The sequence below is a fragment of the Haliotis rufescens genome, unplaced genomic scaffold (assembly GCF_023055435.1).
Source record: "Haliotis rufescens isolate VD_foot unplaced genomic scaffold, xgHalRufe1.0.p SCAF_13, whole genome shotgun sequence".
NCBI lineage: Eukaryota > Metazoa > Mollusca > Gastropoda > Lepetellida > Haliotidae > Haliotis > Haliotis rufescens.
In genome coordinates this window covers 25247992-25320080 of record NW_025963813.1, presented here as the reverse complement: position 1 = coordinate 25320080, position 72089 = coordinate 25247992, and the positions used below count along the sequence as shown (strand labels likewise).

The window sequence follows — 72089 nt, the reverse complement described above, 5'->3', positions numbered from 1 at the left end:
CGCACTCATCCACTGCACACACTACCTAACACATCAAACCGCATTACAAACCACCCTCAATCTAAACAAGGCTCTCACTCTAGAAGCAATACTTAACCCACAAAATAAACTAGAAAACTTCAAGGCTTTAGGCGTATTCTTAATCAAAACGGAACTAATAGAACGCATCTAAAAACACAATAACCTACCAAATCAAAATCACATAAACAAACAAACATCCACCATACCCAGCTCCCTTAGTTCTCCTCCCCAACCCTATCGGCATCTGTTCCAAATCTCAAAATTCCCAAATTCTATATAAGCAACCCCTAAACCCCCCTCTTGGGTTGCACAGACAACTTCGCCCCTTTCGGAAACACATTAAATGGCCTGGCCGGGCCCGTGTGCGAAATACGCATCAGTCGGAAAGCGCACGTTAAATCTTCAAAGTAAGTAAGTAAGTGGTTACGACAGTCGTGCTGAGAGGGTTTTGTCACGATGTTACACACGTCTTAGGGCAACAGGCAAATCTATCGGGCCTACTTTTCCAACTTTGTTTGGATAAGGTAGAGATATTGTTTTTATTATATACTTAGTGTGAATGACTGTGTTTTCCGAAGTTGAGAAAAGTGATATTTGCATTGCAGTGAACATAAAAATTGATATTTCACTGCAGTGAACATAACAATTGATATTTCACTGCAGTTAAAATAACACTTTGACGGAACTATTGTCATACAAGAGTGTCCTCCCCTTAAATTGTCTCCCTTTATCGTAAGTGTCTGGCCCGTTCACAAACTGTTGACTTCCTTTTTACGTTAGTTCCACATTGACAAGGCAAAATAATGACAGATGGTCATTTATGGAGTTAATATCGCGTTTGTTATTCTCTTGAAAATGTTCCTTTATAAACTCGTCAATCGAGACCGTTAGTTTCGCAAAGCGCCAATTTTGTTACTTGATCAGCGTGGATCCTTTCGCTTCCAACAGCGGTCCCCAAGTTTTAAAGAATATATTTTGTTAAAGTAAATTTGTATATAATCATATGTAAATGTATGATCAAGAATTTTCGTGACCCTAAATATTTTTTTATACTTACGGTGGCCCATAAGGGACATGGAGTCTGTTTTTCAATATTTTGATATTTCACTTAGTATTATCGTAACCTTTTGCAAAGTAACACGATTTGTCATACAAACATGTGAAAATTTACGTATAAAGAAGATATTGAATCGCTGAAAAGTGAAGCGCAAAAATGACCTTTTCGCTTCACATTTCAGCAATTCAGTAGCTACGTGAAAGTACATTTTCCATGTTTTCGGTTGTTTTTATACATGATTTATCACATATTTGTATGACAAATTGTGTTTACTTGCAAAAGGTTGCGATAAAAGTAAGTGAAATATCAAAATATTGAAAAACAGACTCCATGTCCCTTATAAGCCACCGTAGATACTTTTGTTTATAATTTAAACATTTTTCAAACACTAAACTTCTTTTTAAAGTCGCTAATATAAGGGGTGGTGAACCGTCCCTGTGTGTAAGGTAGGGAGAATTTACGTTTCAAGGTTTTACATTTGTAATGAAATAATTTAATTTTCCGGTAGAAAACTACACAAAAAGTATATAATAATACCTACACTGTTGTGGCTCATTGAGTTGTGGGTGCCTGTATACACCGCCACCGGTGAGAGAAATTACCTGTATGCAGACACATTTGTGATATGAGCAATAGTACAAAGTAAGACTTATGTAACCTGCAGCACTTCGGACTTTCCTCCCACATCAAGCTGACATGCCGTGATACAACTGGAATACTGCTCAAAGCGGCGTAAAACCCAACTCACTCACTCATCATGATTCAGTCAACTATCCCTTCATTATTAAGCACGGTAATTATGCACAAGGCATGTTCAGCCCACTCCTTTATTAATCACGATGCGATCACTGCATGTGCTCAAAATCGTTGACCCGAACACGCCAGATATGTTTCACATATTAGCATCACGACACAGGTGAGGCCCTCATTATGTCAAAACGTCAACCCCAGATAAGAAGTCTCAATTATCTGCATCAACACTTTCCATTGGGCATAATAGGCAAAATAGTGGTGATGGATGACTGAGAACCCTGAAACGGGTAAGCAAGTTCGCGAGGTCATTGCTTGGGAAATATGGTAATGCATAATACCCAACCGGTACTCCAATTTCATCCTATTTCCAGTCCCTTGCATAACACTTCAAACCGAGTGTTGCTTAAACACACAATACAGTGCATACGCATTTGTCGTTTATGAATAAAAGTAGAATATTATACCGTTCTTCAGAAGAAAACAAATATCAATCACAAGTGATGAAAGTTAAATGAGTAAACGTTTCCAAATATTGACACCGTGTTATACAAATTTGTTTAGGGTTGTTGAATTTGAAAAACGCAGTATATTCGCCATCCAAAATCTTTATTATCTTAATTCACATCACGCCTAAAACATCATCATATTTATTGTTTAAAGTTACTTTTGGAACAGAGCTGTACCTCAATTGTATATCTATCAAGATGTTTTTCACATCAACTGCATATTGAAACTGGTAAATATGTTAATATATCGCAAACTGGTCGATTATGGAAATGTTGCAATTATGGATATATTGTGGATGAATATCACGTCCTATTAGTTTGCTCTGCGTACAAACATCTACATCTACAAACATGTGTTTGGTATTATACGGATATTCTCACAATTCTCACGGCGATTATATGTACCTTTTCCCCTAAAACTGATTGCCATATCGACCCCACCTTCAGATGCGATCGTTCGACCATGGCGTTTTTCAGTGTTGCCCATCTACATCAATAGGGAACAGCTCACCAGGCACTTCCCTCTATAATAACGTCGTCCAATCTACGACGGTATCAAGTTGCGAGCGCATGATCGAATCTCCAGAAATAAAATCATGATAGAATAACGTTTTACCGTGAAATAAACCATGCTTCGTTCTTCATTGTTCTTTGTGATTTATTGCGCAGATATCTTATACAGGTAATTAATTACAATACATTTTCACAGTTTAACATATATACCCCAATCAGACACAACATACTGACCGAAAGCCGATCAGTCCTTATTTCACCCCCTTAATGCAAAGTTCCAGACAGGATAACAACAAGTAATCTGTCAACGTCTTTTGATGTGAGGCGCCCTCTGGATCAAACCATTGACCTTCTGCTCTCTGGGCAGACGCTCTATTCACAAGACCACACAAGCAGTCTGCAAAGATATAAAACGGTAATGACAACATATGTTTGTTCAACTCTAACAGAAACAGATTGACGCTATTTGAGAGATGACCTCCATTATATATTGTGGTCATTCCTGAGAGTACACAGTTTTAGTAAGGCCATAACAACAGACTGTGAAAACCAGTCCCATCAGCTGGATGTACCTTGCTGGGGTCTTTAAGTCGCCTAATAAAGAAATGAAATGGCGTTACATGAATACATGTTAATCGCTTTAAGCTTGTTCGATCATGTAGGAAAGTTGTACAATAACAAAACTGTCGAGTATGGTCAGCCTGTAAGTGAATGAATGTGGTTAATATATCCGCATGAAAGCTGTCCATGCTGAGTTTCCCTGTAACTACACTGTTGGGTCCAAGTGACACCAAGCGGAGTTTTCACGCTGACAACGCTGATGCCCATCGGTTTCATGTCGTCTATGTCAGTTCCCCTTCCTATATATGGAACTCAGGATGTGGGACCACGGTCACATAGGGTGGTCTGATAAGCACGAGCAGTGACGACCAGGTAAAGAGGGTACTAAACCTCACGTGCGTATCACTGGTTAATGTGTATAAATGACACTCACCGCCCTATCTGCTCATTCACATCCAGAGTGGAAAGACAATAACGAACCATGAAAATTTCTACTTTTTTGGTGGTATTTATTCTTTGTAAGTATGACGCCCTTTTATTGTAAATTCTATGTTCAGTGTATTAGAATAAGGATAGAAGTTAGCTTGATAGAGTCATCACTATAACAAAGATGTGTCTCTGTTGTGTAAGTGCGAGTTTTCTGAAAGTGACATGGCGTCACTATCTGGAATGATTTGCCCCCTCCACACTACACACGGTAAACTGACTGAAAGTGCCAGTTCTAATGCTCTCTGATACATGTTACAGGCTATGTGCTGCTGTTTGAACTATCTTCTGCTCATCGTCATCGACGTTGTCGCCGCCATAGACGTCATCGACATCATCATCATCATCATCATCATGGACACCATCACCATGGTCATCACCATCACGGACACCATCACCATGGTCACCACCATCACGGACACCGTCACCATGGTCACCACCATCACGGACACCATCACCATGGTCACCACCATCACGGACACCGTCACCATGGTCACCACCATCACGGGAAATAGGTTTGAACATTCCTTTGAAACATGTCGGACCTTACTTCATATGCAAATGTGAAACCTTGATTATCTAGGACGAATTATTTATTTACATCATGGTGTATACATACTGTCTTATTGAACCTTGTCTCAGAGGACTGCGTGTTGTGGATATTGATACAAACTGTATGTTAGTGCACCTCTTTGCTCTGATGTGTCACTTATTGTTATGTAGTAGAAAGGCATTCGAGTTCTAAATTTAGTATATCATTATATTTTTCAGAAAGAAGACTGCAAGAAGCCAAATCTTAATCCCTCTGAAGGTGCTACCCACACAATGTCTGAATGCGTCATGTTGAAATAAATTATCATAGTAAATATCATGATGTCTTGTTTGTTGCTCACATAGCGGTTGCTGTTTTGACGTAGTTATATTTATGCTAATCATGAGTGCAAACATGTTGATTGTGTTTCACTTCTTGTTTACATATAAGGATTGCCGAGATCTTTGTCACGTTTGTGATACATTCACCAACATCGAAATAATTATGGCAGTGTCACCTATTTATGAATAATCACTTTTTCATGAAACGGCAATCAAATTTGAATAGGAGTTCCTTTCACTTGAACACACGTGCATCAATTTGCGAGGGGCGAACCCTTACAAAAACTACGTTCTATAATATTTATAAGCTCTCTCCCTCTCATTCTCTCTCTATCTATCTATCTATCTATCTATCTCTCTCTCAGGGTCAGGATTGAACGTCTTTTGTTGTATGGGCTGTGTGATGGGTATTAAAGAAGACTGTCAACTAAATCTTAAGGCTGTCTATGAGAATTCTAACCTTGTTTGGAGGGTTTCGGTTTGGGTGTGTTTTTTTCCAATCTCGTGGCGTAAGTTGCATTCTATTTGAATATTATTTATACTTATAGTATTGTAGTATTGTAGATTGAACATAAGACAATAGTATACGGATGTAGGAACAAATGTGTTGTAGTGTATATGTAGTAGCACCTATAGTTGTCGGGGTGGTAAACACAACCAACGGCTACAGGGTTTGAGCTGATGGATGTTTATTCTCTCAGAAGAGAAAGGCGAATAAATACGACCTGAAACAATGTATAAATGATAAGACATACTGCACAAAAGACATAGAAATTCGACATTGTTATAATATACATAATGGCCTTAATTCTGATAGACATTGAATTACATGAACTTAAAATAGCTGCACAATCATACAGTAACATATATGCTTATGATGCTATAATCTATTTAAACTAAATATAAACCCTGCATACATTCTTATACACAATTAACACAATTACCTTAATGTGATATGAGGTATAGAATTAATATGAGTTTATTTAGGGTTTAGTTTTACTTCGTTAATGTTCAAGTTTAGATGATAATAGCCTAGGATAAATTAGCAATTTATCAATTAAAGAAACTGCTTTATAACACTTTATCATATAAAATAATCATAACAAGTATACACTGACCTGTGAATTCAAGACACAAACTGACTAGCAATAAACCTATCACAACCTATTTATAACTTTAAGAATTATGAAATACACAAATACATATAAAGAATCACACATACTACGACAAACTTTGGATCCATGATTAAAATTCTGAACACAAGATCTATTCAAAATATACACAAAATGACTATGATGTACATACGTCAAGTGTAATCTGGCAACTGCCCCAGATCACTAGAAAACAAAGGTATACCTGTGGTCAGCTGTGAGTGACCACAGAGAATAGAGTAGTCTAATCGTGGGGTGGGATACTAAGTGCTGTGGGTGAAAAGCATGCAGTGGTGTGGTTAATAAAGGCTTGATAAATAATAGACTGAATGAAACAGATAAGCTATGGTATTAATATTTAAGTTGATAAATGATAGACTGAATGAAACAGATAAGCTATGGTATTAATGTTTAAGTTGAAATACAATAATATGGCAAAAGTAAGACATAGTAAATAAACTTTGTACTTAATTCAAATCTGATATAGAATGAGTATAAAACTATGGCTAAAATAGAATTAGACATAACTTGTATCAACAAAATATCACTCTGCCACATATATTCATTGACATCATTGTGTATGAAGTAATTACAATCTTAAAGATCTCACACAAACAAAGTCTTGATTTGGCCGTGTTTTGGCAGTCGCCGTATTTAAAACCACCACCATCATATCATTATGTATATTTACTTTTGATATTGAAATTGGTTGTTCTGAGTAGTATTTGTTCAATGTATGTTGAATAACTCTGTGCTTATTTAGTTAGTCTGAGTATTATACATGCTTGATGAATGTCGAATAACCGTGTGTAGTTTCTGAGCATACTCCCATGCTCATCTGTAAGTTGAAATACTATGAGGTTACCATTCTGAGTATATACTACTCGATGTAAGATGAATGCTTACTTAAGAATTGACCTTCACTTGGTGTGAGTTCATTGGAGTATGAACCTTCATAGAGTGAGGGCCAAACTGTATGAACATCGGAGCTTGAACTCACACAAAGTGAAAGTCAATTCTTATAATTTTTTATCACAATTTCTTACCTCAAAGGATGCAGGCCAAGATCTAAACACAATTGTATTTAGTACGCGTGACTTCATGTTTACACTGACAGTCATACAACAACCAGCTATGTCGCGGAATAAAATAGTTCCTCAAAAAGAGAGGTGACATGAGCGTATGGATGCACAACTTGCTCTTTAGAAACATCTTACACAACACTGTGTTAATGTGTTCAAATAATATCACCATTAAATGAGAAAGGTCTGTAAATAACTACCTCAGTAAGTCAGTCACAATGACAGCGCGTCGTAATACATTTACATCAAGTACAAGATGTCAAAATGGCCGACACGATAAACGTGACGGGAGAGATTTCCGAAGTTGTTAATGAACCGGTGGCGGTTACATGTGTTAGTCATCATTCATCAACTGACCGATCATTGAAAGGTGATAAAAGATGTGTCAAACAGACAATAAGGTTAATTCGTAGATTGCTGGAGACGGCATTAGGATAGGCCGTAGCGAGGATATTCGTCAACAATCATGCAGTCAAGCTCTCTGACTTTTCTCAATGCATACTGAAACGCTGAGACCAAGATTAAAGGTTCTAAATGTTCAGAAAGAACGCTTCTGTACGCTTTCGTGCTAAGGAATTCCCAAGGGTTTCCCCAGGAATTTGGAAGTAGTCCGTCAGCGTTTAGGTCATTTCAAGAGCACGGTCTCGTGAAAAACGTATGAACGTCAAATTATGTCGTTCATACACTTATGAACGTCAATTTCGCGGTCATGTGACCGACCTCTCGTCCAATGGAAAAGCCGTATCTCCTGTAAACGCCAAATTAAAAAAATATTAGAATATAAACTGACGTGTACACGTTTGTTATATAGTGTCCGGGGACCCAGAGGGGCACCTGTATGAGGAGGCAGTGTCATTTATTTTATGAAGCCTGACCCCAGGGCGACAGATGGCCAAGTACATGAAGATGTTTACATCTGGATTGGATAAGACCTGTGTAAAGGTCATGTGACTATGAACGATGTAAAGTGTACAGTGTACAGTGCTGTGGTGGTGAAGAAGACATGGAGAAAGTGGCTTTGTATATATTGTGTAAGTGATAATATCTACATGTGAGCCAATAGATTTTTGACATGCATCATACTATGCATTTGACGTATCGATGTATCAATGTTTTGAAGTATTGATGTATAAAGTGTTGATGTTGTGATGTGTTAATGTTCTGATGTTGATGCAATGATGTAGTGATGTAATAGTAGGTATTTATGAGGTAGAGTATTAGTAGTGTATTAGTGTATTTGTCAGTAGTGTGGAGTAACCTTAAGTATTTTGAAAATGTATGTTAGAGTGACAGAGAGTGTGAAGTGTGTGAAGGGTAGAAGTTATTGTAAGCTGGTTGAATGGATGTGAGTACGTAAGCTGTTAAGTTGTTTATCAGAATAATTCTCAACTCTATTTCATAAAGTTATTCTTAATCCATATGTTGGTTGTGTGTGACAGATATACATTTTGCAAGAAATTGGTCATAAGGACCAGAAACGAAACGCGTATTTACTGCACCATACAATACAATACTCGGGGATAAGAGTACAACATCACTTTAAAAATATTAAAGATCCTCATTCTTTCAAATGAGAATAGTTTGAAATATGAATCAATAGTCATTTAGAATTTTTATCAGTGAGTACGCTCTCAGATTTATTTTAATTTTAATGCGTTGTTCATGTGTCATGTTGTCATATCAGGACATTACATTGTTATCATTCTGCAGACAGTCTACGTTTAATGAGATTGGGTAGTGCGTGAAAAGCTACATTTCAAAGCGCACATTATTTACTTTATCTGTTGCATAATCCTTGTGCATTCAAGTATTCATTCTCTAAACACAGAAGTAAACACAACTCACACCTATGAATGCTCTCTGCAATGTAAACACAGCACATATTCCGTATGATGATATCACTTCAACGTACTTCAAATAGAAATGTATTACTCACCTTTGCAATGATCACCCGTTTAATAAACTTAGTCTTTATTAACCAGTGTTTAATGAAATCATTAGCGGACGGGACTATTTATGGTCATCAGCTTGTCATTCGAACGGGACCGTCGGTAACACCGTGCAACTGTCCACTTTGCTACCAGACAGATTAACTACTCCCGACAAGCATTTCTAATTTTCAAGAAGCACCAGAGATAAATCGGCACAATTCGCATTCTCCAAAGTCGCTGAATAGTTTACTTTAATTGGTCAAGTCCGTGAGTTTGAACAAGATCATTTTGATCTATCGCAGCACACGTGAACCGATACAGTTTGTGCAGAAACAACAAAACATGATGTAGGTAAAAAATATGTTTATTTACAACATCTTTGGAGATTTGAGGGGGCTACTTCGGTTGCCGGAGGGTCGCCAACCCTGGGTATGTTAGAGGTGAAGGATAAACCTGTAGGTCGTGGACCCGCGGTTAGAAGGCAAGGGAAGTAACCTGTAGGTCGTGGACCCGTGGTTAGGACGGCGAGGACCTAATGGTGGGATTAGTTGCCCTGGGGTCGTGGACCCGGACATCCCTATGGACGGTTCCTGGTGTAAGATCAGGAAGCCCATGTAGATAGTGTCCTGCCGCCGTATGAATTGGGGGCTAGTCAGCTCACTCCGTGTTTCCGTACTGGCGCTTAAAAGCACTGAATGAGCTGAAGGCCTAGCCTATAGGAGCTGAAAGGGGCAACCGAAGAAGCCCCCCCTACAAGGCGGCAAGCAGGGGAGGATGGTGGGAGAGATTTTGAGAGAATTACGCCGTGACAATAGAATTAACAAGAAAGACAAAGCGAGATCTTTGGGGTTAAATAGCCTCGAGGCATGACGTCACCGGAAACTTTACTGAGCATGCGTGGCTGAGAAATTGATGCATTGTGGGATATGAAGCTGGTAACCTTATACATAACAGAAAAGCATGGCTAATGATGTGACTTGAAAATAAAATATAAGAAGTGACGGTAGGTAAATGTAAGACATAAGCATGTACTTGCTAGTGAAGAGTGTAATTATGGTGAGAAAATAACAGGGTATAGTAGACTGGATGCAGAAGTACGCATATGACTATGTAGGTAATGAAACCTGTCGATATGACTAGCGTAAACTTCTTTGTCCCTGCACAAACTAAAATAATAAATTACCATTTTGTGCAGAAACAACAAAACATGATGTAGGTAAAAAATATGTTTATTTACAACATCTTTGGAGAATTGAGGGGGCTACTTCGGTTGCCGGAGGGTCGCCAACCCTGGGTATGTTAGAGGTGAAGGATAAACCTGTAGGTCGTGGACCCGCGGTTAGAAGGCAAGGGAAGTAACCTGTAGGTCGTGGACCCGTGGTTAGGACGGCGAGGACCTAATGGTGGGATTAGTTGCCCTGGGGTCGTGGACCCGGACATCCCTATGGACGGTTCCTGGTGTAAGATCAGGAAGCCCATGTAGATAGTGTCCTGCCGCCGTATGAATTGGGGGCTAGTCAGCTCACTCCGTGCTTCCGTACTGGCGCTTAAAAGCACTGAATGAGCTGAAGGCCCAAAGGAGGTTGGCAACCGAGAGCCCCCAATGAATAGTAGGGATATATATGTAAGATGTAAGAAGAAAAACTTAGAAATGTGAAAATTACCAACATTTAGTGGCAGTGATGCAACCTAAGCATGCTTGAACTAAACGCCGTTGGCTACTAAATGACAATGGTATGGCATCCTTGACCTAAATAAGGCAGTACATGTGAACCAGTACGGGAGTCTTCACACTGAGTACATAGTAACCACAGTCACTGGCTCCATGCGAAGTTCCGTGATAGCATCAATCACAGTTAAAACCAAGTGTCAAAGTCGGAATGCACATTTGGACACGGCACAGTATGTGGCAGTAGTCACGTGCACGGCATGGCTACTATCTGAGTCTGTAGTTCCTCCAGCACCACTATTACACAAGAGTACAGTTTGTGTCACATTGTACGGGATACAATAGGATTGAGCTGCGCACCACGGAGTCACAGATTGCATCATAAATATCACAAGTCACACTGCACTGGAGTCACGGGCCTGAACGTCGCATAAGATGGGGTAAGTTACTATGCAGATTGCACTCTGTTGGTTAAACATTATACGTTACACAAGGAGATCTGTGCTTGTCTCAAGGTATCTTCCGGGGTTCGAATGTACCTGGTGAAGCAGGCTGAACTCCACCTTCCCAGGGTTTTGATGAGATGGTCCTCCATTCTCACTTGAGCAGCCGTGGTAGCTGCGCCGATCCTGAATGAATGTCCTGAATAAGATTTGGAGCTCAAGCCTATCCGACACATGATAATGTTGAGCCATCTTAGAAATGTAGTCCTCATAATAGCATGGGAACAGCTGTCCACGAAGAGGGGATCGTGGGCCTGAGCCCCGCACTTGCGTCTTATGAGGATCAGTTGTGAGAGGCTTCGAACCGGACAAGCTGGCTTGTTTGTGGCAAACAGGGAGATGGCCACTCCTAGTCGGAAAGGGTCAGTTTTTGAAGTTTTCAATGTGAGGATACATCTGTTTCTGTTATAATCGCAGATGACATCTGCATCAAAACTGTCTCAACAGTTGAACTCGCCACACCTGAGGAAGCCGAAGAAGGCAACGGTACACATAGTAATCATGATAAAGTCATTAAAAGGACCCAGAACGCCGTTCTTCAGCAGAGTGATAATTTGACACAGAATATTGTAAGTGATGGGTAGTCTCTTGCATTTTGGTGGGGCTTGTAGTTTCTTGTATCCACGCAGAAGAGTTTGAATACGTGAGTTGGCGCCCGAGTTGGCAGAGTCGAAGAGTGTTGGTATTCGTGCTTGTAGGTAAGTATATCTGATGCCCGCCAGGTAAGTTTTAACCGTAGTATAGGATAGCTTGAGCTTGCCGAAGCAGTGGGCGAGGAAAAACTGAACGTAGCGGTGGGAGTCCTGGACATGTCCTAGAGCGCAAATTCACACTAATCATGAAGTTGGTGTAGCACTGAACACCGGTAGCATATGTATCCTTTGTCCGCGGGGCGAGGGCTGCTGACCATAATGTGTCCAGGTGCCTTGTCAATTCCACATGATTTGAGAGGCTGGAGGGCACTGTATGGGTTCGATCTGGGCTGCCGGGGCTAGGGAGCGGAACAGGTCCAGCTGTGAACGAGAAAGAGCATCAGCTAAAGTATTGTGCGCCCCAGGGATGTGCTTAGCTAATACTATGAAATTGCCTTTAGCTGCCGTCCATGTTAGGGTACGCATAAGAGACATGACTTTTCAGCATTTAGATCTCCCTTTGCGAATGATGTGTACGGTGGCTTGGTTGTCGCAATGGAATAATACTCTAAAACGAGTCCAACTATGTCCCCAAAGTACAGATGCTATTACGATTGGATACAGTTCGAGGAAGGCGAGAGAATGTTCAACGCTTAATTCTGTGAGTAGGTTGTCTGGCCACTTCTCTGAGAACCACGCTCCTTGAAAGTATCCGCCGAATCCGAACGAAGTAGAGGCATCGGCAAACAAGTCCATGTCCTGATTGGAGGTAGCGTAAGCATCATGGAATAGGGACACGCCATTCCACTGTTGTAGAAAGATATGCCACATGTGGAGATCTTGTTGGCACTCTGTAGACAAATGTATCTGGTAATGCAGTTTCTTCACTGATTTGGCCATATCCAACAGGTGAGAAATGAAAGATCTGCCGGGAATGATGACCTTACAGGCATAGCTTAAGTGTCCCAATACAGATAAGAGTTCTCTCTTTGTACATTTTTTCTTCTGGGAGAACTCGTGAAGTAAGGCTGATATCCTGTCCAGCTTATCTTGTAGTAGGCTAGCTGTCATGGTGATGGTATCCAGATTAATGCCCAGGTATTCCAAGGTTGTGGCAGGTCCCATTGTCTTGTGCTCGGCTATTGGGATGCACATCTCTTGGAACAGTTTACGCAGGTTCGTCATGGTTTGTTGGGCATCGGCTTCAGGGGAGTCTATATAGAGGAAATCATCCAGGAGATGGAGGATGTGTTGAATGCCATAGTTATGATGTAGTATCCAGCATAAAGCTTCTGACAGAGTGTCAAACAATTTCGGGCTTGAACGACATCCAAAGGCCAGCCGTTTGTAAAAGTAGTACTGCTGTTGCCACTTGAAACCAAAGAAAGGTATAAATGCATTTGCTATCGGGACCTGTTTGAAAGCGTCCGAAATGTCAGGTTTACATAGTTTGGCGCCACGCCCTTGTTTTGGGATGATAGCGATAGCGTGGTCAATTGTCACATAAGAAAGAGAACACTGATCTTTGTCGATGAGTTCGTTGATGCTTAGTATTTCAGGTTTGTCGTGGGGGGCTGATAGGTCTAGAATCAGTCTCTTCTTCTGGCTGTATTTCCCAATGGCCAACCCGAGGGGGCTCACCCTGTATACGGCATATGGCACTGTCGAAAATGGACCTGCAACATAATCCTTTGTAACTTCCGATTTGACGAGAAGTCACACTGCAGCCTGGTCTTTTCTAGCACTGTAATTGTTGTTGCACTCTATGGAAGTTGTAGGTAGTGGATTAATTAAAGGGTTGAAACCGTATCTTAGACCATTGATCAAATAGTTGGTGAACTGGATATCCGGGTGAAGAGCCAGTTCGAGTTGTAGACGGGCGTGGTTAATAGGAGTGAGTGAAGATGATGTGGGCACTGTTTCCATGGGTATGGCGGATTCATTAGGGGTGGCATCAAGTCAAACCTTCTTTCTCTTGTCACTACAATTGTTTTTCCCGTGGCTTGGCTCCTTGCATGTTAGGCAGACACGCTCAAACAAACAGTTTCTTCTGGCGCAACCCTGGTCGTTGAAATTATTGCAAATTTCTTTTCCGTTGAACCTGACCTTGGGACGTCCCCTGATATCGGCCTTGTCTTGTCGATATCCTTGCGGTCTGTCGGAGACTGGTGTGTTGAACCTCCGTGGTTTGAACTCATGGCAATGGTCTATATCATGTGTCACGCTATGGCAGATATGACAAGACTTGGAGGTTCTTGTAGAGCACCTAGTGAGAATTCTTTGATCAGGCATATCCCACCTGATGGGTTGGCCTTTCTCAGCATAGGAGGCCACACGAGAAACAAACAGTTTATGGTAATCGTAGTGGTTGCTCTTTCCTGGGAATTGTTGTGCTAGATTTATGACTGTCCTTTCGTGAGCGTCCAACTGGCGCCTGAGTTCGTCGTTGTTTTCACAATAGATGTTCTTGAATGCGGTGAAAGCCACAATGAAATCTGGTAATGACAGGGTTCTTGATAAGTTGCCATTTGGGCTATCTTGACTTAATCCCTTTTCGCCGTAATCTATGTCTTGTAATAGGAGAGCTAAATTCACGTATTTACCGGCTTTGATCTTATCCTTGATCGCTTCTGGCACTGTGTCAATCGGGAGCAGGCTGTCTGAGGGCACCGCTTGCCGCATCTGGTGTGGGGCTCTGTTTACATTCTCTTGGCGCATGGCACAGATAAGTTCCTTCAACTCTCTGACCTCGTCCCTCAGGTTTTTATCCGCCATGTTGGATACCGGAACTTCCGTCTGGTTACTGCGCAGGTCAGAGATGGAATGCAGATTGTCGTAAACACTGCCCAGTGTAGTCATGGTAGTTGGCGGGTTGAATGTTTCTCCTGTCGTGAATTCTCTGGCTAAGTCGTCTGGAGTTTGGATTGCTGATTGTGTCTGCGGACTGTCGTTCCTAGTTGGCCTGTTGTTGTTGTCACTGGGGTCATCTATCAACCGGCCACTTGCTACGTTTTCCTTGTACAGTTGTAGCAAGAATTTCCGAGACCACGCAGCTGGAACTTTCATCCCCAGTTGTTCCAGTCTGTTTCTGAGGTCTGTGGCTGTCAGATACGGTGGGTTGGTGGCGTGAGACTGGCGAGATGTACGAGGGGGTGGTCCGCCATCTTGGTTGTTTACATCGGATGTTGTGGAAGGTAGATTAACTCTTTTGGTCCGCCCGGATTTCCTTGTGTGTGCGACACGTTTCCTCTTTGGATCCGACATTGTCAACACAATGGGAAGTTTCTCCGGTGAAGAATAATGCTGGATGGCGTATTCAGTTGTGGATTCGTTAGAGATTTTGAGAGAATTACGCCGTGACAATAGAATTAACAAGAAAGACAAAGCGAGATCTTTGGGGTTAAAAAGCCTCGAGGCATGACGTCACCGGAAACTTTACTGAGCATGCGTGGCTGAGAAATTGATGCATTGTGGGATATGAAGCTGGTAACCTTATACATAACAGAAAAGCATGGCTAATGATGTGACTTGAAAATAAAATATAAGAAGTGACGGTAGGTAAATGTAAGACATAAGCATGTACTTGCTAGTGAAGAGTGTAATTATGGTGAGAAAATAACAGGGTATAGTAGACTGGATGCAGAAGTACGCATATGACTACGTAGGTAATGAAACCTGTCGATATGACTAGCGTAAACTTCTTTGTCCCTGCACAAACTAAAATAATAAATTACCATTTAGTATACTGACTGTCACTTTTGTAATGTATTGTGCCAAAATAGAGGCATTATAAAGGTTTAGAGCATCACTAATACACAACACATTACATCGGAGCATCACCACAACATTTTTCGCTTCGTCTACTTACGACCTTGAACTTCGTGTTGCAAATGAGCGTCGCCCTCTTTGAACCAAGTGGCCAGTCGTTAGAAATGTCATCCTTATGTTATTCGATGCGATCCCGTGTCGTGAATATTTGGTACTCCTTAATTTGTGCTGCTCATTTAAGAAATTAAGAACGACCACGTGTCGTTTATATTATTTCTTATGAGATATCAACATTACGTACAACCTCTTTAAGGATGCTATTAAAAGGTACACGCTTTAAAACTATTTACCTGTATTTAATAATGATAACGTCCCGAAAACAAGCCGACCTCGGTATATGTCGGACAAGTCCATTTTGTGAACAGTGGGGTTAAGTTTGGAATTTTACTGATATTCTGACAATTCTCACGGCTACTATGTGTACATTTCCCCCTGATACTGATTGCCATATCGACCCCACTTTCGGATGCGATCGTTCGACCATGGCGTTTTTCAGTGTTGCCCATCTACATCAATGGGGAACAGCTCACCAGGCACTTCCCTCTATAATAACGTCGTCCAATCTACGACGGTATCTAGTTGCGAGCGCATGATCGAATCTCCAGAAATAAAATCATGGTAGAATGACGTTTTACCGTGAAATAAACCATGCTTCGTTCTTCATTGTTCTTTGTGATTTATTGCGTAGATATCTTATACAGGTAATTAATTACAATACATTTTCGCAGTTTAACATAGATATCCCAATCAGACACAACATACTGACCCCAAGCCGATCAGTCCTTATTTCACCCCCTTAATGCAAAGTGCCAGACAGGATAACAGATAGTAATCTGTCAACGTCTTTTGATGTGAGGCGCCCTCTGGATCAAACCATTGACCTTCTGCTCTCTGGGCAGACGCTCTATTCACAAGACCACACAAGCAGTTTGCAAAGATATAAAACAGTAATGACAACATATGTTTGTTCAACTCTAACAGAAACAGAAGGACGCTATTTGAGAGATGACCTCCATTATATATTGTGGTCATCCCTGAGAGTACACAGTTTTAGTAAGGCCATAACAACAGACTGTGAAAACCAGTCCCATCAGCTAGATTTACCTTGCTGGGGTCTTTAAGTCGCCTAATAAAGAAATGAAATGGCGTTACATGAATACATGTAAATCGCTTGAAGCTTGTTCGATCATGTAGGAAAGTTGTACAAAAACAAAACTGTCGAGTATGGTCAGCCTGTAAGTGAACGAATGTGGTTAATATATCCGCATGAAAGCTGTCCATGCTGAGTTTCCCTGTAACTACACTGTTGGGTCCAAGTGACACCAAGCGGAGTTTTCACGCTGACAACGCTGATGCCCATCGGTTTCATGTCGTCTATGTCAGTTCCCATTCCTATATATGGAACTCAGGATGTGGGACCACGGTCACATAGGGTGGTCTGATAAGCACGAGCAGTGACGACCAGGTAAAGAGGGTACTAAACCTCACGTACGTATCACTGGTTAATGTTTATAAATCTGCTCATTCACATCCAGAGTGGAAAGACAATAACGAACCATGAAAATTTCTACTTTTTTGGTGGTATTTATTCTTTGTAAGTATGACGATCTTTTATTGTAAATTCTATGTTCAGTGTATTAGAATAAGGATAGAAGTTAGCTTGATTCATTCACCAACGTCGAAATAATTATGGCAGTGTCACCTATTTATGAATAATCACTTTTTCATGAAACGGCAATCTAATTTGAATAGGAGTTCCTTTCACTTGAACACACGTGCATCAATTTGCGAGGGGCGAACCCTTACAAAAACTACGTTCTATAATATTTATAAGCTTTCTCCCTCTCATTCTCTCTCTATCTATCTATCTCTCTCTCTCTCTCAGGGTCAGGATTGAACGTCTTTTGTTGTATGGGCTGTGTGATGGGTATTAAAGAAGACTGTCAACTAAATCTTAAGGCTGTCTATGAGAATTCTAACCTTGTTTGGAGCGTTTGTTTGGACCTATTGATAGCTTTAAGAATTAGAAATACACAAATACATATAAAGCATCACACATACTGCGATAAACTTTGGATCCATGATTAAAATTCTGAACACAAGATCTATTCAAAATATACACAAAATGACTATGATGTACATACGTCAAGTGTAATCTGGCAACTGCCCCAGATCACTAGAAAACAAAGGTATACCTGTGGTCAGCTGTGAGTGACCACAGAGAATAGAGTAGTCTAATCGTGGGGTGGGATACTAAGTGCTGTGAAAAGCATGCAGTGGTATGGTTAATAAAGGCTTGATAAATAATAGACTGAATGAAACAGATAAGCTATGGTATTAATATTTAAGTTGATAAATGATAGACTGAATAAAACAGATAAGCTATGGTATTAATGTGTAAGTTGAAATACAATAATATGGCAAAAGTAAGACATAGTAAATAAACTATGTACTTATTTCAAATCTGATATAGAATGAGTATAAAACAATGGCTAAAATAGAATTAGACATAACTTGTATCAACAAAATATCACTCTGCCACATATATTCATTGACATCATTGTGTATGAAGTAATTACAATCTTAAAGATCTCACACAAACAAAGTCTTGATTTGGCCGTGTTTTGGCAGTCGCCGTATTTAAAACCACCACCATCATATCATTATGTATATTTACTTTTGATATTGAAATTGGTTGTTTTGAGTAGTATTTGTTCAATGTATGTTGAATAACTCTGTGCTTATTTAGTTAGTCTGAGTATTATACATGCTTGATGAATGTCGAATAACCGTGTGTAGTTTCTGAGCATACGCCCATGCTCATCTGTAAGTTGAAATACTATGAGGTTACCATTCTGAGTATATACTACTCGATGTAAGATGAATGCTTACTTAAGAATTGACCTTCACTTGGTGTGAGTTCATTGGAGTATGAACCTTCATAGAGTGAGGGCCAAACTGTATGAACATCGGAGCTTGAACTCACACAAAGTGAAAGTCAATTCTTATAATTGTTTATCACAATTTCTTACCTCAAAGGATGTAGGCCAAGATCTAAACACAATTGTATTTAGTACGCGTGACTTCATGTTTACACTGACAGTCATACAACAACCAGCTATGTCGCGGAATAAAATAGTCCCTCAAAAAGAGAGGTGACATGAGCGTATGGATGCACAACTTGCTCTTTAGAAACATCTTACACAACACTGTGTAACTGTGTTCAAATAATATCACCATTAAATGAGAAAGGTCTGTAAATAACTACCTCAGTAAGTCAGTCACAATGACAGCGCGTCGTAATACATTTACATCAAGTACAAGACGTCAAAATGGCCGACACGATAAACGTGACGGGAGAGATTTCCGAAGTTGTTAATGAACCGGTGGCGGTTACATGTGTTAGTCATCATTGATCAACTGACCGATCATTGAAAGGTGATTAAAGATGTGTCAAACAGACAATAAGGTTAATTCGTAGATTGCTGGAGACGGCCTAGACACGGATCGAGTCGATACTGACGATAGTTTTGATGTGCATTTCTTCGTTTGTTCATTAGGATGGGCCGTAGCGGGTGTATTCGTCAACAATCATGCAGTCAAGCTCACTGACTTTTCTCAATGCATACTGAAACGCTGAGACCAAGATTAAAGGTTCTAAATGTTCAGAAAGAACGCTTCTGTACGCTTTCGTGCTAGGGAATTCCCAAGGGTTTCCCCAGGAATTTGGAAGTAGTCCGTCAGCGTTTAGGTCATTTCAAGAGCACGGTCTCGTGAAAAACGTATGAACGTCAAATTGTGTCGTTCATACACTTATGAACGTCAATTTTGCGGTCATGTGACCGACCTCTCGTCCAATGGAAAAGCCGTATCTCCTGTAAACGCCAAATTAAAAAAATATTAGAATATAAACTGACGTGTACACGTTTGTTATATAGTGTCCGGGGACCCAGAGGGGCACCTGTACGAAGTATGAAGAGGCAGTGTCATTTATTTTATGAAGCCTGACCCCAGGGCGACAGATGGCCAAGTACATGAAGATGTTTACATCTGGATTGGATAAGACCTGTGTAAAGGTCATGTGACTATGAACGATGTAAAGTGTACAGTGTACAGTGCTGTGGTGGTGAAGAAGACATGGAGAAAGTGGCTTTGTATATATTGTGTAAGTGATAATATCTACATGTGAGCCAATAGATTTTTGACATGCATCATACTATGCATTTGACGTATCGATGTATCAATGTTTTGAAGTATTGATGTATAAAGTATTGATGTTGTGATGTGTTAATGTTCTGATGTTGATGCAATTATGTAGTGATGTAATAGTAGGTATTTATGAGGTAGAGTATTAGTAGTGTATTAGTGTATTTGTCAGAAGTGTGGAGTAACCTTAAGTATTTTGAAAATGTATGTTAGAGTGACAGAGAGTGTGAAGTGTGTGAAGGGTAGAAGTTAATGTAAGCTGGTTGAATGGGTGTGAGTACGTAAGCTGTTAAGTTGTTTATCAGAATAATTCTCAACTCTATTTCATAAAGTTATTCTTAATCCATATTTTAGTTGTGTGTGACAGATATACATTTTGCAAGAAATTGGTCATATGGACCAGAAACGAAACGCGCATTTACTGCACCATACAATACAATACTCGGGGATAAGAGTACAACATCACTTTAAAAATATTAAAGATCCTCATTCTTTCAAATGAGAATAGTTTGAAATATGAATCAATAGTCATTTAGAATTTTTATCAGTGAGTACGCTCTCAGATTTATTTTAATTTTAATGTGTTGTTCATGTGTCATGTTGTCATATCAGGACATTACATTGTTATCATTCTGCAGACAGTATACGTTTAATGAGATTGGGTAGTGCGTGAAAAGCTACATTTCAAAGCGCACATTATTTACTTTATCTGTTGCATAATCCTTGTGCATTCAAGTATTCATTCTCTAAACACAGAAGTAAACACAACTCACACCTATGAATGCTCTCTGCAATGTAAACACAGCACATATTCCGTATGATGATATCACTTCAACGTACTTCAAATAGAAATGTATTACTCACCTTTGCAATGATCACCCGTTTAATAAACTTAGTCTTTATTAACCAGTGTTTAATGAAATCATGAGCGGACGGGACTATTTATGGTCATCAGCTTGTCATTCGAACGGGACCGTCGGTAACATCGTGCAACTGTCCACTTTGCTACCAGACAGATTAACTACTCCCGACAAGCATTTCTAATTTTCAAGAAGCACCAGAGATAAATCGGCGCAATTCGCATTCTCCAAAGTCGCTGAATAGTTTACTTTAATTGGTCAAGTCCGTGAGTTTGAACAAGATCATTTTGATCTATCGCAGCACACGTGAACCGATACAGTTAGTATACTGACTGTCACTTTTGTAATGTATTGTGCCAAAATAGAGGCATTATAAAGGTTCAGAGCATCACTAATACACAACACATTACATCGGAGCATCACCACAACATTTATCGCTTCGTCTACTTACGACCTTGAACTTCGTGTTGCAAATGAGCGTCGCCCTCTTTGAACCAAGTGGCCAGTCGTTAGAAATGTCATCCTTATGTTATTCGATGCGATCCCGTGTCGTGAATATTTGGTACTCCTTAATTTGTGTTGCTCATTTAAGAAATTAAGAACGACCACGTGTCGTTTATATTATTTCTTATGAGATATCAACATTACGTACAACCTCTTTAAGGATGCTTTTAAAAAGTACACGCTTTAAAACCTATTTACCTGTATTTAATAATGATAACGTCCTGAAAACAAGCCGACCTCGGTATATGTCGGACAAGTCCATTTTATGAACAGTGGGGTTAAGTTTGGTATGTTACCGATATTCTGACAATTTTCACGGCTACTATATGTACATTTCCCCCTGATACTGATTGCCATATCGACCCCACTTTCGGATGCGATCGTTAGTCCATGGCGTTTTTCAGTGTTGCCCATCTACATCAATGGGGAACAGCTCACCAGGCACTTCCCTCTATAAAACGTCGTCCAATCTACGACGGTATCAAGTTGCGAGCGCATGATCGAATCTCCAGAAATAAAATCATGGTAAAATAACGTTTTACCGTGAAATAAACCATGCTTCGTTCTTCATTGTTCTTTGTGATTTATTGCGTAGATATCTTATACAGGTAATTAATTACAATACATTTTCGCAGTTTAACATAGATATCCCAATCAGACACAACATACTGACCCCAAGCCGATCAGTCCTTATTTCACCCCCTTAATGCAAAGTGCCAGACAGGATAACAGATAGTAATCTGTCAACGTCTTTTGATGTGACGCGCCCTCTGGATCAAACCATTGACCTTCTGCTCTCTGGGCAGACGCTCTATTCACAAGACCACACAAGCAGTCTGCAAAGATATAAAACAGTAATGACAACATATGTTTGTTCAACTCTAACAGAAACAGAAGGACGCTATTTGAGAGATGACCTCCATTATATATTGTGGTCATCCCTGAGAGTACACAGTTTTAGTAAGGCCATAACAACAGACTGTGAAAACCAGTCCCATCAGCTGGATGTACCTTGCTTGGGTCTTTAAGTCGCCTAATAAAGAAATGAAATGGCGTTACATGAATACATCTAAATCGCTTTAAGCTTGTTAGACCATGTAGGAAAGTTGTACAATAACAAAACTGTCGAGTATGGTCAGCCTGTAAGTGAACGAATGTGGTTAATATATCCGCATGAAAGCTGTCCATGCTGAGTTTCCCTGTAACTACACAGTTTGGTCCAAGTGACACCAAGCGGAGTTTTCACGCTGACAACGCTGATGCCCACCGGTTTCATGTCGTCTATGTCAGTTCCCATTCCTATATATCGAACTCAGGATGTGGGACCACGGTCACATAGGGTGGTCTGATAAGCACGAGCAGTGACGACCAGGTAAAGAGGGTACTAAACCTCACGTGCGTATCACTGGTTGATGTGTATAAATGACACTCACCGCCCTATCTGCTCATATCCAGAGTGGAAAGACAATAACGAACCATGAAAATTTCTACCTTTTTGGTGGTATTTATTCTTTGTAAGTATGACGATCTTTTTAGGACAAAATCTGTGTTCAGTGTATTAGAATAACTGGAGGGGTACTCGTTAATAGTAATCAGTATGCGTCTCTTTTGTGTCAGTGCGAGTCTTCTCATAGTGCCATGGTGCCACCTACTTCACACTGTACACCGCCATCAAGGCTAAATTCTAAAGGCCCTCATCTGTATGTGAACGTTTGTGTCAAATAATTTGTACCATTTACTAAAACATCGAGGAAGTGGATCTAAGTTTCACAACTCTTTTTAGAAAGAATACATTTTCATCTCAGTGACACTGGTAGTGCTAAACTATCTCCTGACTGAAAGTGTCAGTTCTAATGCTCTCTGATACATGTTAAAGGTTCTGTGCTGCTCTTTGAACTGTCCTCTGCTCATCGCCTTCGACGTTGTCGCCGCCATAGACGTCATCGACATCACCATCATCATCATCATCATGGACACCATCACCATGGTCACCACCATCACGTACACCATCACCATGGTCATCACCATCACGGACACCATCACCATGGTAACCACCATCACGGACACCATCACCATGGTCACCACCATCACGGACACCATCAACATGGTCACCATCATCACGGACACCATCACCATGGTCATCACCATCACGGACACCATCACCATGGTCATCACCATCACGGACACCATCACCATGGTAACCACCATCACGGACACCATCACCATGGTCACCACCATCACGGACACCATCAACATGGTCACCACCATCACGGACACCATCACCATGGTCACCACCATCACGGACACCATCACCATGGTCACCACCATCACGGGAAATAGGTTTGAACATTCCTTTGAAACATGTCGGACCTTACTTCATATGCAAATGTGAAACCTTGATTATCTAGGACCAATTACTTATTTACATCATGGTGTATACATACTGTCTTATTGAACCTTGTCTCAGAGGACTGCGTGTTGTGGATATTGATACAAACTGTATGTTAGTGCACCTCTTTGCTCTGATGTGTCACTTATTGTTACGTAGTAGAAAGGCATTCGAGTTCTAAATTTAGCATATCATTATATTTTTCAGAAAGAAGACTGCAAGAAGCCAAATCTTAATCCCTCTGAAGGTGCTACCCACACAATGTCTGAATGCGTCATGTTGAAAAAACTATCATAGTAAATATCATAAAGTCGTCTTGTTTGTGTACCTTGCACTGTTCTCAAGGAGATTATTGTTGTGACATATTTTTAGTTGAAGACAAATATGAAAACAACGTTTCACCTCTTGCTTCTATATATGGCAGTTGACGGATCTTTGGCAAGTTTGTTTCAAATACACAAACATTGAAATACTGCAGTGTCGCCTATTTAGAAATAATGATTATTTCATGAAACGACAATCCACCCTGAATAGAAATTCCTTTCACTTGAGCACACTTGCATTATTTTACGCGAGGCGTTCTCCTCCGCATACCTCGGCCTTTAGAAAGGCAGTTGGATCTGACTGAATAGATATATTTCGACGTGAATGGATTACTCATAAGAAACTGAATTTATAGAGATATATACTTTGCAAATATATATTTGATAAATATATATTAAAGGTTCAAACTGATCTAAAAATACCTTTGGGGAACACAGCAATCAATATTGTCCTTCACCGTGATTCAATATCGTCCTGCATATCCATCACAGGATCGCCACAGAAGCGAATGTAGTTTACGTTTAATAGGCAGACATTACATGTGTATTGGGCTGTTTGGTGTAAAAGATGGCGTTGTTGCATCCATCTTCTCTTAAACATAATGTCTGATCATTCCATTTAATTCACAAATGGAGTCTAAGAAGTATTATTTAGATATATCTGTCAGATGAAAATAACACTAATAAACACTGCCCAAAACATGAACATGACAAATTCGTAATAAGCTACGCTCCTTAACTCACCGTAATTTTATGTCTTGTCTTGTTATGATCGGCTTCTGTAGTGAAATTTGCCCCATAAATCTCGGTTGGTCTCTCAGAACCAAACCCAAGGTCGCGTGTTTCACTGGCGTGAGTAAACGACTTACATGACTTTTATGGAGCTGAAACATTGTGGTAGAACTGACCCACACCGTTTAAGCAGCGTTAAACTCACTGGCAAATAGGGGCAACCATGACGTGGAACATCATACCTGACAGGAAACCGTTGTTAATGACCCGCAACGTCTTGGCGGCTTTGGTGTGTATGTCAAACTCTGTCTGATGCCCAAGACGAGCTTCAGCTGCGATCTGAACGTGTTGCTGATGGACACATAAACCAGAAAGTTCATGGAGGAGCTTGCAGCGTCAAATATCCCATACAGTCGGAGCATTGTGAAGTAAAGGTAATGCTGCTTCTTCCCTGGGTTGAATTCTTCAACAAGACCACTTAGTATCGCATGGAGGGCGTAAGGCAGGGCCAGGAGGACGAACAAACAGGTGTATGTAAGAATGGCAACCGACTTCTGACGTTCGAGTGTGAAGAACTGTGAAGGCACATCGTGTGATCTGCTTTCAAAGGTACAGACGCATCGCTGTAGGACGAGAACCAGGCATATGTTTGCGATGGTGACGATTAACAGAGGGACATACACCGTCAGCCCAGTTGATATGAAATTAATAATTGACAGAACGTCTTCATTGGTTTTGTAGAATTCAGTCCGCACAAGGGCGTGTACAGTCTGGTTCGTTGATGGATCTACAGATTCAATTACGTTATGCTTATTGAAATTATACGATTGTAGTGCCACCACCAACACGAAAGTGACGACGATGAAAGTTATAGGCTGTTTAATGATCCGAAAGTGTCTCGCTTTAAGTGGAAACGCTATGGCCAAAAGTCGCTCAACGCTCAGCATCATTGTCACACAAATGATTGTTCTCCTGAGACACGGAATGATTGTGTTACTGACATAAGCCGCGTAATACAAATATAACCTATTTGTTAGAGTGTGTCCCTCCAGCAAAATGGTCAAGGTGAATGGGGTTATAGTACACAGAAGATACAGACTGTCCAGTATTGTCACCCCAATTAAATAGGTCCTTGTTGAGCTCTTCAACATACGAGTGTGCACCACCAGTGCAATGGCGTTTCCCAAAGTTCCAAAGATTGAAGTGCACGACCCTATATAAGATGTTACGACAACAATCCGTTCGTACTTACGCTTGTCGACCAGTCCTCCAACAAATGGATTGGGTTTAAATACCAGGTCTGTATTTGATACATTCTTGACATCACTCAAATTTGTTGTATCCATTAAGTACGATTGTGTGGACACTGCTGGTATGGCGTCCTGTGGGCGTGTTGGCGTTGACGTATCACTGTTTGTAGAGTTGCCCTCGGCATTTGGACGGTTCTTTGTGACTGTATTTGTAACGACTCCTTGCTGACAATCTGCTGACAAGTAGAAGCAATACAGTGTCCTATAGAAATAACATTTCACCTCTCGTTAAATTGATTCAATAAAAAACAGTCAGTGTTATTATTATGAACTATAATTATTATTAAAATTAAAAAAGATATTCAAATGCATTCAAACTAATGATTTATGTAACAGTGTCAGACGTCCCAGTGCGAGCTCCCATAGCTACAGGTGTCCGGCATCAGATATTGGCTTGACACATTGTACCTATGTAAAGTTTCGAACCCCAATCTTCAGCTCGATGACGAATGTGGGAACCTTTAGACAAACCCATATTATATAGTGCTGATAGTGCTATATATTCCTCTCCACTTGAAATAGAATCATGAAATATTCGCGATTATTTATTTATGCATTAATACTTAAAAAGTGAAACAAAGCATAATGAGGAACATTACTAACAGTACTGATAATAAACACGCAAAGTGCGCTTTTCAAGAAATATCAATTTTGCTTGCGATAAACATCATAAAATTGTTTTGATCAGGTGGTTACAATCCGGTTAAATATCGGGAATCAGGTGATTGTGTGCGGTTATATATTTAGCAGTGCGCGCATCTCGAAATCGCCAAAAGGGCTTAAAATACTACATCTTCCAATTTTTTTTCAGGTTGTGCTGATAATCTAGTGAACATGCACCATCAGGTGATGAACTGATATTGATGATGACATGCACCATCATGTGATGAACAGATAGTGATGGTGACATGCACCATCAGGTGATGAACTGGTAGTGATGGTGACATGCACCATAAGGTGTTGAACTGGTAGCGATGGTGACATGCACCATCATGCATGTGATGAACTGATAGTGATGGTGACATGCACCATCATGTGATGAACTGGTAGTGATGGTGACATGCACCATCAGGTGATGAACTGGAAGTGATGGTGACATGCACCACCATGTGATGAACTGATAGTGATGGCGACATGCACCATCAGGTGATGAACTGGTAGTGATGGCGACATGCTCCACTATGTGATGAACATATAGTGATGGTGACATGCACCATAAGGTGATGAACTGATAGTGATTGTGACATGCACCATCATGTGATGAACAGGTAGTGATGGTGACATGCACCATCAGGTGATGAACTGGTAGTGTTGGTGACATGCACCATCATGTGATGACCAGGTAGTGATGGTGACATGAGACACTCCATTTGACAAACACTTCAATTGTCAGACACTTCATTTGTCAAGCACTCCATTTGTAAGACTCTCCATTTGTTAGCCACTCCATTTGTCAGACACTCCATTTGTCAGACGCTCCATTTGTCAGACGCTCCATTTGTCAGACTCTCCATTTGTCAGAGACTCCATTGATGAGACACTCCATTTGTCAAACACTCCATTTGTCAGACGCTCCATTTGTCAGACTCTCCATTTGTCAGAGACTCCATTGATGAGACACTCCATTTGCCAAACACTCCATTTGCCAATTACTCCATTTGACAAACACTTCACTTGTCAGACACTTCATTTGTCAAGCACTCCATTTGTTAGACTCTCCATTTGTTAGACACTCCATTTGTCAAACACTCCATTTGTCAGATCCTCCTTTTGTCAGACGCTTCATTTGTCAGACTCTCCATTTGTCAGACGCTCCATTTGTCAGACTCTCCATTTGTTAGACGCTCCATTTGTCAGACGCTCCATTTGTCAGACTCTCCATTTGTCAGACTCTCCATTTGTCAGACTCTTCATTTGTCAGACTCTCCATTTGTCGGACTCTCCATTTGTCAGACTCCCCATTTGATAGAAGCTCCATTTGTCAGACGCTCCATTTGTCAGACGCTCCATTTGTCAGACTCTCCATTTGTCAGACTCTCCATTTGTCAGACTCTTCATTTGTCAGACTCTCCATTTGTCAGACTCTCCATTTGTTAGACGCTCCATTTGTCAGACGCTCCATTTGTCAGATTCTCCATTTGTCAGACTCTCCATTTGTTAGACTCTCCATTTGTTAGACTCTCCATTTGTCAGACTCTCCATTTGTCAGACGCTCCATTTGTTAGACGCTCCATTTGTCAGACGCTCCATTTGTCAGACTCTCCATTTGTTAGACGCTCCATTTGTAAGACTCTCCATTTGTCAGACACTCCATTTGTCAGACTCTCCATTTGTTAGACTCACCATTTGTAAGACTCTCCATTTGTCAGACCCTCCATTGATGCGACACTCCATTGATGAGACACTCCATTTGCCAAACACTCCATTTGTCAAACACTCCATTTGACAAACACTTCAATTGTCAGACACTTCATTTGTCAAGCACTCCATTTGTAAGACTCTCCATTTGTTAGACACTCCATTTGTCAAACACTCCATTTGTCAGATGCTCCATTTGTGAGACGCTCCATTTGTGAGACGCTCCATTTGTGAGATGCTCCATTTGTCCGACACTCCATTTTTCAGACTCTCAATTTGTGAGACGCTCCATTTGTGAGACGCTCCATTTGTCAGATGCTCCATTTGTCAGACTCTCCATTTGTCAGACGCTCCATTTGTCAGTCAGATAGACAAGGAAAGATTGGTCTACATATTGCTACAATAGATCAGCCCAACAGTGATTATTATCTACAATTGAGCAAAACCTCAAGGATATTTAAAAAAAAGAAGTAACACTATGAACAGCATGAAATTGAACTAATCAAAAGAAACCAGAGAGTCTTTAGGTCAAGAAACAATACATATCATATGGTAAGAAGACCACTCATGTTACCAACACTTAAGTCATATGCATATAAGCTTAATATATATTTATTCTCAATGTACAAACCTACCATTATTTTCTTTTTTGGACGGACAAAAGTATGTTGTGGTTGACATTTCTTGTTAATTTCTGATATCATACAATCTCCAAGATCAATTTCAGATTTGCATTGTGCTTCTAATGTTACGATGGGGAGGACAAGTCAAGACGAGTTTGAAGTGGAGACTCCCCCCAAAAAACATGCTGCAATATTTGAAATATGTCATTCAACTCCATGACTATTGAGATCAATTCATCCAATTCTTAAACCAGCATAGACAATTTGACAATATTGACCGCCGTGATTTAAGTCAAAGTATATACACTTTTCAGAAGTAGCTAATGCTTTTTTGAAACCAGCGTACGTGCTGGGTAGTAGTTATATATATACATACAAATCATAAAATAATTACCTTCAACTCTGAGTTTGTTTGAATGTGACTTTGCAGCATCAGATATGGCGATGGAAGTCTTTGATGCAGAACCCTTGTCTTTACTCTCAGTTTCATCTGCAGCCGGTGTCGTGATAATCAAACCAGTCTCGGCAAAACATAACTTCGACAGTAGAAGGCACATCAGAAGAAAAACGCGCTTACTATAAACCATAGTTCAAGAACAAGAAACTCCTTTTCCGTCAGTAGAACTTGTCCGGGGACATGGGAGCATGCAAATGTAGTACCGTAATGATGCATCTCGAAGATGCATCTCCGGATTTAACAAAACACATTTCCTCCAGGGTCTGGATGTGCGACGAGGTAAAATCAATTCTTTCACCGTGTAATGTGTTCGATGTAGCTACATGGCCACACAGTGTATAATTTAAAACAGTAAAACAGGGAAACAGATGACGCTTCGCGAAAGACATGATAGTTGTAAGCGATCAATCTCTACTTGGGACATTTGGAGCACAGATGTCAGTACACATACATTGACATAGACATATTTTGCGAAATATATGATCCTAAATTACAATTTTTAATGTAAGGAATTCCTGTTTCTTGAAACATTGATGATTAGTATTCAAATATACTGAACAACAAAAGTTCCTGTGACATTGAATAAGATTTAATGCAAAGTTATGTTTTTTACCAAATCTAAAAACAATTTCGGTTTGCTACAGATAAAAGACTCCTGTAAGTGTTAAAATTGTTTAATTAGCCATAATGACTTCAGAACATGCGTGATTTCACAAAAAAACCATGAACATGCCAAAATGTCAATTTACAAATCAGTAGCGTGTGTGTCCACCTCTGGTTGCGATTCAAGCAACACTTCTTCGTCTCATGGAATGGACCAGGCGTCGCACAAAGTCCTGTGGGATATCTGTCCATATCTGCTGGAGCATGTTTCGAAGTTCCTGGAGTGTCTGTGGAACAGGTGGTTGACGTCGAAGGCGCCGATCCATCTCATCCGACTTGTGCTCGATTGGAGAGAGATCATGGGAGCGAGCCGGCCAGGAGATGACGTTGTTTTGTTAACAAGTCGAGCAATATGAGGTCGGGCGTTGTCATGTTGAAAGGTAATGCCTGGGCCATGACGACGCAAAAACGGTAGAACAACAGAGTCGATGATCTCATCGCGGTAGCGCTGTCCATTGAGATTTCCCTCTACCATTATCAAACGGGTCCTCTGTCTTGCTGTAATCCCACCCCATACCATAACGCTGGCGCCACCGAACCGATCTTCTTCCAAGACACAATGATTGACGTAACGTTCACCTCGACGTCGGTACATCCGTCCATCACTGTGGCTGAGGTGAAAACGAGGCTCGTCAGTGAATAGAACTTGTCCCCACTGCATTGCCGTCTAGCGTAGACGCTGTCTGCACCACTGTAGACGTGCTTGACGGTGGTTTCCTGTCAAAATGGGACGTCTGGCGGGTCTTCTGGCGACAATCCCTGCACATCTGAGGCGAAGACGTACGGTTTGTGAAGATATTCGTCAAAGGCCATGGATGCTTCTTGCAGTCACTGTTGCTGGCTGCAATCGATTTCGTAGGTGTGCTGTTCGAATCCAGTTGTCTTGTCGATTATTGGTTACGCGTGGCCTGCCACTCCGAGGATGGTCTCTGACTGCATTCGTCTGTTGCCAACGTTGCCATAAACCCCAAATGGTGTTTCTGTGGACGTTAATTTGTCTTGCAACATCACGTTGACTCGTTCCTGCTTCAAGCATACCAATGGCTCGCAGACTCTCATTTTCGGACAGGCGTGGCATTTCGTAATGTTGAATAATTGCGTAATTTTGTTGTTTTTTCTGAGTGGTTGTTGTCAGCACGATGCTAAACAATGCATATGGAATCCCGTTAACGCACATGTTTTTATACCCATTCTTGGGTAGTGAAATGCATGGGGCTTGCATAAAAGTCAACTTTTGCATGGAATGCATGCTTTTCTGTAGCAGCTGCGTTTTTGTGACTTGATTCCATACATATACTACAATATTGAAAACCCAATTTTACTTGTTTGAAAAATACACTAAAATAGTGGTGTCACAGGAACTTTTGTTGTTGAGTATATTAGAGTGAAAGCCATACGACCGACGACAATTTTCATAACTAAACAAATCTTATGATAAAACATGTTCAATAGGAATATAAAGTATGAACCCTATATGTAGGACATTTGAACAAGGAAGTAATGATATGCCATGATTGATTGACGTCCAGGCGTCAAAGCATCAAACTGCTGCAGTTTAATTTATGGGTTTTCCGACAACACATGCATCATTGATAACTTCCGGTCATACAGTGGATTCGTTGGTTGATTCTAGTTGAGTGAAAATGGTTTAACGTCACAATCAAAAGTATTCCAGCTACATCGTCGACAATTGTTTATTGTGCTAGCAACTGCATGTTAACTTAACTTATACACCAGATGATGGAAGTGAGATGCTGTATGCGAGCTCCCCAATCAGCATGTCGTACCTGTATCATCGTGTACAACGACAGTCGTGATAGTTCCATGAAATCCACGTATTTCGTTACAAACTGTATACTTTTGGCATATCCTTAAATCAGTGAGGGAACTATAAAAATCGGATTATTCCTGTTCCGACGGAATGTGCAACTTAACACATTGTTTGACAGTGAAACATGCATGCCTGATAATTATCGTCAGTGAGGTGGCTGTCATTCACCCTGTAGTAGCATAGCGTTCAATAACGCATCAATCATCCACAAATCTAGGACCCAACGAGGGGATCCAGCTGGTAGAGACTGACACAACGGCAGAATCAGCGTTAAGAGTTACGTGTGTGCCGTGCTGCTGTGATGTGAAAGGAGTGCCAGAGTACACATGTGGCGCCAGTTCAACACATGCAACACTTTAGACCTTACCTATTACTTACTGATACCCTTGTTCTGTTCAGATAAAACAGACATCATATAGATGTCCTTAAAGCTCAACACGTGTGGAGGAAACTACTTATTGGGGTATTTGGAGGAATGCCTTTAGGGTTCTTGATGTACATCCATACAGAGAATACATATGCCTTTTTGTATATGACAGTGACGTCTGACACTTGTTGGACACCGAGAATATGCCGACATCTGACACTTGTTAGACACCGAGAATATGCTGATATCTAACATTTACTTATTGGGGTATTTGGAGGAATGCATTTAGGGTTCTTGATGTATATAGAGAATACATATGCCTTTTTGTATATGACACTGACATCTGACACTTGTTGGACACAGAGACACTCTGTCACAATCTTCCAATATAACCCGACGCTGTGTCACAATCTTCCCATATTACCCGAGGATCTTTACCGAAACGTCGCATCATGATAGAATACAGAATTTGTCATACATAGACTATCTTGCCCATACTGTTACTTGCGGTCAGTGCCCTAGAAAAAAGAAAACAGATTTCCCTAGGATAGACTTTTTGCCCGGACGCCGCCGCCATAGCTGATTTGACATTACCAATCAGGTTGTCCATAGGATGTGGGTCGAGGAAGATGCTGAGATGAGCAAAATGACCATCGAAATAAGTAAACCCTCGTCATATTTGAACGATTTTGAACCAAAACGAGCAAGCTTCGCGGTATGGAAACGATGAAAATCAAGTGGAAACAAGAGAAGACCCACATCACCTAATTTGTCACCCGACCCCGACTCGACATCTACACAATTAGGCCTACGATCGACAACGTGGTAAGAATAACACTTTGATGTGTGTATACCTAAATTACCTATATGCTCATTATTACGTTTTCAGAGGCGGAAACGTAATATTCTAAGAGATTTTTGTCACGCCTGGTGACCCGCATGCTTCGTCAGCAGGCCTATTCATCCTGTCCCACCCTGTTACGACCCTATCGCCGGTATCGGCATTGTCGTCAATCTGAGTTTGTCTGTATCAGGTGTAACTATTCCCACCACCTATAGGCTACAGATTAATGCTACTTGCCAATATCAAGAAACAAATACGATCTGTCGCCAAACGTTGCCTCAACACGATTACAGTGTTTACTCATTAGGCCTACCAGCTGATGAGGAGACCATATGCTTAGAGTAACACGAAAATGGGGTACGTTTCTAAAGTCGGAGATATTCTCTTTGATTTGTTCCCATCCGAGTTCAAAATACCCGCCATATTTATTGATAAGTGTCTGGATGTCGTACTTCACACTTCACACCGTCCCCTTTTGAAAGTGAAAAGATAGATCACTCCATTGATGTGTTTAGTGTTTGAAACCAGTTACTACAGTATCTTATTCTATTTAATAGATAATTGGTTATGGTATGTTCTGACAACCATTCATAGAAAATGCATTGCAACTTTGCAGGGAAACTATTTATCATCTATTATGAGGCCAGATTTTTAAAAAAATGTTTAGAAACTATAAAAAAGAAGTAATATCTAATATATAATTAATTATTAAAAACAGTGGGTTGTTTAACTGAGTAGACGAGATATATGTAAAATGTTTACAAGAAGCTCATTTACTGTCACAATCAATACATATAAATTATTTAAGAAACTATAAGTAAAACTTGTTGAATATTAGTGAAAAATATTTGAAATTGTATATCTTTGTTTGGAAATTTGGACCTCCCGACCTGACCTTTTGAGCAAAATGTCTGTAACAACCAACCCCTAAAATGCAAATGAAATATGCAATCATTTTTTTAAATGAATTAGTGAGTAGGGTTTTACGCTGCTTTTAGCAATATTCCAGCAATATCACAACTGGGGGACACCAGAAATGAGCTTTACATGTTGTGCCCATGTGGGGAATCGAACTTGGGTCTTCAGGGTGACGATTGAACACTTTCACCACAAGGCTACCCCACCACCCTTTTTTATATTAACACTTGAAATAAAGTTTAGAAAAACATATAATATTATTTGCTTTCATCAATTTATCTTATTATGCATTTTAAGATCTATCATGCACAACAAACAAATCTGACAAGTAAAATAAATCTCCAGTACCATAAATGTTTATTTGCCAGCAAGTTGTGAAAGCATATGTAACTTGTAAAGTTATTAAATTACATCAGTGACATTGGAACATGCCCACAATATTTCAAGAGGTATTCAAACCTATAGTAATAAACACATTATGTCAACATGATAGAACTATAAACTGTTTTGGTATTTATTGAATTATTAACATGTAATAAAAAGTATGCATATATCATCAATACAAGTTACTTCTTATATAGGCATCCCTCCAGATTGAATGACAAAAATATATATGTAAATGGTATGATATTTTTTGTAATGTTGTGTATAGCTCGACTAATAAAAGACACTTTTTCAGTTCAGAATCTATCTACACCTCATAAACAAGAGGTTCACTTTGGGGATTTGCAGAAATAGTTGAAGAATCAGAGAAAAGTTATTCCATCTTGTGTTGTCGAGGTAATTCGTGAAAGATTTGCATCTTATGTATGTAATGTTTTTCTCTATGCTCATTAAAATAAACTTTTTTCATTGAAATCTTGTTTTATGGTCTCTGACAACAATCAGCCTTTGCTGTTTCATTTGGTAAGTTTCTGTAATACAGGGTGGCTGATGCTGGATGAGGTAGTTTTGGGCAAGGGCAAAGGCTGGGGAAAAGACTGAAGAAAATATCACAAGCACTGGCTAAATGCTCATTGGCAACGTGTTAGTGCACTGGTTGACTATTTCAAAAGTACAGCTCTCTTGTTGTCTGAAGCACTGTACCTCACAAGACGCTCTAATATTTTATGACTCTGCATGAAAATAAACACAATTTGCACACAATGAAAATGGATCTCAACACAAGGGATTTCTTCTGACATTGGTGGGGCAGGATACTCTCACCTTTCGCGAACACCTGGTATTATCACTATTTGATGGCGATTCATTAACACTGCTCATGATTTAGTCAGAATCGTACCATCGACTTTGTTTTTTACAGAGATTTCATATGAATATGGAAAGGGTTTCGTCGCATGTATACTCTTCCATATAATCATTGTGGGACCTGAAAATATAAAAGTAATTTTAACATAAATTTGTCAAAATAATATGTACACTGACTAAATAATTATAAAAGAAGGTGGTAATAATCTTCAGCACTGTTAGGCATGTCACTGGGTGCCTGAATACAAATATCATCAGTTAAGTGTGTATAAATTGTATCAGATCTAAACTTTTATATGTCATTCACAGTATACTTTCATTTGTCACCACACTACACTTTTACAACAAAAGACAACAATATAGAATATAATAGATACACAAAATAGTTCAATACAGAAATTATTTGCATAAAGTATTTACATTGTGTGATTATTTATTGTCAAAATATTATTTTGTACCTCATACTGTAAAGCATGGTGTGCCATGCTTCTGGTGTACATTAAACAGTGACTGTACACCATGATGGACTGGGGACCTGTACTTTTGGGGCATCGGTGTCTGGCATGACTTGGCTCGAAACTTCATATTTGAAAGATACAACATAGAAACATTAACTCCTTTGTCATCTATATCTCACTATCACAAAATAAAAAATGGTACTTGATTTTTTTCATGTATAAATATGCTATAAATTGTATATGTGTGTAAATTGCATTGAACATGGAATTTGAATATTTTGGGTGGTGGGTGGGCGATGATTTTTGATAGTGACTGTCAGCTACAAACCAGCAAAACCAGATATCTTTTTAAATCAAAAAATATATAAAGCCTAAATAAAAAAAATAAACATGTGGATCAATGTGTTTTTGCGGCTTTTTGCTTCAACAGTCTGAATCAAAATGATTGTACATGATTATTTAAAGATTAGGTACACACACACAGAATTTCAATGAGTTTATATAATTCCTGTGTTATTATAAAGTTTATTAATTAACAGAATGAGATGATTTGTGTTAATTCCAGACGGGAATGGCTGTAAAACTAAAACATTACGTAACACAACTTACTCCATCATCAGGAGTTTGCTGCATACTGCAACGATCAGCTGATCAGGTTTATCGACATAACCATGGAGGAAGTGAACATGTGAACGAGACAACATCGAGGATATTCATGATTATCAAGTGAAACTATGTACAAATATCACCCTACCCCTGCTAAAATACATTTCTTAAATACTACTGTGGTTAGAAGAAACAAAACAGCAAACTTACCTGATCGAGTTACTTCGACTTTACGGCGTTTGTTTACAAAAACATCCCAGTCAGGGTCTTGATGAGAGTGCTGTCCATTTAGCCCGTTCCATATAAGGATCGTACGCCATCCGCTTCCGATCAGTTTCAGCACAGGACCATGTAACTACTAATAGTAACAAAAACGGCCTTCGGCCTCGTCTATAATTTTTTTGGCCAGTTTTTTTTATTGTTATTATTAGTTACATATGGTCCTGTGGTTTCAGAACCAGCAGGTATCTAAACTCTCACGGAAGACGACAGCAACTCAGCAAGTGCCAATATGCGCAACACAAATGAACGAATAGCACAACGGACCCTTCCAACCATAATCGCGAATCTTACAGTATGTTATCCATGCATTGTTGTCTTCTCAGTCCCGATTTTGGAAAACGAAATAATTTTAGAGTAATTGTGCTTAGCGTTTTATCTTGGACAGCTCGGCACCGAACAAAACAATAGGCTGCGCATCTGAGAAGATAGAACCACACCTCTACATACACCACGTGAAACGCGTCTGATAAAGTCTTATGACGTCATTCCTTTATCAATTGGCACCAATGACGTCATATTGCAAGGGCATAAGCCATGGTGTGTTTATTATGGAAATAGAACACTCTGTAAATGTGAAAAATATGAACCGATTTTATGAATAAAATAAATGAGATACGTGTGATATTTTTATTGTTTTGCCTCCGAAACTACTAGGTAAATACTTTTCATGATGAAAAAGTACAAGAAAAATAGGTTTATTTTCGTGTGAACTTGCCCTTTAAATCAGCCATGAATGTGGGACATAATCTCAGTGCCCATGTTGATGTTATTGATGGTTCTGTCAACCAAACGAAGTGCCTTATTAAAACGTCCGAAACAGTAAAAAAGAAGGATTTCTGATTGCTGTTCAGGACCAGTCACTTCGAACACGAAACCGTCAATGTGTGATTTTGCATCAAAATGTAATTGTGAAATGTAGATTACGCAATGAAATTAATGAGACTGTCAAACACATTGCCTAGCTTTGGCACGAACACAGTATCTTAAGCGACATCATGGAGTGGCTCGATGCTTTTATTACCGTCTTCGCCATGCTTGTGGTTGTGACACAGGGGTCCATCCATTTTACGACCCAGAATATGTAGAGGGCTTCATCGAAAATGACAAATACAAATTTCTTTGATATAGGCCCGTATACAGCCTCAGACATATCCAGGCCAACAAACCTGATTTTTCCTTTTTCATAAATCCAATAAAATCATATATATCATTGAATTTTTCTGTCCCTTTTGACGCTAACGTAATTGACAAGATTCAGGAGAAACATGGCAAATGTGCAGACATAGCTTTTCGAAATGTGTGCATTTGGGATGTGGCGCGGACACAAATGCTGAGCTGACATTCTCATTCGAAGATCGCCGGCCCACTTATTTGGCCCATGTTTGAATGAATAAAAATAGTTGGTTCTGTTGCAGAATACTACATTCTTTATCAACCTAAAATGTCTTTGCTTACAATGCAGTTTAACCTCTAGAATTATTCATATTCCATTTCTTTAAAATTCGAAATAAATTACAATAAGTTGTAAAGTAGACATCGCAAATAGTTTTAAAGCGTTGATGTGTAAGATTAAAATTGTTTTATCAGTATTACCTGAAGAAGAAGTTGTCATTTCCCAGCTTGAAACCGTAATCTTGTACTTCCTGTTTCGTGCATTTAAGTAGATCAATGGCGTTGCTGGAGTCCTACTCGGTGATGTTCCTGATGGTGACGTTTAGACCGAATATGATGTTCCTGCCCACCGACTGCGCGCACTACGTACTTAACTATGATGTCTTATTAAAGTGTTCCAACCTGGCTTGCCTCTCACGTGCTCTGAGAAACCATTTGGTTTTGTTTAAAGCATATAAGACCAAGATCACATGTTGCTTTTGTCGTGATTGAATCATCCATGACCTGTAGGTGTCTGGTGTCATCATCAATCGATTCCCAAGGATCATATCTTAATGTTTCCAAATTCAGTAACTTAACAGAAATGCACACACAGCTTCGAGAAGCTTCGAGAAGGTAACTACCATTTTGGACTGTCAATTTCTATGAATTTTCCTCGTTTTTGCAATGCATTTTATTTGATTAAACTACTTCATTGTCACCAATAGCATTGATAGTTATTTAAGAGGCGGGAGTGACGATAAAGTAACATAAGAAGAAATTGAAGTCCAGACAGCAGCACATAATAGCTCCTTTCCGTTTGGATTATAATAAATTACATAAATCAGGTTTACATCTAGGAAAAGATTATAACATGAAGGATATGCATGTACATAAATATTTTCATATATTAAATTGACAGCAAAAAAAAGAAACTTTACCATTGTTATAAATCACTCAAGTTTAAAAACCACAGAAAATAAATACATGAAGTAAAATGTATTGAAAAGAAATCTGACGTTGACGTATTTGGCTGCAAGTTAGTTATGTAGCTGTCCGATCCGAGCAGTCTGGGGTCTGGTGATAAAGGACACCACATGGCAGCTGTTGCAGAAATGGTAGGACAATCGGACGAAGAATGTCATCCATGTAAGGCTGAGCTGTCAAATTTCCGTTAACGATAGCCAGTGGTGTCCACAAATTCCTCCACACACCATAACACCCCGTCTACGATACGGCACTACCTCCTGAAAGGCAGCATGCCACCGTCCGTTCTCCCCTTCGACGGTAACATGCTGTCTTCCATCAGCTCTGAACAGACAGAACCGGCTTTCAACAGTGAAGACGACCGGATTGATTCCGGAGATGCAAAGCACGCAAGTACCGGTCTTCATTGGGCGTAGCTACCTTGGGTTTGCCTGTACTTGGTCTGTCTGATGTCTGCCCGGCCTGTCTGTAACGTTGCATTAGGTAAGTTACAGCCACGGGAGCAACAAAAAGTTCTAGCAATGTGGGCATGAGTGGCTCCCATTTGTATCATACCAGCGCCCGCTCGCGTTTGTTCGGATGTCAGACGTTGCATTTCTGTGGTGTTTTTTATTATCAGTGTGAGTGTCTGACATGCTGTCCATATTATTTATAAACCCTTATTGAACGTGTAGTTTCGCTTGCCTAAAGCGGCACGTGTTTTTCACTTTTTTTGCAATTTCTACAGAAAGAACGTGCCGTGGACGTGTATCACTTTCTGCAAAGAGGATTGTTGTGTTTGGACGCTCTTCTTAGCATAATCTGACGGCCCAAAGAAACTTTACTACTTTAAAGTAAAGTTTCTTTTGGCCGTCTGATTATATTTAGTGAGTGAGTGAGTTCATGCTTTACGTCACATCGGCAATATTTCAGCCACATCGTGACGAGAAATTGTACATTTTTAAATACATATATTTTAACTAAATTAAAATCTGTCATCGATGGACAGTAAAATCACCAGAATATCACAGATAAATATTTAAAATAGCATAAAGATTATATCTAGAATATATTTTCGAAACATTAGCTTACTATGTTATCGACAAATACAGACACTGATATACACCAGTATGTTTTATATAATGTCCCTTGAACTGTAGAGAACGCTGCCTTATAGTTCATATCATTCAAGTTAGTTTCCGCAGGTGAATCATATTACCATAACTTCTGATGTTGCGGCCCAAACATCCCAAATGTCAACAATAACATTCCGTATTTTTCACAAACAAACGAACGCTGTGTGGTGATCACGGTTGTCTTTTCTATTTGTGGTGGTCACCGCGCCCTTCGTTTGAATTCTTTAAAAAAAGGCCTTGAGCAATTATGCTATCATGTTTGCACACACAATAGCAGGGCCATTGTCAATGCGTATGCTATGGCTTTCACTCTTTCAGATCCCATGAAAGGTCTACTCGTTTCTTGAACATGAATGTAACGAGAATGTGTGTAGTGTTGTGGAGTTATACATGTTCCTGTATCCCATTATCATCCGCTGACGTCATCAGCTTTGAGACATTGAATTGATTGCAAAGAAGGGCATGGCGTTTCCACCTGAAAAGACGACAAATTTAATGCTATTTGCACTGCAGTTAGACACACATAATCGATTATGTTGTAAGATGACATTGGTGACAGCAATATTTCCCACTGCCATCACACTTATCTCACAACTCGAGGCCCCCTGCACAATGCCACAGTCATGATGTGTCGATGGATTTGTGGAACTCAACTAGTTGAGTAGGATTCAAAATAGAATTTTATTAATCTTGCCATTATGACGGTGTAAAATTAGTTTTCATCATGCAATGACTACACCTTTTGTGGTGCATTCTCGCTGTACAAATGATGAAGGTTTTTAACTTTTCTGGTTATCACGATTCTTTATTAGTAAATCAAATATAGGAAGTGTAGAGTTACAGTATAGAGTTTTTTACTTTCACTGATTCAAAGTGTACTAGTATATATGTGTATTGATACACGTCATATACACAATTTAACTTTGGCATCGGGTATGACCACAAATCCTAATGACAAGGCAGGTATTGTTAAGTAGGATGTCAGTTTCAGGGGGTTAAGAGCGGGGAAAGCGTTGTTTATCAGATGAAGCGGACTGCCATTCAGCTGTACTACTCTGAAATAAGAAAGAATAAGAAACTTATTACTTTTATTTAAATTATTTGTATGTATACAACCATCTAAAAGTTGAAGAAGAAAACATTTGAGATTCCGGGTTAGAATTGGACCTCAGCAAGCCGGTTAAATTATCAATCTTTGGATTGTCTTGTCCAGATACGATTTATTTACAGCAACAGAGGGGGTAACAACACACACATGCACGCATACTAAGATTTAATATGATATGGATCACTGTATTATTATCATAAAGATACGTCGACAAAAATATATATTAGCTCATTTCATCATGATCTGCAATGTTGGTATGTGAATTAGATGATGAAGTGCATAATATGGTGTACCATGTTAGAGCAGAGCGAGTGTATAATGTGGACAAGATCTGAATAATTATTGAACACTTGTAAATTATTCGTGACACTCAGTTTAATAATCAAGCTTCAAGTTTGTGCACATGCTGAAGCAGGTGGTCTTACGTTGCCGTGATGTTGTTGCCCTGGGATGTGAGCCAGAACACATCCAGGTGTCTATCTCCGAACTGAAGCAGACTTAAGGTGACGTTGTTCCTGTTCAGGTTGACGGCATACAGGACGACACTGCCACTGCCGTAGTCGTAGGAGCTGCAACACAAACATCACCATCCAGGGCGGCCTCAATCATAGCAGTCCAATGTATACTTCAATATATGTTTGAAGGTAAAACAACATCACGAACTACACAATGGTATGTACTTTGATATCATGACAAGGCGAATGCATTGCTTGGTACTACCAAAGACGTATATACGTCCGTGGTACTACAAATATTCGAGAAAGGGCAATAGTCTTGTACGCACCTGTTCTGTTTGGCGCAGTGAGCGTACACACGGACCGAGTTATCCGCCGATGTTGTCAGGTTGAACACATGTGAGCCGACTAGGCGTTTGTATAGAAGTGTAACCCAGTAGTCCTAAAATACAAAACACGTTTTCATTTCAGATTGGACGTTCATAAATGGTGACTCATTGGCAATTAACTTGATGACGGACCCTCTACAGGTCCCATGTAGCCTCCGCATTAACCCTCAGCTGTGTTCTAACACAAGAAGTAGAACATGCTCAGAGCGCTCATCTGGACCGGCTTGCCGAATACACTCCCCATATAGGCACATTAACTAACATACAGGACACTTTCACGACATTAATATATACGGTAAATGACGAGTCAGGCACAACCTCATTTCCTCTTATCTGTGGACACTTGTGGTGGCTAGATATGAGTAAATTGTATATATTAATATGAATATTAGGACAACGATTACCTTTTCAGTTTTCAGTACATGTGACGACAATGCCTTGGTGATTGTCTTTCTCGACGAACAACATCTCTAGTCAACCACGTGGTTACATATGATCAGAGGCCGTGGAGGTATGCTTGACTGAGTCTGTCTACAATTGTATATGACCATTACCTCGTCACCGTATTATTTCAAACCTCGGTATCCTGTTTTTATAATTTCAGATTATTGCTTTGTTATGCTATTTGATAAAAATAAATTGTGAAATATATAATCATTTTGGAAGTCAATAACAAGTCTCTAATTGCTCTGTTCATGGAATTACTAGTATTTCATTCTTCAGATGATAACTAAATTAAATTGATTTGGACGAGACGTGGGAAACGTCATTTCTGCAGATATGTGATGTGCACCTACTTTTCAGTGAATTCAAATCTTCGGGTACAATGCGCATTAGTGTCATAGTAAGGTCAGGATAACTTATGCCACACACAAATAACAAAATAAACATTTACTGTTGTACATAAATCGCGTCTTGAACAGTGTCTATGGATATGAACTCAAATGTTACATCACGTAGACAACATGATGCTCTTCTCAATGCTTAGTCACATCAGTCCATATAGATTTCATCTACACTGATTTATAAAATGAAACTTACTGGGTTTGGGTCAAATGTGTTTGGTTGTATCAGACTGTTATAACTTCCATATAGATCTTGTCTTATAACAGTCTTTATACCAAATTTCGCAGCCACGCCCAACTTATCCAGCCACCTGCAATTTGAAAAAAATAAACATGCGTACGTGTCACTTACGCTTAATTATCATTGGCTTTCATGTTCGAGCATCGGCACGCTGTCAAAATTTCCTTTACGATTCGGACATTCTGATGTTAACTCAAAACATATGTCTGAAATGTATACATCAGCTGCACTCAAAGTGACCTAAATGTTATATTATTTAATATTTATCCACCAAGTAAGAAAACTGGCTATTAATTGGATGTGTATGTTCGATATGAGAGGGCAGAAAGATATATTTGTTATATGTTATTGTCCAAAAAGACAACGGGATTGGGCACAAGTGCACCATTTATTGCCGCCTTCTCCCTAAAGATACCAATGTAACAATCATTCCTGTAAACCTATCACCCTTGGTGACGGGGTTCCTGCATGAGCAAGAGCATATATACTCCATCATGCGTATGCTTTGTTACTGATTAGATTGGCCCCACTGCGGCGTTCTAAGGATAGCTCTATCTAAACTTTTCGCAGGTGACTGGATGATTACGAACATGAGCGCCGCCACGTATGTGTTGGACAATCCCGGTGATCCTGCCCCCTTGACCGTGGACGTCTCCCCTAGCCACACAGGCTTTGTCTTCACGTGGAACGTGGCCATGTCCACCGCGTCTATCACCTTCTTGATGCACTGGTCAAAGTAGTAGGGCTCCGTGAACATAACCAGGTCAGCTACCTCGGGTGAGAAATAGTACCTGCAGAACACGCCAGTATATCAGTGCCCATAGCAATCTATCATTCTTTGATAACAATGTTTGCAACCGGTGTTTGCGTGAAGGATGCTTTTATACTTTTCTTTTTACCAAATGCCAAGACATCTCGTACTTGAATATCTGAAACCTACGGTTGGTAGGAAATCACTCGAGAACTATAAGTATAAATACTTGAAGGAGTAGTCTGTGATGGTAGAACCTTCGTATATGTTACTTACTGATGGAACGAAACCGCATCCACAGCCATGCCCCCATCAGTATCCAAATATCTGGACGGAAACATCACATACACACAGAAGAAAATACAAATTACATGTGACCGTCTCATTCTGAACTTAGTTATATGAAGTCCAGGTATATATTTATTTACATCATGTATAGTCAATGTTATCTACAAGTCGTCTAACAATTTAGAATATACATGAAAGACAATGTATACGAAATGGAAAAGGAACTGTACTTCATATAAAGTTCAATAAAAATACATTTATTCTGAAATGAATTAATGCATCTTTCAATACATATTCATGATGACATCTCGACTTTGAGGTCGTGATTCACAATTTGCACGTCTATGTCAATACACAGCGTACACTTTGGATGTTTTTTGTGTTTGTGGGAAGCATGGTATAGCTATCAGGTGCTCATAAAAACACTTTTGATTAACAATACATAACGCTTATGCAATGACACGGCTTGCTGAAAATCATTGTCCAAGCACCGTGAACATGCGGCAAAGAAGAATGGCGCAAAACGAAGTTCCCAGACATGTTAATGTTCATCGGAACACAATATTATCTCTTTGGAGACGTTATCTACAATAAGGCGACACTCATGACTTGCCAAGGACCGGATGTCCACGTGTCACGTCAACCAGATAATCAATCATATTCGGTTGGTGCATCTACGGAATCAATACCAAACTGCCACATTCATAGCTCGGTCAATTCCTGGGTTGAGACCAATCAGTGGCATAACCGTACGCAACCGGTTGAGGGAGCACAACATCCGACCCCGACGCCCAGCGATAAGCCTACACGTCTACAAGTTTGCCTACACGTCATCGCCAGGCACGCCTAGCTTGTTGTAGACAGCATTTGAGGTTCAGAAGACAAGACTGGGACAATATACTGTTCACAGATAAGACCAGGTGTCATCTGGACATGTACAGCTCTGATGGTCGAACAAGGGTCTACAGGCGTCCAGGAGGAGGTCAGCGTCGTCAGTTTGGGAGTGGAAGTGTAATTGTAAGCCGTGGCTTCACAACTCACGGGAGAACACAATTCATGATTGTTAATGGCAATTTTAATTGTGTACGCTACCGGGACAACATCGTTCGAGATTATGCTCTACCTTTTGTGCAAATGCATGAAAGTCCCGTCACGTAGCAGCAGGATAATGCCCGCCCACACGTTGCACGTGTCGTAACAAACGTTTTGAGGTAGCATAACATTGCCGTACTCCCATGGCCGGCTGTTTCTCCCATAGAACATGTCTGGGATGAGATAGACCGACGCCTACGACACACTAGAACCAGCCAGTAACGCTAGCTCACATAGACCAATCGTTGGTTGACATTTTGAACAACATCCCTCCAATCGTTTGGTGTCCTCAATGCACCGCCGCTGCCTCGCGTGTATCAACGAAGATTGTGGTCACACCCGATATTGACATTGTTATTTGGAAACCTCATGGAAACCTTTCACGTCCCAAATGAAACATGTTGCAGTCCTAAAAGTTTAATTGATCCGTTCTAAGAATACAACTTGTCAGGAGGATCCGTGTCACATAACAACATGCTTTATGAGAATGTTGATCGTATTATTCTAAACACATCCCTGCGATATAGTTACATGTAACTGCTTAAATACTGCTCATGTGTAGTAAGGTAAAAGTCACTTCATGAACGTCATCTGACATTTCGTCACCTACTCATCAAGGTATATGAAGGGTTTGGCTGTGTCTGGGCCTATGAAGAGCGTGTTGTTGTAGTAGGACATGTTTCTAAAGAGCTTCTGGAAGGTGAGTGCATCAGTTCCCATCTGGTCCGGATCGACGTATACTTCATATCTCCCCAGAAACTCGTCGGGCTCTGAAATCATGACATCAAACAGAAGCCATAACAAGTGAATAATAGGGTTACATTACATCCACGTACATTCTCTTAGAAGTTGTTATCCTAAATATACTTAAAAGAAACAACAACGTGGCGACTGTAAACAAGATCACGAGGGTACCTGCACACGAGTAATCATGGAGCCATTTCTGTGGTTGGGGCAAAGTAGATTTTGCTCTATTTTCACATATTTACTCAAATTAATGGGACATATTTGATCGTTTTTTGTCCGTATCCTAGTCAAATGAAATCCTCTTCTTCGGTTATGCTTGGGTTTGTAAGAAACCTTGGAAAGGAAACTTTGGGACAGTAAGAACACGGGCTGTGCCCTCGATCTTACTTTCCATCAGCTTTCTGTCCTCGGGTCTTTCAATTCCAAGCATAACCAATGGAGATATTCTTTCACATATCAGTACCAGCACACACATACCGTTTCCAAGTTCAATTCCTGCCAGTTTGTACCCCTTCTGTTGTGTATATCTGAGAAGTTCAAGAGCATTTGTCGGATCCCACTTGAAGCCATCCCTCTTCAGTGCGTTCAGTCCAAATATCAAGTTCATACCAGCTCTTCGGGAAAATTCGTTCAAAATATCCCAATCATTTCCTGAAATGCAACCATAAACCGGAAGGTAAGCAGTCAGCAAACATGTGTACAATGTCTCCTCCTTGGTGCATCTACAAGAACTTAAACATGAACAAACATCAGATGAAATTACTTTTTACCTGTCATGGTAAAGTTTACAGGTGGGTCGAGATGTCCCCCTTCGGTCATGTGTGATCTCACCATGGACAAACTGCTGTTGAAGGTTAAAGCGTCGCCAGCATACCCTCCGAAACGCAGGTAGCAGGGGGACAATCCGCTCGCAAGTGTCAGGACTTTGTCATTGCTAAATAAAGTAAAATGGTATTAAATATAAAACATTTGTAATCTTTACTTCAGAAATGGTATATTACAAATAACATATAATTTGGATCTCATGTATGAGCTCTTTGTTGGACAAGAGAACATGGAAAATACAGTTCACTTGAATAACTACACATATTATCCTTTTGAAGGTAACTCCTTTAAGTATGTCTACAATGACACTGATTATCATGTATGTAAAAGATGCTTTGAAAGAAAAACAAGAAATATTCAAGAATATGCCAAGTTACCTAATTTCACAAGTTATCACGTTACCATGTACATATTCCTTTAGTGTACATAGAATTTCAGTAGCCTTTTCTGCATTAAAGTACATATTGGAAAGAACACATGAGACAGGTGTTGTTGTTTCCGTGTGTCGTTACCATCTTGGGTCACACTGAGTGGCCTACCTGAAGTTCAGTCCCCCCCAATTGTTCTGAAGAAGGGATACATCTAATGCCACTCCCACAAATACAGTCTGGTTTATCTCCTGAATCACCGCGTCTGTCATGAGACTCACGTCCACAACGGTGCTTTGCGTCATAGTATACAAATACAGGACAAGCAGAACTACAGAAAGCCCAGACATCTTGTTGGAAACAGACACATGATAAAGGAAAGCTTGTATTCTTATCTGCTAAGTCCACGGCCAGGTCACAATCTGTACTTCTTCGCAGCAGGATTGCCAAAATTAGATTATTGCAGTTGATGAAAATGAAGAGAGTCTATGGGCTTCTATATTTAATATTTTTTTAAAGTTAATTGAACAACAGTTGTTTTCTGAAAACTATTTTCATTTCAGTGGCTACATTTCAGTGCAATTAACACAACGAACATGAAGGCATATTCTTTCCTTATTCAATTTTACAGATGGTGTAGCTAAATTAGTTTATATGAATAATTGCGTTGATTCAAAATCTGAATGAGCATGAAGTCAAATGGCCAGAGGGGTCAAGTGTCAAGGCCATAGGTAACTATTTGCTGGTGCATGCTGAAACTCCAGCCTCTGGGAATACCAGGAACCCAAATGAAGTCGTTGGCATGGTAACGTCTGTACTAAGCTTGCTGGGAGTCAGGGGAGGTAGATCGTCGTTGACCAGGTTGATGGGTGCTCCATTAAGGTCCACGGTACTTTTAATAACAGATATTTTTTTAGTTATCCTTTATTCAGCTTTTCAGGGTTGGTACTCTATGTGTTGGTATTAGCCTTGAAGAGAAAGATAATCTAGATTGTGTGGTGCAAGTAATTCCCTACTTACTGGGTTGGGGTAGAAGATGTTTTGTTGTACCAAACTATAGTTTCCTCCATAAAAATCTTGGCGGAGAACAGCTTTCACATCCATTTGGCATTGAGACCCAGTTTGTCCATCCACCTTAAATATAACATTGAGCATCTGACATTCTGGTATATTGGCAGGAGTCTCTGTAGTTACTATACATCCGGACTGACCTAATAGCAGTACTCTTCGCATCGACTAATGCTCTACGTGTATGTGATAACTATGGCATGTGGTTATGATCAGATGTAGTATGTACGCACAAGAATCCTGCAACATATGAGTTGGATATCCCGGGAGTTCCTGTGTTGTAGGCTGATGACGTCTCGCCCAGCCACACTGGTTTCCCGGGGTTGCGGGCATTTCCCATAGAGAGAAAAGATTCGATCTTAGACTTGAGGCTGTCCATTATGCTTGTGTCCATGAACATACTGAGCACTGAATGTCTACCATCAAAGTAGTAACTGTTGAGAAGAAAAAGCGGTGAACGAAACAACATTAAAATAATAGACCTTTTTTGAAGGAACATCAGTCAAAGTTTTAGAATGATACATCAAAATAGGAAAGATAATAATGTTAATAATTTGATTTGACAACTTACTGGTGGAGTGTAGCAACGATGATAACACCTCCACAATCTCCTTTCAAAAAAATGCAACAGGGCGAACAAAACTGATCTTCAACACATATAGCACAAGGGATCATACTTCACACAAGTAGACTCTCTCTCTCTAGACGAGCATCCTGAGTATTAACAAATGACCAACAATCTTGTCAATCACGATCGGCGTTTCTAAACAAGTTAGGATCAGAAAGCACCGTGCGATTGCCTCATATCTATAGTACATTGAACATACCTTTCGTTTCAAGAACAACAAGTTGGTGCAGTGGCGCACACTTACTCGTCCACTTACTGTCTGACACCGGTAGTGTCTGGGCTGATGATCAATGACAAATGGCAGAGACTGTAATGCTCTCTGTAAGACAGCAAAGTCAGCGCCCAACTCTTGGGGTAATCATCAGGTTCTGTGTCGACATGTTTCACACAATTCACACATATATCTCTAGAAACAGTGGAAAATATATGTGGTTTAATCTGATAATCAAATACCATTGGCATCATCTAGCATGCATATTTATACTTAATGTATATGTATATGTATATGTATATGTATATGTATATCCACACATAAGTTCGACACGGCGAGTTTCTACAACACGGGCCGTGAGCTACGTGTGGTTGCTGAGAAGACCCAAGTCTAACTACTGAGGATGTATAGAAGTTCGACACGGCGAGATTCTCCAACACGGGCCGTGAGCTACGTGTGTTTGCTTAGAAGACCCAAGTCTAACTACTGAGGATGTATAGAAGTTCGACACGGCCAGATTCTACAACACGGGCCGTGAGCTACGTGTGGTTGCTTAGGAGACCCAAGTCTAACTATTGAGGATGTATAGAAGTTCGACACGGCCAGATTCTACAACACGGGCCGTGAGCTACGTGTGGTTGCTTAGGAGACCCAAGTCTAACTACTGAGGATGTATAGAAGTTCGACACGGCGAGATTCTCCAACACGGGCCGTGAGCTACGTGTGGTTGCTTAGAAGACGCAAGTCTAACTACTGAGGATGTATAGAACACCCGTAACAATTTGCATGTATTCAGTACAATACTCTCCATGCTTTCAGGCTGCATTTGAACCTAATACACAACCAGGCCGCATATGTGTGCATGTACTAAAGTATGTAGATATTGTCCGTCATCAATATCTGTCCAACAGCCTCCATGAGGACATGGTGTCAACTTTAGAAATTATGCCTCTTTCTTTACCAATGTTCATAGGTGGCCAGCGGAGTTAAGGAGGGAAAGAGAAAGCATTGAGGATGACCAAAGACCAAGAAGACCAAATGTTGATAAGATATAGGATATGATTTTGATTGATCGACGACTCTACATGTCACGTAGCCAGTTGACAGGCTTTGAATTCATTATTCATATTCTCCGGGTTTCGTACCATCAGATTTCCACCTCTTCCGAATGTGGTATACATTCACGGCTAGGAAGAGATGGGAAGACGATGTTCATAGTCTGTTGCTTGTAATGACTTAAAATAATTAAGTGGGTAAATGAACAAAACAAACGCTTGCCGTTTCCAAGTTCAAATCAGTGTACTTCAACAATACAAGGGCATTCAATGGATCCCACTCAGCTTTATCTCGTTTCTTGGCGTTGATGCCAAAGATCATCTTCCATCCAACCTTCTTCACAAACATGTTGAAATTGTCCCAGTCTTCCGCTTTATGGAGAGGTAATAAAATACTGACTGATGCTTACATAGAATAGTTTAGCTACCTAGCGTTAGTTACATACCCAGTGGCATGTAATCAACAACAAAAAAGAATCAATTAATCAATAACTCCGAGTACTTCCGGGACAATACGTAAGGCTGAATAGTTTACCTGTCATGGTGAAATTTGTTGTAAATGGCGGGCGAACCAATTTGGAAACATGTTTCTTTCCGAGTCGGTTAGGGTCAAAGGTAAGCGAGTCGCATGCCGTACCCTCGATGCGGAGAAACGATGGACCGATCCCCTTTGCAAGATTCAACATACGTCCATTTCTAGAGAAAGAAATCACGAGTAGGCTTTAGAGCCGGACAATCAAATATACACATATATATATATATATATATATATATATACATGTTACATATACAGGCAAAGTTAAAGACCGGTGTTATGTTTCTGAATTGACAATATTACTGTGTCAATATGTTGTAGATAAATAAATATTTTGTTTCCATCTCAATATGGGACAATTACCAGTTTGATTGGAAATGTAATTCAGGTAGACATGTATCTGCACCTATTTCGGAGCAAATTCAGAGCAGATCGGGTACACCAACACGTACTCATGGGATACTGGTATTGTCATGAATCGACCATATGTCCGTTATGGGATCACGAAGACCTTTACGGTAATTCCTAAACTGAAGACCCTTTTATAATAATCACAACTCGATATCGAATTTGACCTCCACCGATCATAATGACACACTGAAAGTGCTGTGAAAAGCTAACAACTGAGGTCTGAAGGATGAATAAACTCAATTCGTCCTGAATATATTAACCTGAATGGAGCAGTTAGTCAACGGCAATATTTTGATGGTGAATATCCAAAAGATTGTGTTGTCGATTTCCCCCTGATTCTCCCTGTGGATGCTCTGCGCGCTTCAGATCCTGTGTGGTCTCCTACGGCACTATTGTAAATCCATCAATCGGATGATAACTGACATCGGCCCATGTGTCATTCCGTATGTCGGCATGGATGCCTTCAAACTTACAGTCACCACTGTCATGTTCCCCCATACAGCACGACAACCCACACTTCAGCCACAGTGAACATTCAGAAACGCGAAAAGAACAGTGAACATTCAGAAACGCGAAAAGAACAGTGAACAGAAGAGACAGGAAGACATCAGACAGAAATAGCGACAAAGCTGGCCTCCTTGCTGCGGTGGATTGTCATTACTTCCTGCCCCACAATCTGTCAATAACACTTTGAGATCGTTGTCTTCTTACAGCCATTTAAAAGGCAAAAATAACGGTTGTCAGTGCTCATTCGTTGTCACCCAGTCAGTGTGCTCGTTAGCATCGTGGACTACTTTACCGTGTCTTCAGTAACAGTTATCTTTACCTGAAGTCAAATCGTTCCCAATTGTCCTGCATCAAGTAGCAGTCCAGCGTGACCCCCATGAATACATCCTCATCAATGTCCTGGATCACCTTCTCTACATCAACTTTAATGGAAATCTGTGGAGTCTGGAGGATCACTTGTTGCACACAATAAATACACAAAACAGCGAAAACTGGCAAAACAGACATTTTGCCTTCTGTTGGCAAATAAAATGGCTATAGTTAAACTTTACAGACCTCAGATCTTATCAAATATAACACCAGGTGAAGGTTGAGCACTTTTTATCAGTTTAAGTATGTCAGTAGGACAATACAATGTATGGAATGTATGTACTTGTAATATTATTTGCAGGTTTCAAAGTTTGGTTGATGTTTAAGTTAATCGGTTTATAACATACATTTAATGTGAACATATTTGCTGGGTATATGTAATACAATTAGGGGGATATTGGTGTTCATATTATCGACCTTACGAAAACATACTAAAATCATATCAGGTTTCTTTTGGTATCCTCTAAAGTTCAACCGAACGCGCAGCTTGAGGTTTCAAATGTTAAATTAAGCGCGGTTAAATCCACAAGTAACCATGTTCTACATTTAAAACACAGTATGTTTATCTTCATTCTACCATGACTAAATACAAGGCGAACTCTTTGGTGTTAGCAAATATATTGAGTGAAGCGACATGGGTTGACTCAAGTGTTTTGAGTTGGTTGTCGATCAGAATTAACGGACTAACCGACAACATCGAAATACTTTAATAGAACTTATGACGGGCACTCAAAGCATGAGGTGGCGCCCCTAAAAAATTGCTAATTTCTCTGTACATATTGTAAATTCTTATTTTCTATATAACACCATGTAGTCAATATCATGTGTTATATGTCTTGAGTTACCAGTTACATTATGTAATGTTGAGTTCCTCGTGCGTTTGAGTAAACACATGTGTTCCATACATACACATATGTTATGATCTTCATTCTGCGTATGCTTTAACAGTATTTGACTGTGAACCATTTCTTGTGTTTCTTGAGGCATAGTAAGACCAGCAAATGCTAAAAATGCTAAAAATGCTGCATGCGTTTTATGATGCTGAATAACGTCACGTTGAACACTGTGCGAGACATGAATAAAACATGTAATTATACATTGGCAGCAAATACTATCTAACATGACATCTGACATACCCTCTAACATATCATTTAACAGGACATCTAACATACTATCTAACATATCATGAACATGACATCTAACCTGATATCTAACATGATATCTAACATGACATCTAACATGATATCTAACAAACCATCTTACATACCATCTAACATGACATCTAACATACCAACTAATATATCATCTAACATACCATCTAACATATAATCCAAATATCTAACATTATATCTCACATATCATCTGACCGCCTCCGTGGTCATGTGGTAGAGCGTCCGTCCGAATTCGATCCCCGGCCGCGTCATACCAAAAGACGTTAAAAGATGGTACTTGTATTTACCCTGTCGTGCGCTCGGCATTAAGGGGCTAAAACAAGGACTGGCCGGCTCGGAGTCAGTATACTGTGTCTGAGTGGGGTATTCATGTTAAACTGCGGCGTGGTATCTCAGTGAGCTAGCACTATAAATCGGCATCAGTCCGGACTAGAACAAGCAGCCACAAACACATACTCGTACATGAACGTCGCTATATAAGTGCAATAATCTTGGACGCGACGTTAAACCCAATTTCACCTCACCTCACATATCATCTAACATACAATCTAACATATCATCTTACATACCCTCTAACCTGACATCTGACATACCCTCTAACATACTATCTAACATGACATCTAACATATCATCTAACATGATATCTAACATGACATCTAACATACCATCTAACGTACCATCTAACATGACATCTAACGTACATCTAACATACAATCTAACATATCATCTTACATACCCTCTTACCTGACATCTGACATACCCTCTAACATACTATCTAACATGACATCTAACACATCATCTAACATGATATCTAACATGACATCTAACATACCATCTAACGTTCCATCTAACATGACATCTAACGTACATCTAACATACCATCTTACATGACATCTTACATACCATCTAACATGACATCTAACATGCCCTTTGACATATCACTTAACATGACATCTAACATACCATCTAACATTTCATCTAACTTACCATCTTAAATACCATCTAACATGACATCTAGCATGACATCTAAAATACCCTCTAACATGACATCTAACATGGTAACTAACATATCAGCTAACATGGCATCTAACATACAATGTACTATCTAACATACCGTCTTACATGAAATCTAGCATACCAGTTAACATGACATCTAACATACCATCTAACATACCATCTAACATGCCCTCTAACATATCATCTAACATATCATCAAACATGATATCTAACATACCATCTAATATATTATCTAGCATACCATCTAACATACCATCTCACATGGCAACTAATATTCCATCTAACATACCATCTAACACATCATCTAACATGACATCTAACAGGACATCTTACATACCATCTAACATACCATCATACATGACATCTAACAAACCATCTAACATACCATCTTACATGACATCTAACATACCATCTAACATGACATCTAACATGATATCTAACATGACATCTAACATGCCATCTAACGTACCATCTAACATGACATCTAACGTTCATCGAACATACAATCTAACATATCATCTTACATACCCTCTTACCTGACATCTGACATACCCTCTAACATACTATCTAACATGACATCTAACACATCATCTAACATGATATCTAACATGACATCTAACATACCATCTAACGTACCATCTAACATGACATCTAACGTACATCTAACATACCATCTTACATGACATCTTACATACCATCTAACATGACATCTAACATGCCCTTTGACATATCACTTAACATGACATCTAACATACCATCTAACATTTCATCTAACTTACCATCTTACATACCATCTAACATGACATCTAGCATGACATCTAAAATACCCTCTAACATGACATCTAACATGGTAACTAACATATCATCTAACATGACATCTAACGTACATCTAACATACCATCTTACATGACATCTTACATACCATCTAACATGACATCTAACATGGTAACTAACATATCATCTAACATGACATCTAACATACAATGTACTATCTAACATACCGTCTTACATGAAATCTAACATACCAGTTAACATGACATCTAACATACCATCTAACATACCATCTAACATGCCCTCTAACATATCATCTAACATGACATATAACAGGAAATCTTACATACCATGTAACATACCATCATACATGACATCTTACATACCATCTAACATACCCTCTAACATATCATCTATCATGAAATCTAACATACCATATAACATGATATAAAACATACCATCTAATATGACATCTAACATACCCTCTAACATGACATCAAAGATATCATCTAACATGACATCTAACATACCCTCTAACATACCATCTAACACATAATCTGACATACGATCGAACATATCATCTAACTTACCATCTACCATACCCTTCTAACATATGATCTAACATATCATCTAACATGATATCTTACATACCACCTAACATATTATCCAGCATACCATCTCACATGGCAACTAATATATAATCCAACAAACTATCTCACATGGCAATTAACATCCCATCTAAATACCATCTTACATATCATCTAACATGACGCATAACATGACATCTAACAGGACATCTAACATACAATCTAACATACCATGTAACATACCATCTTACATGACATCTAACATACCATCTAACGTACCATCTAACATGACATCTAACATGACATCTAACATACCCTCTTACATACCATCTTACATGACATCTAACAGGACATCTAACATACCATCTTATACATCATCTAACATGAAATCTAACATGACATCTAAAATGACATCTATCATGACATCTAACATACCCACTATCATGAAATCTAACATGGTAACTAACATATCATCTGACATGACATCTAACATACTATCTAACATACCGTCTTACATGAAATCTAGCATACCAGTTAACATGACATATAACATACCATCTAACATACCATCTAACATGCCCTCTAACATATCATCAAACATGATATCTAACATACCATCTAATATATTATCTAGCATACCATCTAACATACCATCTCACATGGCAACTAATATTCCATCTAACATATTATCTCACATGACAATTAACATACCATCTAAAATAACATACCATCTAACATGACATCTTACAGGACATCTTACATACCATCTAACATACCATGATACATGACATCTAATATACCATCTAACATACCATCTTACATGACATCTAACATACCATCTAACATGACACATAACATGACATCTAACAGGACATCTAACATACAATCTAACATACCATGTAACATACCATCTTACATGACATCTAACATACCATCTAACGTACCATCTAACATGACATCTAACATGACATCTAACATACCCTCTAACATACCATCTTACATGACATCTAATAGGACATCTAACATACCATCTAATACATCATCTAACATGAAATCTAACATGACATCTAACATGACATCTATCATGACATCTAACATACCCACTATCATGAAATCTAACATGGTAACTAACATATCATCTGACATGACATCTAACATACTATCTAACATACCGTCTTACATGAAATCTAGCATACCAGTTAACATGACATCTAACATACCATCTAACATGCCCTCTAACATATCATCAAACATGATATCTAACATACCATCTAATATATTATCTAGCATACCATCTAACATACCATCTCACATGGCAACTAATATTCAATCTAACATACTATCTCACATGACAATTAACATACCATCTAAAATACCATCTAACACATCATCTAACATGACATCTTACAGGACATCTTACATACCATCTAACATACCATGATTCATGACATCTAATATACCATCTAACATACCATCATACATGACATCTAACATACCATCTAACATGACATCTAACATGATAGGGGTAGTCGGGTAGCCTAGTGGTTAAAGTGTTCACTCGTCACGCCGAAAACCCGGGTTCGATTCCCGACATCGGTACAATGTGTGAAGCCCATTTCTGGTGTCCCCCGCCGTGATATTGCTGGAATATTGCTTAAAGCGGCGTAAAACCATAATCAGTCAGTCAGTCTAACATGATATCTAACATATCATCTAACATACCATCTAACATACCCTCTAACATGACATCAAACATATCATCTAACATGAAATCTAACATTACATCTCACATATTATCTAACATGACATCTAACATATCCTCTAAAATGACATCTAACATACCATCTAACATGACAGCTAACATACCCTCTCACATATCATTCAAAATGACATCTGACATGACATCTAACATACCATCTAACATTACATCTAACATACCCTCTAACATTACATCTAACATGACACCTAACATGACATCTAACATACCATCTACCATGACATCTAACATACCCTCTAACATGATATCTAACATATCATCTAACATGACATCTAACATACCATCTAACATACCATCTAACATACCATCTAAAATACCACCTAACATTCCATCTAACATACCATCTAACATGATATCTAACATGACAACTAACATGCCATCAAACATACCATCTCACATGACAACTAACATGACATCTAACATGTTATCTAACATGACATCTAAAATACCAACTAACATGATGTCTAACATGATGTCTAAGATATCATCTGACATACCATCTGACATACCATCTCACGTATCATCTAACATGATATCTAAACATATCATCTAACATACGATCTCACATTACATCTAACATGACATCTAACATACCCTCTAACACATCATCTAACGTGACAACTAACATACCATCTAAGATACCATGTAACATACAATCTAACATGACTTCTAACATATTATCTAACATACCATCTTACATACCATCTCACATGACAACTAACATGATATCTAACGTACCATCTAACATATCATCTAACATACCATCTAACATACCATCTCACATGACAACTAACATGATATCTAACGTACCATCTAACTTATCATCTAACATACCATCTCACATGACAACTAACATGATATCTAACGTACCATCTAACATATCATCCAACATACCATCTAACATACCATCTCACATGACATCCAGCATGCCATCTCACATGACATCTAACATACGATTGTACATGACAACTAACATGACATCTAACATACCATCTCACATGACATCCAGCATGCCATCTCACATGATATCTAACATACCATTGTACATGACAACTAACATGACATCTAAAATACCATCTCACATGACATCCAGCATGCCATCTCACATGACATCTAACATACCATTGTACATGACAATTAACATGACATCTAAAATACCATCTAACATACCATCAGGGGTGGTCTGGTTAAAGCGTTCGGTCGACCCGGGTTCGATTCCCGACATGGGTACAATGTGTGAAGCCCATTTCTGGTGTCGCCCGCCGTGATATAGATGGAATATTGCTAAAAGTGGCGTAAAACCATACTCACTCACTCTTACATACCATGTAACATGAATCTCACATACTCTAACATACCATCTAACATACCATCTCACATGACAACTAACATACCATCTCACATGCTCATAATGTGTGTACTTATATTGTGCTAGGTTCAAAGAGCTAACATCATTACCCCGGTCAGTGGATCAGTATACACTCCTGGAGAGTATACAATCCAAGCGCTAGAAGGTTAGCTGCCAAGTTACCATCTCATCCTACTGGATACCCATTCACTGCTGGGCGAACAGAGGCACATTTCGAACTAAATCACTTGCCTAAGGGGACACCACGTATGCTTCAGTGTGGGGACAGGAGTCAAGCTGCGGAGACCGACGTTGCTTAACTTAACCTGATCAGTGACATGTGCGCTTTGCACAGGACCACGTACAAACTACGTGCCGCAGTCTATAATTGTAGGTGACAGACACATGTTAAAGAAAAGCTTGTATTTTATCTGCTACGTCCACAGTCACAATCTGTACTTTTTCACACACAGCAGGATAGGTGCGAAATTAGAAAAAAACTATCAGTGCATAACCCGAATGTTTATTATGCCAGTCTATGGTAGTTGGCAAGACTAGATTATAGCAGTTGGTGAAAAAGAAGAGAGTCTATGGGCTTATTTATATAATATTTTTAAAGATAATTGAACAACAGTTGTTTTCTGAAAACTATTTTCATTTCAGTGGCTACATGTCAGTGTAATTAACACAACGAACATGGACGCATATTCGTTCCTTATTCAATTATACAGATGGTGTAGCTAAATTAGTTTATATGCATAATTGAATTTATTCAAAATCTGAATATGAGCATGAAGTCACATGGCCAGAGGGGTCAAGTGTCAAGGCCATAGGTAACTATTTGCTGGTGCATGCTGAAACTCCAGCCTCTGGGAATACCAGGAACCCAAATGAAGTCGGTGGCATGGTAACGTCTGTACTAAGCTTGCTGGGAGTCAGGGGAGGTAGATCGTCGTTGACCAGGTTGATGGGTGCTCCATTAAGGTCCACGGTACTGTTAATAACAGAAACAAACTGAGTTAGCCTTTATTCAGTTTGTTTGTTTATTGTTTAATATCTGTAAATAATCGAGTATGGACCAGACAATCCAGTGATTGACATCATGCGCATCGAACCACGCAATTGTGATACGACATGCATCAACCAAGTCAGCAAGCCAGACCTGCCGATCCCGTTAGTCGCCTCTTACGACAAACACAGTCGCCTTTTACGGCAAACATGGGTTGCTGAAGAACTATTCTACCACGGATCTTCATGTTTTCTTATTCAGTTTTTCAGGGTTGGTACACTAAATACATTCATGGAAGTGCGCCTTATTAAAAGATTCCAAGTTCCTTTTTTTGCAGCTAAAAAGGGAGCTTTCACACTAAATCTGTGTGTTACCTTACATTCAGGTAGTATACCGTATATTACATTCAAGTATACCGTTCTCAACCTACAATGAAGTTATTCTTGACACAAGACATACGTGGCTGTAAGATTGTTGTTGGGTGAGGTGAGCCAGTACACATCTCTAGTCTGTCCAGCAAATTGGGGTACAGTCAGCGTGACGTCAGAGGTGTGGAGATTCATGGCGTAAACTACAACACTGCCTGCACCATATTTGTACACGCTGAAGTTAAGGTAAGATATGATTATGTAGTCTTTGTTCTGTCATATATTATATATTAAAATATATCTTCTATATTACTTGGACTTCGAGGGTACAGTCCCTTATATTTAAACATTCAGGCAATTTCTCCTTTTTATAAAAATGTTGTTATGGACAAACTGAAAAGAACTCCAATCGGACAATATCATGTCGATAAATTACATACAACATAAATATAATATCAAAAGGCAGATTCGTTGGCCAATAAATGTACAATACACCTTTAAAATTAAAAGCAAAACAAACTGATTTTCAACGTTGTGATCCTCTGCCATTCCTGGTTGTTTTGACCGTCAAGGGACAACTAGGAACCCTCCTTTTCAAAACCTGGATGAACTGTCCCAGGCACTGCGCCATGAACGACAGAGGATCTCAATGTTAAAAAACAGACGTATCACATGCAGCACAAGGAGACGTCTGGCGGATGCATCTGTGAGAGGGATGGATACTAGGTTGACAATAATCGTTTTTCACGGCATAATGTGGCAGTCTGAATCGTGGTGTCGGCTAGGTGCTGATACAGCGTTGTTGAAATAAACGTTTTCAGACTTCTTCGTACAATGCAAATGCATCCGTAGCAATTGCTAGTGTCAGCTTCATTATTTGTGTGATGGTAGTGTCAGGCGTTCTCTTTGACATTTAACTACTCTTTTGTCGTGTGCGCAACAATGAATCACACCAGACATTTCTTAGTGGTTGGAGCTTAATTAAAGGCGAAAGGAAGACGTGCGTGCATCTTGTGCTCCCTACATTGATTGTCACATTTGTCTTCCAGCTAGTATTCGTTGAGTTGAAATGCTAATGCACTCACCTGGTTTGCTTGGCGCAGTGGGCATACACTCGGACAGACTTGTCGGCCGTGGATGTGAGGTTGAAGACGTGACTTCCAACCAGTCTTTTGTACAGTACAGTCAGCCAGTAATCCTGATAGAGACAACATCGTGAGTGACCACTGTCATCCCTGATATACAATGTGTTGGTATTAGCCTTGAAGAGAAAGGTAATCTAGATTGTGTGGTGCAAGTAATTCCCTACTTACTGGGTTGGGGTAGAAGGTGTTTTGTTGTACCAAACTATAGTTTCCTCCATAGAAATCCTGGCGGAGAACAGCTTTCACACCCATTTTGGCACTGAGGCCCAGTTTGTCCATCCACCTTAAATATAACATTGAGCATCTGACATTCTGGTATATTGGCAGGAGTCTCTGTAGTTACTATACATCCGGACTGACCTAATAGCAGTACTCTTCGCATCGACTAATGCTCTACGTGTATGTGATAACTATGGCATGTGGTTATGATCAGATGTAGTATGTACGCACAAGAATCCTGCAACATATGAGTTGGATATCCCGGGAGTTCCTGTGTTGTAGGCTGATGACGTCTCGCCCAGCCACACTGGTTTCCCGGGGATGCGGGCATTTCCCATAGAGAGAAAAGATTCGATCTTAGACTTGAGGCTGTCCATTATGCTTGTGTCCATGAACATACTGAGCACTGAATGTCTACCATCAAAGTAGTAACTGTTGAGAAGAAAAAGCGGTGAACGAAACAACATGTAAAAAATAGACCTTGTTGAAGGAACATCAGTCAAAGTTTCAGAATGATACATCAAAATAGGAAAGATAATAATGTTAATAATTTGATTTTGACATTTGACAACTTACTGGTGGACTGTAGCAGCGTTGATAACACCTCCACCATCTCCTTTTAAGAAACTGCAACAGGGCGAAACAAAACTAACCTACAACATATATTCCATATGGGATAATACTTCACAATAATTTTCTCTCCAGCAGCATTTCTCTCTAGACCAGCATCCTAAGTATTAACAAATGACTAACAATCGTGTCAACCAGGATAAGCATTTGTAAAGCAGTGGTGATCAGAAAGCACTGTGCGATTGCGTCATTTTAACAGTACATTGAACATACCTTTTCGTTGCAAGAACAACATGCAGTCGCAGTGGCACACACTTACTCGTCCACGTACTGTCCGACACCTGTAGTATCTGGGCCGATGATCAATGACTTTCCAAATGGCAGAGACTCTAACTCTCTCTGTAAAACAGCAAAGTCGTCGCCCAGCTGCTCCGGAGACACACTCTTTGGGAAAATATCAGGTTCTGTGTGGACATGTTTCACACAATTAACACATCTATCAACGTCCTATATCTTGAAATAATGGAAAAAATTGACAAATCGTTTAATTCTATATTTTCAAAATAGCACAAAGAGTGGGTGGGTGGGTGGGTGGGTGGGTGGGTGGGTCCGTCCGTCCGTCCGTCCGTCCGTCCGTCCGTCCGTCCGTCCGTCCGTCCGTCTGTCTGTCTGTCTGTCTGTCTGTCTGTCTGTCTGTCTGTCTGTCCGTCCGTCCGTCCGTCCGTCCGTCCGTCCGTCTGTCTGTCTGTATATGTTTATGTTTATATGTGTATAAGGGTGTGTGACCATCCAAATACCCCAAAAATACAAATACTGTCAGTGTAACAAAATGTAACACACCTACATGTGAAACTTGCCCGATAATAATTGAAGTCTGCCAATTTAAATTTTGCAAGACAAACTATTTACTGTTTAAAACAACATGAACTGCCGCAGTAAAGATGCTATATATGTTTTAACATGTGCGGGATGTGGTGCGCATTATATTGGAGAAACTGGTATGCAACTAAAATACCGCATCACTGTTCACAGACAACAAATTCGAGATCCAAATGTAAGTTGTATAAATGTAAGCAAACACATTGGTTAGTGCGGGAGTGGCCATTTTACTGTCTTTCTGTTTTAGAAATTGTTTAACAATGACAAACGTTTACGAATAGAAATATAACAGATGTTCAATTTGGCTTTTGAAACCTAAACTTAATTCAAAATTTTTAATTTTCAAAACTTCCCCACGTAGTATTTATGCCTCCTACTATTATTACTAACTATAACGTCATAAATTGAAATAAAAATATAAAAAAAACAACTATGAGGTCATAGGCTTTATGACGTCAAAAATATAACCAAGGACTAGTCACTGTTACGTCATAGGCATTATTACGCAACAAATGCTACTGTTGTGCGTCACCTAGGACTACAATGTAAGTTAAAGTCTTCATTACACCCGAAGAGCCGTTGAACGGGGAAATATCTTGTGTGGATAAAGGAGTTTTGACAAGCACGAATATCTGGACTGTTTTTGTTTATATTTACTACATATACACCTGATGAAATCACTTGTTTATATATATAAACGAGTTTCTACTTCACGAACCATGGCCAACGTGTGGTGGCTGAAACGTTCCAAGTCTAACTAACTGCGAAGGATGTAATATAATCTTAACAGTTTGCATGACTTCATGACAATCTTGGCTACCGCGCTGTCACTACCGCAACTCAAACAGCCATCCATTCCGAAACGGTGTCATCTTTAAGAATGATGCTCCTTCCTTTGCTACTGTTAATATGTAGCCAGCGGAATTCAGCAGGTGGAAGAGAAAGCAAAGAAGGTGATCCAAGATCAGGAAGACCTTCAACTGACACCACTAAGGGAAATGTTGATAATGTGTACAGATATGATTTTGGATGATCAACGACTCACCACACGTCGCATAGCCGAAACAGTAGGCATCTCGTGAGAGTTGAGAACATTCTGAGGGATGAGCTAGACATGACAAAGGTTTCAGCACGCTGGGTTCCGAGGCTTCTGACTCCCAATAAGAAACGATCCAGGTTTATCTTTTCTCTTCATTTTGAAGCAGATCAAGCTGGTTGTATTGAACGTTTTCTACTCATGAGTGAGTCATGGGTTCACCACTTTCAGGCAGAGATTAAACTACACTCAAAACAATAAAATCTTATGAAGTCTCCAGCTCCAAAGAAGCCAAAATCTGTTTCATCAGCTGGCAAGGTGATGACTCCATATTCTGGGATCCCAAAGGAATCCTACTAGTGGAGTATCTCTCGAACGGATTGAGTTATTCCAACGGGACAATGCACCTGTGCAATGCATAACTGTGGCTTTCAATCCATTATTCATATTCTCAAGATTTGGTACCATCAGATTTCCACCTCTTCCGTAACTTGAAGAAAGAACTATCTGTTAAGCAGTCTGCAACTGGAGGACTTTTTACACCACCATATGGAAGCCTTCTACACCAGTGGGATCCAGGCACCCGATCAAAGTGTCGACCTTTGTTGGTTTATGGTAAAACATAGTGTGCAGGTTCTGTCAGAAACGATATGTATTTAATCTTTCCAGAACTATTTTCGTAGATAAGGTGACATTGAGTAAATGTAGTATGCATTCTGGACTAGGGACATGTGTGAAGACGATATTCATACCTTCATCAAAATATATGATGAACCTGTTTCTAGTAATGCCACAGACTTCTGACATTTAGAAAAATTAAGTGAGTATATGAACAAAACAAACGCTTACCGTTTCCAAGTTCAAATCCATAGATGGGATACCCTTTGTCCGCAGTGTACTTCAACAATACAAGGGCATTCAATGGATCCCACTCAGCTCCATCTCGTTTCTTGGCGTTGATGCCAAAGATCATCTTCCATCCAACCTTCTTCACAAACATGTTGAAATTGTCCCAGTCTTCCGCTTTATGGAGAGGTAATAAAATACTGACTGATGCTTACATAGAATAGTTTAGCTACCTAGCGTTAAATGAATGTGCATGTTTAGTTACATACCCAGTGGCATGTAATCAACAACAAAAAATAATCAATTAATCAATAACTCCGAGTACTTCCGGGACAATACGTAAGGCTGAATAGTTTACCTGTCATGGTGAAATTTGTTGTAAAGGGCGGGCGAACCAATTTGGAAACATGTTTCTTTCCGAGTCGGTTAGGGTCAAAGGTGAGCGAGTCGCATGCCGTACCCCCGATGCGGAGAAACGATGGACCGATCCCCTTTGCAAGATTCAACATACGTCCATTTCTAGAGAAAGAATTCACGAGTAGGCTTTTGAGCCGGACAATCAAATGTACACACTGTGCCAATAATTATGTTGTAGACAAATAAATATTTTGCTTCCATCTCAATATGAGATGAATAACATTTTGATTGGAAATGTAATTTCGGAACAACTACAGAGCAGAATTCGTCGACGGCCATCACACTTTAGTGTATGAGACCATCAAGTAAAAGGGCTAGGGCTACTGGTTCTGTCCTGAATCGACCATATCTCCATCATGAGATCAGGAAGACCTTGATGACAATTCCTAAACTGGAGACTCTTTTAAAATAATCACAACACGATATCGAATGTGACCTCCACCGACCATAATCGCACTGAAATCGCTGTGAAAAGCTTACAACCAAATTCTGGAGGTCTGAAGGAGGAATAAACTTCGTTCTCAATATTTCAAAGTCGCTCATTCGTTGTCACGCATTCAGTGTGCTCGTTATCATCGTGGACTACTTTACCGTGTCTGCAGTAACAGTTATCTTTACCTGAAGTCAAATCCTTCCCAATTGTCCTGCATCAAGTAGCAGTCCAGCGTGACCCCCATGAATACATCCTCATCAATGTCCTGGATCACCTTCTCTACATCAACTTTAATGGAAACCTGTGGAGTCTGGAGGGTCACTTGTTGCAAACAATAAATACACAAAACAGCGAAAACTGGCAAAACAGACATTTTGCCTTCTGTTGGCAAATAAAATCGCTGTAGTTAAACTTTACAGACCTCAGATCTTATCAAATATAACACCAGGTGAAGGTTGAGCACTTTTTATCAGTTTAAGTATGTCAATAGGACAATACAATGTATGGAATATTGTACTTGTAATATTATTTGCAGGTTTCAAAGTTTGGTAAATGTTTAAGTTAATCGGTTTAATAACATAACTTTAATGTGAACATATTTGCTGAGTATATGCAACAGGATTAACGGTATATTGGTGTTCATATTATCGACTATACCTATTTTGGCACTTTGAATTTCAGAGGATTTCCACATCACCAGTTGAAAGAAACTTAAGAAACCTGAAATTCTGTTATGTTTTCGTCTTTGAATTACATATTATACCATCTTGACTTGAACACATACAATTTCTCTCTAAAATCCAACCGACATAATTTAAACTATTGATGGCTATTGGATGAGGGTAATCCTAGCTTGTATGATCTATTCACACATCGAGAAGAGCGAAATCCTCTACAAGACTACAATATATAAAAGTTAGGGGGAAAAACTGATTGTTTGCTTCAATTGTAAAGGATAGAATATCGATTTTTACTTACGCCGTTTTGAACAATTTGGAACAGTCGTGTCACTGTGTTATAATATTTACCATGCGAAAGATAGAACCGATTGAATTGTGTTCAAATATTTATTCATGAAACCGTTATAGACACATGCACAAAAGTTAAGCGCCACCATATTCATAGTCTCTTGATTTCGCGTGTGGGAATCAGAAATACGAAATATGATGATGTATGACTGAACTAGGCTTCCATAGTTTCATGAACCCAAATTTGTCCAGATACCACAAGGAAAGGGGTTGTGTTTCCTTCGGCTGCAAACTTCCGCTGGTGACAATTCGTGGAAACCTGAATGGCTAACAATACCAAGAGGCCGTTCTTCGTCCAGTGGTATTCCCTCATGTTGACAACCATCCTCTTCAGACAAGCCCTGTTTACATTGACGACAATGCCAGACCACACAGATCTCGGGCAGTTTTGGCTTATTTGCGTCAAGAAGCTATTGCCACTCTTCCTTGGCCGGCCTGTAGTCCGGATCTTAATCCGATTGAGCATCTCTGGGACATTCTTGGCCGGAAAATCAGACATCGTGATCCCCCAGTTCAAAATCTCGCTGGACTTGAAGCCGCACTTCATGAAGAATGGATCCGTGCCCCAGAGAAGCATTCAACGACTTGTAATGAGTATGAGGCGTAGGGTTGAAGCTGTGGTCAATGTCTGTGGATCATACACACGTTACTGACGTTTCTGTCTTGCAATAGACTCTGCACTCCCTAGGGTGTCTATGTGGCACCTGATATGGTCTGCTGCTATCATGACAGTTATATGACAAAAAAGGTTTTCCAATGTTTTCTAATCCTTCAATTTCTGGTCTTCGGTAAAATTCCTTTCCGCTCATATTCTTTTGGAACACAAGATAAACTTGCTTTGGGACAACTTTTGCATCACATGAGGTTTACATATACGGCTTATAACAATCGTACATCTCGTTATAATAGTCATCATTAAGTGCCAAAAGTAACAGCTCACAAATATGGTGGGTGGCGCTTAACTTTTGAGCATGTGTATATATGAATAGAAATTCGCGAAAAATAAGACTTAACATATAAAATAACTCCCATTAACAAAATACATTGAACAAATACATATATACTGAACAACAAAAGTTCCTGTGACATTGAATAAGATTTAATGCAAAGTTATGTTTTTTCGGTGTGCAACAGATAAAAGACTCCTTTAAGTGTTCAAATGGTTTAACTTGCCATACTTACTTCAGAAAATGCGTGATTTCATAAAAAAATACCATGAACATGCCAAAATGTCAATTAACAAATCACGTGCTTGACGGTGGTTTCCCGTCAAAAAAGGACGTCTGGCGGGTCTTCTGGCGACAATCCCTGCACACCTGAAGCGACGACGTACGGTTTGTGAAGATATTCGTCGAAGGCCAGGGAAGCTTCTTGCAGTCATTGTTGCTGACTGGAATCGATTTCGTAGGTGTGTTGTTCGAATCCAGTTGTCTTGTCGATTATTGGTTACGCGTGGCCTGCCACTCCGAGGATGGTCTCTGACTGCATTCGACTGTTGCCAACGTTGATATATACACCAAATGGTGTTTCTGTGGACGTTAAATTGTCTCGATCCTGCTTCAAGCATACCAATGGCTCGCAGAAGCCCATTTTCGGACAGGCGTGGCATTTCGTAATGTTGCATAATTGCGTAATTTTGTTGTTTTTCTGAGTGGTTGTTGTCAGCACGATGCTTAACAATGCATATGAAATCCCGTTAACGCACATGTTTTTATACCCATTCTTGGGTAGTGAAATGCATGGAGCTTGCATAAAAGTTAACTTTTGCAAGGAATGCATGTAGCAGTTGCGTTTTTGTGACTTGATTCCATACATGTACTACAATATTGTAAACCAAACTTTACTTGTTTGAAAAATACACTAAAATATTGGTGTCACAGGAACTTTTGTTGTTGAGTATATAATATCAAGCTTAGTAAGTCACGGTTGTGTCAGAACTTTAAAGGTCCAAGGTTTAATTCTTACGACTTACGATCACCTAAGCGCTACGGTTGTTTTGTGAAAATGGGCCCTGAATTAGTTTTGATCAAGTGTTCACTTAGATATAACATCATATGAGAAAACATAAAATGAAAATGCCCATATCTTTGTACATATGGCATATGCATATTTTCTAAATTATGAGAAACGCCATGTTGTCAAAATCACGATAACTGTTATAAGGTTTGAGTTACCAGTTACATTATTTTTTCACATGTACCGTTTATTTTGTGTTTGAGTATACACATGTGTTCATGTTCTTCATTTGGATGTGTTATTTACATTATTTGGCTCAGAACCATGTCTTGTGTTAATTAAGACTTTGATGAAAGACAGCATATGAGAACACAACATTTGCTGCATGCTTTTTACAGAACTAGATCAAACATATGTATAGCACGCATTGTCCACGTTGATATTACTAAAAATAGTAATAAGATAGCTTTGATCTTTGAACGAGGTCACAAGATGAAGGTCGTTATTACGAGATAAGTATTTATACGCTGAAGATAAGTCATATTTCGGTTGGCGGCAGGGAATGACCTTGCAAATGTTTGTGACGGGTGCCACCGGTGGGGCAGGATACGTTCACCTTTTCGCGAACACCTGGTATCATCACTATTTGATAGTGATTCATAAACACACGTTCATGATATAGTCGGGAGTGATGCACCCAACTCTGCTTTTGGCAGAGATTTCTGATGAACATGGAAGTGATTTGTAGATTTTATCTATCACGGCTGCACTTAAAATGTAGACGGGGCCAGCTAATACGTCAACAGCAATACGCTTAAAGACGTCACGGCTTATGAGTCATACTCATATATTGAGATACTTTACGGCACATAGAATTAGTATAGAATTGGCAACAATTCGCGCAAAATACCATCTAACACCACCTGACACGACCCAAGCTGCCTGTGAGGCCCTAGAATGTTAACTGCCACATTACCATGTCATCCTACCGGGTACCAAGTCACTGGTAAGGGGCACATTTCGAACAAAGTCACTTGCCTATGGAGACGCCACATATGCTAACTGTGTTTCATTGCAGAGCAGGGCTTAGGCCCTAGAAATTCCCAGTCAAGCTGCGCTTTAAAGCTGTGCACTTTGCACAGGACCATTTGCCACCATGCCGTCCAAATGCCAGATGTAAGTATGTACTGATATATACTAGTATATATGTTTTAACATTATTGATCAATTATAAGACATAACTGTATTTTAGAATGTTGGTCACATAAGGTAACTGTTTTAACATGATTAGTCTCAAATACATATAACTGTTTTATATTGCAGATTTTGCGTCTCTTGGCTTCTCAGAAACCTATGCCTCGTGCATTAGAATCCAAGTCTCGCACTGATTATGTTTTGTCCTAAAAGGATCACTGGTTGCACAGTATCACACCGCGCTCTGAGTCAAGTCGAAAACGTCTGAGACCTGAGCCACTTCGGGGTTCCACCGACACCAAACAACTAATTTTATATGCATTGTATCAGGTTAAAAAGGCGATGTCATAGAGATTCACTCCCTCCCTTGAAAACAAAGGGGAACATAATGTGTAAATAGACACAGTTTAGTAACTCGGAACAATGTCTATTGAAGTGTTACCTCAGGAATAGATTTTATAAGCACACTCAGTTAAAAAGTCTTTGTTTGGTATTTGGAAGGTTGTTGAGCATGCAGATATGAAACCAGTTGTAGATAACGATTTCTATTTCACTATCATCATGTCATTATTGTGTATGTATTATGTTAACTTTCCTTGGACCTTATGAGAAATATGATGCAACTATTTATCTGATCAGATTTATCTTTTCTTCAACTTGATTTAAGGGAAGGTTTTAATATTCCTTTGCTGAATAGGTAATGTATTCCACAATTTAATAGAGGTTGGTACAAACGAGGATTCAGATAACTTAGTACGTAATGAAGGCTTAGTTATATTATGAGCAGTTCTGAGGTTGTGTGTTATGTTTGTACCGACAGAGTGAGGTACTAGATCTTTAAGGTATGAAGGTGTCATATTGTTATAAATTTTATAAAATAAACACAATTTACGTTTTCTCCTGCTCTCTGATAAGGGCTCCCAGCCCAGGAAGTTTCGAAATATAAATTAAGTATAGCTTGGTAAAACCAGTTACAATTCTTGCTGCTTCCAGTTGGAGTTTTCTCATCTGTCACTCTGCTCTTTGGTACAACCGTCCCAACCTTCACATGCATATTCAAAATGTGGTCTAAGAAACATCACATAAATCTTGTCCAACACACTACGACTGAGTATAAACTTAAGCTTTCTCATTGAATGAATCATCTTTGATGTTGTTTTAATAATTGGATCAATATGATACGACCATTTCCCCGATGACGACACATGAGTGAGCAATGTGAATGTACTTTTCTTTTCTTTCCTTTCTGCTATTTAATTTATTGATTGTAAATAAGCATGCATGTAAGTCCATGGGAGAGGGCGTTCTAAGTTGTGATAACTTGTGCCCAATCCTTTTTATGAGAATAAAATATGTTTGAACTAAACTAACGATTTCTTTATTGTTTATCGGGACGTTTCATGCCTCATGTGGTTACGTGATAGTGAGGACACATATGTTGGAGAGACATTACGCCCCACGGTCACTAGAAATAAAGACCGTAACACCTCTGTTACTAAATCGGACATAAAATCAACCCTTTCTGATCAATTAAATCAAAATCCCAACTGAATTTATCCTACCGTGTGTAAATATAATCTGACGTGTATTAGTTCAGACGTTCAGATGATGATGATGGATGGGTTGATGATGGATGGATGGATGGATGATGAATGGATGATGAATGGATGATGGATGAATGAGTGATGACGGATGTATGATGAATGGATGGATGGATGATGAATGGATGATGGGTGAATGATGACGATGGATGGATGATGGATGAAAATGGATTGATGATGGATGGATGACGATGGATTGATGGATGATGGATGGATGACGATGGATTGATGAATGATGGACGAACGATGATGATGGATGAATAATGACGGATGGATGGATGATGATTATTGATGATGGATGGATGATGAATGGATGATGTTGATGGATGATGATTATTGATGATGGATGGATGATGAATGGATGATGATGATGGATGATGATGATGATGGATGATGATGGATGATGATGGATGATGGATGAATAATGACAGATGGATGGATGATGGATTGATGGATGGAAGGATGATGGATGAAAGATGATGATGGATGATTGATGAATAATGACGGATGGATGGATGGATGAGGGATGGATCATTGATGAATTGATGGATGGATGGATGATGGATGAAAGATGATGATGGATGATGGATAAAAAATGATGGATGATGGATGAATGATGATGACGGATGTACGATGAATGATGATGATGATGGATGAAAAATGACGGATAGATTGATGAATGGATGGATGATGGATGGATTAATGATTGAAAGGTGATGGATGGAGTGATGATGGATGGATGGATTGATTGATGGATGGATGGATGATGGATAAATGATGATGAGTGTTGATGATGGATGGATGA

The 72089-nt window shown here is 39.6% G+C and overlaps 3 protein-coding genes across 5 annotated transcripts; all 3 read right to left on the bottom strand.

The window, feature by feature from the left end:
* Positions 1–40680: 40680 nt before the first annotated feature.
* LOC124110789 (heparanase-like) lies at positions 40681–47518 on the bottom strand. Its single transcript, XM_046470207.2, has 10 exons — positions 47299–47518; positions 46705–46868; positions 46412–46585; positions 45798–45957; positions 44084–44134; positions 43647–43847; positions 43012–43126; positions 41911–42023; positions 41552–41695; positions 40681–41073 (listed from the first exon to the last, which is right to left on the bottom strand). The coding sequence occupies exons 1-10, from the start codon at positions 47475–47477 to the stop codon at positions 40923–40925; spliced, it is 1452 nt and encodes a 483-aa protein (XP_046326163.2). The 5' UTR covers positions 47478–47518; the 3' UTR covers positions 40681–40922.
* A 329-nt stretch (positions 47519–47847) lies between these two features.
* LOC124110790 (hyaluronoglucuronidase-like) lies at positions 47848–65958 on the bottom strand. Of its 2 annotated transcripts, none has more exons than XM_048394338.1 (10): positions 65691–65958; positions 65014–65174; positions 64659–64832; positions 62214–62358; positions 61901–61951; positions 61556–61756; positions 61274–61388; positions 61046–61158; positions 60052–60195; positions 47848–48019 (listed from the first exon to the last, which is right to left on the bottom strand). In XM_048394338.1, the coding sequence occupies exons 1-10, from the start codon at positions 65876–65878 to the stop codon at positions 47863–47865; spliced, it is 1449 nt and encodes a 482-aa protein (XP_048250295.1). In that variant the 5' UTR covers positions 65879–65958; the 3' UTR covers positions 47848–47862. The 2 variants fall into 2 exon arrangements, with proteins under 2 accessions (XP_048250295.1, XP_046326167.1); XM_046470211.2 differs by lacking the exon at positions 47848–48019 and adding an exon at positions 59093–59577 and having other exon boundaries at positions 65691–65956.
* Positions 48432–53344, bottom strand: LOC125378619 (heparanase-like protein 3). 2 transcript variants are annotated; one of them, XM_048394340.1, is made up of 3 exons: positions 51862–53344; positions 50625–50785; positions 48432–48629 (listed from the first exon to the last, which is right to left on the bottom strand). In XM_048394340.1, exons 1-3 carry the CDS (start codon positions 52047–52049, stop codon positions 48574–48576), a joined length of 405 nt encoding a protein of 134 aa, XP_048250297.1. In that variant the 5' UTR covers positions 52050–53344; the 3' UTR covers positions 48432–48573. The 2 variants fall into 2 exon arrangements, with proteins under 2 accessions (XP_048250297.1, XP_048250296.1); XM_048394339.1 differs by having other exon boundaries at positions 48432–50461; positions 51862–53341.
* Positions 65959–72089: the final 6131 nt, after the last annotated feature.

Coding starts and splice junctions, on each gene's coding strand:
- LOC124110789 (XM_046470207.2), bottom strand. CDS start 47,477: ATGTCTGGGCTTTCTGTAGTTCTGCTTGTCCTGTATTTGTATACTATG. Junction 44,135..45,797: donor CCCTTCATATACCTTGATGA/GTAGGTGACGAA, acceptor GTTTCCGTCCAG/ATATTTGGATACTGATGGGG. Junction 42,024..43,011: donor ACACATTTGACCCAAACCCA/GTAAGTTTCATT, acceptor TTTGTATTTTAG/GACTACTGGGTTACACTTCT.
- LOC125378619 (XM_048394339.1), bottom strand. CDS start 52,049: ATGTCTGTTTTGCCAGTTTTCGCTGTTTTGTGTATTTATTGTGTGCAA. Junction 50,786..51,861: donor TGGGAACGATTTGACTTCAG/GTAAAGATAACT, acceptor TTCTTTCTCTAG/AAATGGACGTATGTTGAATC. Junction 50,462..50,624: donor AACAAATTTCACCATGACAG/GTAAACTATTCA, acceptor CTCTCCATAAAG/CGGAAGACTGGGACAATTTC.
- LOC124110790 (XM_048394338.1), bottom strand. CDS start 65,878: ATGTCTGTTTTGCCAGTTTTCGCTGTTTTGTGTATTTATTGTTTGCAA. Junction 61,952..62,213: donor GTCGGACAGTACGTGGACGA/GTAAGTGTGTGC, acceptor GCCCTGTTGCAG/TTTCTTAAAAGGAGATGGTG. Junction 61,757..61,900: donor AACGCTGCTACAGTCCACCA/GTAAGTTGTCAA, acceptor TCTTCTCAACAG/TTACTACTTTGATGGTAGAC.